This window comes from Silene latifolia, chromosome 10, assembly GCF_048544455.1.
Source record: "Silene latifolia isolate original U9 population chromosome 10, ASM4854445v1, whole genome shotgun sequence".
In the NCBI taxonomy this organism is placed as follows: Eukaryota; Viridiplantae; Streptophyta; class Magnoliopsida; order Caryophyllales; family Caryophyllaceae; genus Silene; species Silene latifolia.
In genome coordinates, this window is record NC_133535.1 from 89,712,762 (window position 1) to 89,784,850 (window position 72,089).

A 72,089-nucleotide genomic window follows, 5' to 3' on the forward strand; every position below is an offset into this window, starting at 1 on the left:
TAATTATTTATTTTTCAAACTTATCCATTTCTTTTTAATTTTTATTTTTAGGGAATCATTTCACTCCCGTTTCATATCACATTTCAAACTTATATGTTTTCATTTTCATTTTCATTTTTAATTTTTCTTTTTAGGGAATCATTTCACTCCCGTTTCATATTACATTTCAAACTTATATGTTTTCATTTTCATTTTTTTAGGGGGTAGCCCTCCCTACCGTCCGGTCATGTTCGGCAAATTTCTTGCATTTTTTCGAGTCTTTGTCTTGCGCTAATTTAGGACATGTGTACCAATATGTGTTTTATGTGCAATTTCTATGTAAATTTTGGCAGTATGACGGCATAAACCGTCATCTACCAAACCTGTTCAGAGCTAACCTGCAGGTACAAACAAGACAACCCAGCAGCAAAGGCACTCAGGCCGTCATATATACAACCAAAAAGAAATATGTACACCAAACTGGGGGCTCGTGCTCGAAACAAAGTCCGAAAGTCCGAAAAAAAGGTCCTAAAAATGTACAAAAGTGAATGCAGTACATCCAACAACAAAAACTACAGGAAAACAAACGAACTACTGCTGGTCGCCGCCCAACTCGGTAACTCTCGTCTCGAGAGCAACGATCTCGGCGTCGCGGACCTCTAGCTCCCTCAGCAGGCGAGCTGCCTTCTCCCGGGACTGTGCTAGCTCTCGCTCTAAGTCACGCTCCCTCTGCAAGTGACAAGAATTAGCTCATGTCAATTATTTCAAACATAAAGAAAGTTAGAAAATGAAGGAAACGGAAAGTTCATACCTGACGTCCTCGACCGCCAGCAAGTGCCTCGACGGCAGTAGCCCGTAGCCGGTTGGCTACCCTCCACAAAGCCACGAACCGAGATGGCGCTACCTGCATTTCAATAAACAAGGATTCTCAATAATTTGACAAAGTTAAACAAATGTATTCTTATACAAAAGCTAATTTAAGTTGGGGAACTTACCCTCTGAATCAGATGCTGTCAATCGTCTACGCCAGCATATGTCACCGCCTCGCCAAAGTCGCAAAGCTCGGAGACCGTCGTCATCCCCGCCGCATCAGTGTACTCGAGGGTCTCAGGGTACGCTGGGGGCTCGACGCCCGCCGCCTCAACCTCCTGCAAAATCCAAATGGCCTGAGTAATCGGTGATCATTCATCATGTTTTCAAGCCAATTCGAAAGAAAAGTGAAGCACTTACCATGACCGGACATTACGCCAACTTCCGGTGAGTGAACGTAGGGTAGTCCTCGCCAGGAAGAAGGAGAGCGTCACCGCCAACGTCTGCCACGTCAGCCTCCCTCTCAGCATCGGAAGGCTCCCTAAACATCGTCCGAGGAGGATCGATTGGAACTGTGAAGGTGTCTCGAGAGCATTGACGAGTCAAACGCTCGCCCAAGTACCACACATGACCCATCGACGTCCTCAGCAGCAACCGGCTCGAGCTCCTGGGTCGAAGGACCTCAGCCGCAAATGGAGGGACGCCAGTGTAGTCCGCCCAAGGCCTGGCCACCCACTAAGATAAGCAAGAAAGAGGTCATTATTATGATCATTTCTAAAAGAAGTGATAAGTAAGCAAATAGGTTAAAAGATACTCACGCCACCCAGCTGCAGGGCGTTCACGCCTCGTCGACAGACATCATAAGAAGAACGCTGGCTCTTCTTCCAACACATCACCCAATCCCTCACAACGGTATAAGCTCTCGCCCCCGACTTCGTCCTCTTGGGGACAAAGCCCGGAAAGTAAGAGTGCACCCATGCCTGCAAAATAAGATAATCAATGGCGATCTTTCGTGATTCGACAAGAAAGAGAAATGATCTTTCACGATACAAGATGAAGGTTCATACCTCCAACAGCAGTCCAGGGCCAACAGTAGCAGGAGAAGTCCCCTTCTCCACCAGCTCGGGATGAACCATGGCCCTCATATAGCGAATGAGGACCGTAAAGCCAGCAGTGACCCAATCCCAACGACCTAGGCCACTCAGGTTAGAAAGGAAGGGAAGACGCTTAGTCGACAACCTCTCTCCCTTGTCTCCGAGGTAAAGCGAAGATAAAAACCACCAGAGCCACAAACGAGCTCTCTGCTCCGCAGTACAGGGAGGAGGAGTCGTCTCCCTCTCGTCGATCACCACCATCGTCGGGATCTTTCCAGCAAAGTAATCTCGGACGTAGGAACTCGGCACCAACCCGAGAACCATAGCAGCGTTTGCCGCCAGGTTCCAATCGATCAAATTCCTAGCCTCAGCCGAGTCCACTCTCATGGCTGTCTCCGGCCACACCACAGCCTCAGTCCCACACGGCAAGCCAGAAATCATGCCGAAATCCTTCAACGTGACCCCAACCTCGCCGAAAGGCATGTGAAAGGTCGAGGTCGTGTCCCAAAACTGATGAAGGAAGGGTCGAATCAGGCAAAGGTTAGCCCGAATCTTCCTCCCCTTGATTTCCCTCCACGCTCGTACCAAGGCCCAAAAAGCTCCCAACTCGATGATGGTCTGCTCCTCCGCTGACAGCCTCCCGTAAGCCTCCATCATCGTAGTGTAACCCGTGAAAGACCTGATGTTCCCTGCCTCCTATTTTGATTCAAAGCAAGAGCTATCTTTAGCTCTAATGAAAGAGGAAAGGGATAGCAAATGAAAATAAAAGAAGGTGAATGAAAGAATGATGAATTCAATTTACCAAGCTCTTCACCGTCCTGTAGGACAAGTGACTCTCCGCCCCATATGAGATGTCGGCCATCCCATCTCTCAGCCCACTCTCGTGCTCCACTCAGCTGGCGACCACCTCGTCCAACATTGGCCCGCCTCGGGACCTCCTCCTCAACAGCCTCCTCCTCGATGACCTCGTCCTCAGCAGCTGCCACTGCAGCCGCAAAAGCCTCCTCTAACGCCTCCTCGAGCGTAAGGGAAGGGTCACAAATAGAGTCCACGTCCATGGGAGCCCTCCCTAACATAGAAGCCTTGTCACCTGCAAAATTAAAGTGAATTAGGCCGCGTCGAGTGACGGCGAGCCTTAGTTAGGAGATTTTTGAGCTTTCAAAGCTCCGAACGCTCTTTTCTCGCCATCTTTGGCCATTTTTCCCAAAAACCCGACCGCTCTTGTGGTAATATGGGTCAAGTCAAGCCTAAGTTGAAGCCTAGTCATGGGTTCGAGTCGGAATTTCGACAACATTTCGTTATAACGGTGATTATGCCCTAGAAAAGTGTCCTGAAAAAGCCGTCACAAATAAAAAATCCAAAATGGTAGGAATTTTACCCATCATACAAGGATTCCAAATATCAAGTTTCGTCACAAATGGGCAATCCTAAGGCTATTTTTGAAGCAATTTACGACTAAGCTGTGAGACCGTTACAATTTCGCTCAAACGCTCAAAACTCAATGAAAATTCGAAATGAACACATGTTATGATCCTTATACTGCCAATTACCCATTTACAAAGTCAATTTTACAAGGCAAAATTGTTTGGGGGAAAAGCCCCAAATTTTCGACATTTTTAGTATTGGAAACCCTAATTTGTCGGTCCAAATTGTTCAAATGCGGAAGATTAATGCAAAAATAATTCACATACCTCGATTAGTCATGGTAAATGCAGGCTTTGGATCAAATTTTGGCGAGAAATGGTTGGAATTTGAGAGATTTTTGAAGGATTTATGTTTCGAAAATTATGAATAAAACACGATTTTTGTCGAGTTTTTACTCAGACAGGGACGCAGCCCTTATTGCGCCTCTTCCTCCGTTCCCCTCCAAGTCAATTTTCGAAAATTCGTTATAAGTTCGTTATTTGTGGGCCCATCTTTGGTACGCCTCTTCCTCAACACCATATATCATATATTTGGTCTATTTGGTGCTTATTCTTCGCCCGAACCCGTATTTTCGAGCGAACTGCGAATTGTCGCGGTACTTTATCAAGATCTCAGTTGGTGTTGCATGTTGTTTTGGGTATGGTATGAACTTCAGGGACGAAGTTTGTTTTAAGGAGGGAAGACTGTAATACTACGTTTTCTGGTCTTTAGTTACTCGGTAGAGTAGGTAGAATTCGACCGAGTAAGTCGTCGTGTGACTTATGGTCAGGTTATTGTCCAAGATCACTCGGCCAAGTAGTGAGATACTCGGCCGAGTTGGCCGTACTCGACCGAGTTCCCCAGGTACTCGACCGAGTACCCGGTCTGACGTGATTAATTCCGCGGTTTAATTAAGGTGATTAGAGATTATATATGTTTCGTGTTTAACCGTTACTAATTCATTTTACAAAACCTAAACTAGGTTTACCATCTCTCTAATCACCCTAATCACTCCCAAGACAAGTGCGATCGATCTTGATTCTACATTCTGTGTTTTCCGTACTGGTTTCGCTGGTAAGACTCTATTACCTTGTTAATTAGTTTATGGTTGTCCTTTAGGGTTTGCTCTAATTTATTAGGATGGGGGAAAAGGGTTGATTAGAATGAATTATGATATAGTATTGTTGCTTATATTTTTCTAGGTGACGATTCGTAGAGGAACAATTCTAGACTTCGTTTTTGATTGTTGATTTTAGATTTGAGAATAAAGTAGGGTTTCCCTACTCAGTCGGTTGTGTAATTAATTTGAGATTGTTGTGATTGATTGATTGATTAATATGCTGCGTTGGATTGATATTGGTTGAGTATTGTTATGATTGGTATTGTGGTGATGGGACCATGTTCGGGAGATGGTTCCAACCCTTTGTTTGCCTCTTGTGGCTCCCGTAATAAGAGGGATGTGCACATTAATGATCTGGGTGTGCTTGTTGCGATGAGCGAGGCTTAGGTGGGAACGGCGACGGTCCCCCGTTGACGGTGAGGGTTACCTGTTGCGATGGGTAATCTGGTAGGACTACACATTGAAGTGTGTAGTCGGTTATTGATTGGTAATGGAGTTTAGAGAATGATATTGCTATTGGATTGATTGTATTGTTTGTGTTATGAATTCTTATCTTGATTATACAGTTGACTGACCCCGTTATTGTTTTCAAAACTGTGGTGATCCATTTAGGGATGGTGAGCAGTTGATTGAGCAGGTATAGCCGTGGATAGCTTGAGGGTTTGGATGGGGGTCGAGTCATCACCGATCGTTTATCTAGCTTCCGTTGACAGTTTATACATTAGTCTTTTGACAGTTTTGGTTGTAACAGGTTTGGTTAAACTTCAGTTGTATCTTGTTTAAATAGTTTTTTCGTTTAATAAACGTTCTTGGATGGTCTATTTAATATACTTTACCTCGGGCAACCGAGATGGTAGCAGCTTGATATGCTAGGGTCATCTTGGTAAGGCACCTTGGTGTATAGGGGTGTTACATTAGCTGCCAACAATTGTGGAGAGATTTGTTCATACAATCTTACAAAGGAATGTGGATGGATGCATATGGTATCAATAGCTTCCTGAAAAGTCCTACAACGAATTTTCCTTCAATCAAAATATCAAATCAAACATAATATGAGTACTCTGTAACATAATAGTACCACAATTACACCACTAAGATACTAAATTAGGAAGTTAAGCAAAAAAGCTCCAATATCATATGAACCCTAATTCAGATCGATAGTTATGAATAGAACCCATATTCCATTTTTTTTTATCATAACTAAGACCACCAATCGTACTATCAACAAAATCTCAATGAACAACCATTTGATGAGAAAACCCTAAAAAAAAGCAATTAGTTAAATCGTTCATCTCGAGTTCGAGCAAAGCCTTGGCATTTTCGACCCGGAGATTGCGATTTGGGATAAATGTTCAATGATAAACATACTTGAAAATGACAAATTAATTGAATAAAGTATATAATTAGGAATTGAGAAAAGGGGAAAAACTTACAGCTTCACCGCGATCGATATCTAAAGTGACGATCTGTTCACATGCAGAATTGATTTGATTGTTCAATTAAGGTGTTTACGAAATCACTTTTTATTAAACAATATGTGGACACGCACAATACCTCGGTAAGGAGATGAAGGAAGGTGATCATTGGTGTTGCATTAGGGGATGATGAACGAGAACATGGTGGTGGTGGTGGTGGTTTGCGAGGCACGGTGGTGGTAGAGTCAGGGTAGGTGATGGTGGTAATGAAAGGCGGTGATGGAATAAGAGGGGAAGGCAAACATGGTAAGGGGTACGTAGTGGGACTATGAGAATTTTGATCATCACTATTAAAAATTAAGAGGTCGGTTCTAGTAAATAACCGCGTTGTATATTACTAAAAGGACGGTTTTATTGACCAACCGTCCTTGTTACTTTTATAACTAGGTCGGGTCTCTTTATTAACTGTCCCGTTTATGTGATCACTTGTGCCGCCAAAATTATTTGGCCAATAGAAGATGGTCTTGTCCCCAACCGTACTCTAAGGGGCGTCTTCTTAGCCTAAAATTGTAGTACTGGTTTCTGGTTATTAATTAGAAGATGCTGACGTGCTTATAAATGTGGAGCAACCGGAAAGAAACTTTCTTGTAAAGGATGATGTCTTTGGTGCGAAAATTTGTAAGGTAGACATTTTGGAAAAGCCATTGGATTGGCGGACTGACATTATAATTGTTTTACATAGTCCATCTTAGAAAGGACTAAATCCTAAGCGATCAACAAGGAGTATTATTGAAATGCTTAGGAGAAGATGACGCATTGCTTGTTATGGCAGAAGTTCATGAGGGCGTTTGTGGCGCTTATCAATCTGGACCTAAAATGTGATGATTTATCCATTGTCATGGATTCTATTGGCTTTCAATTTTAGAAAATTGTGCAACCTATGCAAAAGGTTGCAAGGCGTGTTAGCGTTATGGACAAATAAATAGGGTCATCGCTAATGATTTAAAGTTTATTATTAAACCATGGCCTTTTCATGGTTGGGCGATGGATATGATCGGTGAAATTACTCCACCATCCTCAAAAGGGCAATGTATGTGCTGGTTACTACAGATTGTTTCACTAAGTGGGTGGAGCAAGCCTTTTAAAACTGTAAAAATGCAAGATATAGTCGATTTTTTGAAAGAATTTATTTCCAACCGTTTTGGAGTTCCTGAAAGCGTTACAGTGGATCAGGCGCCTGTTGTAATGGGCCGGCGATACAAGAATTTATTTCCCAGCACATGGTTAAGTTAATGAACCTCCTTATTATGCTCAGGGAAATGGGTAGACAGAGTCAACAAACATGTTGATTAAGGATGAGATTTCTAAGATGATTGATGATAATCCCTGAGTCTGGCATGAAAAGTTACTTGATAAGTTGTTGGCTTATGGAACTTTAAAAAGAGGAGCTATAGGGTACACTCTTTATCAATTAGTTTTTGGTCATGATATATGTTGTGATTCCAGATGAAGTTAATATTGAATCTACTCGAATTTTATATCAAAATTCTTTGGATTTGGATTCTTATTATGAGTCTATGAATATTGCTAATTTAGATGTTGAGCAACTTAGAGAATAAGTGCTGACGAATTTGGTGAATAATAAAGTTAAGTCAGCTAAAACATATAATGCGCGTGTTAAATCTAAATCTTTTCAAGAAGGAGATTTAGTTTGGAAAGTGATCTTGCCTGAAGGGCATAAAGATCATTTCTATGGAAAGTGGTCACCTAGATGAGAACGACCATTTAAGGTTACTAAAGGTTTTTCAAGTAATGTGTATGGCCTGCAAAACTTTGATGGAACACATTTCAAATGAAGCATTAACGGTAAACTTTTAAAGTTCTATCACCTAACTATTTGGGAAAAGTACGCAGCAAATATTAAAATACAATATCCAGAGTTTTGGAATAACATGAGGGCATTACATTGATTGCATAAAATCATCTCTCAATATTTTTGGCTTGACGAATAAAAGCCATAAATTCTGTAATCTCATTCATGAGAGCCTGGGAGCAAGAATCCCATAGATGCTTCATTCTCGCCAGATCCTCTTAAATGGAAGTAGTACGTTGTTGGTTGTTCTCTATTGAGCTTGGATCAGATGGGCTGCTTGGCCAAGTGAAGAGGGTAATGTTGACAGACCTCTGGATAAAGTTTGGCGATTTGCCTTTATTTCATTGAGGGCCTTCTCAGCAATCACTTATCTTTTGATCAATTTCCTCAATCTCGCGCTCATGTTGACGTTGGCTGTCAAAGGCTGAAGATACTTGATCACAAAGGGTCTACATAGATAAGTTGTCAGTATAAAGCAGGTGATGCAGACTTTATTACCTGTAGAAGTCACTTAGCGCAAGAGCCTGTAGCTGGCCTATCTTGTTAACATAGCTTTGAACTTGGGCATGAAAGGGAGAAAAGCTTCCTGAAGCCTGATATAAGTCGTGAAGTTGTTGAAGCAACTTTCTGCTGGTTGGCGACAATACTAAGCATTCCAATTTAGCAATGATTGGGAACGTTGAAGGAGAACTTATCATAGTTCCCGCCATTGGCGACTGTTCAAGCCATGATATTGCCAGAGGTGTCAGCTTCTTAAGAATGTTCTCTTGGGGGCACCTCTAGAGTAGATGGCGTTTGCACTATTTCAGTGTCCCTAAAGAAGTCTTCCTCTAAAGAACGAAGGATGAATTGAAAGCTTTAGGATTCAGTTAGCGTTTGTTCAGCAGTGGTCTGGATGGCCAATTCTTAGTTTTGGAGTTGAGGATTGCTCTTAACCATAGTCATTAACATTTCTCCTTGAAGTGTATCATCATCGATGCTAACATGAACAAGAGATGATGCCCTGGAAGCCGTGTTTAACCCTTGTTCTTAGGGGGTCTGTTCTGGTCAGCCCATGGTTTCCAAACGCTATTCTTGGATTGGTCGGCCCTCTCCTAAATGGGGGGTATGCATCACTTGTCATGTACAACTTTGAATTGGGGTCTAGTTAATCTCTTAGTGGCTTATAATAGCTTGTGAGGGAGTAATTATTGGATTGTCCTCTAAGATATTGATAATGGGAGGAGTTACTCGATCTTAGTCAGCAATCTCAATCATTTGAGAGGTTGTAGCCCGTGAGCCTCCAGGCTCTGGCTTGATAACTTTATGTCTTTTGGGCTTCCTTTTGAAATTGAGGAGCCACTATGTTTCTTGATAAGGGTATTTTTCCTTGATGGTTTTATCTGATTCCTCTGGTTGGGCCACTTGTTCTTCCTCCTTTGTTCCAACGCTTGTTGGAGTTACATTCATCTGAGGAATAAAAGCTGATGAAGGAAGGTTAAACTTCCCTGGGAATTCCAGACTAATGGCAAGCTCCTGAATAGTGGGCGTTGTATGTCCAGCAGATGCAAAGCTATGTGGCATTTTACGATGATTGGACAATGTTAAAAATTTTGGGCCTAGAAGAGTCTTGGCTGCAAATGTAAAACAGTATAAAGTTTCCTATTATGAGAAGCGATAGGGTTGGTTATTAGAAGATTTCATGAGAAATGAAAAGTTACCTCTAATGCTTTCCTTGAGTTTAAAAGTTATTCGAACTAGGTTATAGCTGAGCACCATGGTGAAGAGGACCACCACTGGGTATGAGAGACTGTAGCAGCGCAATGATGATAGCGCCAACAATTCTCTACAGTTACTGAAACAGGATTTGAAAAGAGTTGTTGGACATCTTTTACGTTCATCTTAACCCTTTCGTGCCATGTGTTGTTCACAGACCATAGAAATGGTATAGCAAGATATTCAACAAGGCCAAACTAGCACACAAGAAGTTGAGGGTTGTATACCTCTGCACCAAAATTGGTGGTCAAGAACGGAGAGTAAGATAAGTCCCTGGGACACAAGAAGATGTCCCATATGTCCTTGGTGGTTTCGTCAAGAACGGGGAATTTCATGGCGTTCATCTATGAAGGCAGATACAACTTAAATAGAGAAGTTGGAGAGTTAGTCAAACGATGCTCTAATATATAACATTGGGTGTCGGCATGTAAAGAATTGTTTTGACAAAGAAAGTAGTCAATAATACTGTCTACAGATTTAGACAGGTTAGCGTTGATAGCAAATTTAGCTTAGCTCTAACGCTTTGGGTTTATGGAACCTTTCAAGAGTAGTTTAGGGTCAATATCACTATGATAAGAGAAACAAAGCATTGCCCAACAAGATAAGACCCAGAGAGGACCACCTACATCGTTACAAGATGGGGGTAAGGCCTGGTTGTCCGTTGTTTTTGTAACACCCCCATACACCAAGGTGCCTTACCAAGACCACCTAATGCATGAAAATGCTACCATCTCAGTTACCCGAGGTAATGTATATCAAATTGACATTAAAGAAACATACTTTAGATAAATAAGTTTAACTGATTACATATCCAAAACCCAAAACTGTAAAGTAAATACAACCGTTCCAAAACCAAACCAACTGACAGGAAATCTAAGTTCAAGACTGTAACACCCCGTAAATTTGGACCGTTATTATATTTTAAAAGTAATATTTTAAATCAACTTTAATTTAATATTAATTTATTTGAAATAATAATAATTCGATAAAATATAATTTTATTTTATTTTGAAGTAATATAATTATTTTTGATAGTTTGGAAATGTTTAAAAGTAATTTAAACTATATTTGAACCTTTTCTTTAATAAAAGGTTATTTCGATGAAAAGTCGTAAACATGGGATTTTCTATTTCTTACGATCGTTGGGTAAATGAGTTAGGATATAGGGCATATGGGTACTTAATTTTCTAGTAAACTCGTGTTTAAAAACTTTAGTGTTTTCGAAAATCGGGTTTGACGAATAATTTGACTTTCCGTCAAAACGAATCAAAGCCGGTTTAATTTAACTCGAGACGGTTTTAAAAACGAGTGAAATTACTTAACGATGAAGAAACGTACGTATAATAAATAGCAGGCAGGCAGGCTGCTCCCTCATTTCTCACGCAACATTTCTTCTTCTCCCTTCCTTTAATTTTTTCTTTGTCACGTCCTACTCCTCTTAAGATAAGTGTTACGTCCTCGTAACCCACTAATACTAAATCCTTTGCTATACTTCCCAAAATCCTCATCACCACCGGATGTCAACAATAACCGACTATAACCTCAACACCTACAACCATTCCTATATCCAGGTCTCTCTTCCTCTAACAGTCCTCATTCCTCAATTCATTATGCACTCCATCTAATCTATACCATAAAATCCTCAGCGAAATCACCACACCAACTCTTCAACATTACTGCAAAACGACATACTCCTCTATACATGCGCTTATCTCCATAATCATAATTCACGATCCACAATTGTTACACACACTCTCACTAGATCTTCAAGCTCTCCCTTTTATTACCACAACTCATCCACAACTTAACATGATACTAATTTCCAACACCCTATACTCATTGTGCCAATAAAAGATTATGAACCACCTGCAGCTTCCAGATCAGTACAACACATGTTCCACAAATCGCTTGCCATTACTATGTCAACCAATGCCTCCTCTAAAAGAAGATCACAAGTACTCCAACAACCTCTCGCAACTGTGTCCCATCAACAGGATATCACTATACCATGATAACAACGAAGACATACACAACTCTCTTCCATATCATACTTTGCCCTCATTCCCAAGCTGAAACTGGTAAGAAACATCAATAAACAAAACAATCGTCTATCTGTGCAAACCGAAACTCGCAGGAAACAACAGTAAACAAAACAACAATCTATGTATAACTGGTATGTACTTTTGAAAACTCGTATCGTAATCATCCCTCCTACTCCACCACAACCGATGACGGCATCGCAACACCGCCACCAACAGCCGCACCGCAGGGCGAAAATACCCGCATCACAACTCGAAGTACCGTGCCCGGATCACCACCCGAGGTACAACAGCCACATCGATAGTCATCGCAACTTACACAATTCCCATAAACACTGACTCAGTATAACTTCCTGGACAAGAAAACTTCCTCAAAACCGCTTTATTAGATCACAACGCAACATATTACACGGAATAAACATATAAGAACCTCGTGAATATCATCCATACCATTACACGGAATAAACATATATCATGAATACACATACAAGTATAACTAACCATGCCAGATCACCCAAACTATCACTTTTGAATATCATTCTATTAGGTTACCGTACCCAACATATATTACAGAACATTCAGATAACAACTTTATAACTATCACACCATACCACTTCTCGTGAGGTCAGAACCTCACACAAACATTTACACATATCATAGACCCGTATTTGAATCTAACTAACCAATCCTGATCACGTAAGTTACCACTTGTTAAAGGTTATCTCTCGCCCGAGCTTAACTCGTATGCCCTTTATAGCACATTCTCTTATTCGCATTACTATCACCTCCTGACAAATGTAACCATACCATTGCTACTCAACTACTAGCGACGCCTCCTATACTCACCTCTAAATATCACGGTTCCTTTCCTATCTTCGGTTAACATCCAAAATATCGAACATCAAATATATCGACAAAATTTACCTGAACATTCATCCCAATTCTGTATTTAATTGTATCGCCACATAAGTCACCACCAAAATCTCATATCGTATAAATACTCTACTAACTTTTACTCCCCTTAATTTCTCGAAACTCATGGCTAACATGTTGTCCTGAAACTCCTATATAACCATTAACTCACATCCTCATGATAGTATCATACATCTTAACGATTCCTTACTTCTATATCACATAACTCCGGTCAACATTCTCCTAGTTTACTCCCCTCATTCTTTTCCTTTTTACACTTCGACAAAAATCACTTAACAATTCAACTCCTTATTCCTTCTAACTAACTCTTTAGTGCTCTGGTTACCTTCTCATTGCTCAAAGACTCAAGTCCCTTTATTTCATATCAGTACCATCTCACTCTTTCTTACCATGGATCTTCTCCCAACATGCTATCACCCACACTTGTCACCAATCCGTCCACACAAGCAAAGTTTACTCTTGAACTATTTTTTTTCGCCTCTAGAAACCAAAACTCATTTCATACCGTTAATGGCCAAAGAAATCACACACTAGTTTCACCATTTGATGATACAAATTCCCAAACTCGGCCACTACCTACACATCGCTGCATAACTCGATCTCACTATACACCATTCGTTTGTATACCTCTATAACGACCTTTCATCACGTATATCCTTAACCAACACACTCCTAACCATCTCCCTCCATAAATCCTTACACATTCCAATTTGCCATTATTCGTATCCCTCATCTCATCCTTTTCATTCTCACGTTCCTTACACTTACATCACCCCTTGCCCATATACACTTACCTCATATTACCCAAACTCGCAATCATATCACTCACCACATCTCACAAAACATGCTCCATGCCTCATTAAACTCATCAATCTTCCCTTCCCTTTTTCCACTATCCATCACAACCACATATAACTCATGTCCTCCTTACCAAACTCCTACCCATCACAAGGTGTTACTCATTACATCATAAGATCTGGTAACTTATGCATTAGAACTAACACATACGTAAAACAATGCATAAAGAAGCAAAATAACACCTTTGAATTAAACATGATATGCGACGAGGTAAAAATTTAAGCATATGACCCAAAACAGGGGTCACTAGATCGAGTACAGCCTACTCGATCGAGTAGGTGAAGGTCAGAAGCACGTATATTAAATTACCAGGGCTACTCGATCGAGTAAGGGGTACTCGATCGAGTAAGGGGTACTCGATCGAGTAACAAGAGGTGCACTTGATCGAGTAAGGGCTACTCGATCGAGTACCCTATGCATTTCTCAGCACTATCCAATTTTCGTAAAACGGTTATATCTCACTCGTTTCTTGGTCATTTTGGGCGCGTGACCTATCGTTAGTATCTTAAAAGAACAATCTATCACCTTCAATTGGAATCCCATCAAAATCATATATAAATATCAAGTTATAACAGTTTAAAGACAACCTCTCTATAATCGGACAACATAACTACTTGATTTTTTTACTTCCAAACAACTTAACAACAACAAAGTAAACAAAACAAACTCGATACTCGTAAAACCAGTGTCCCTAACCACATGTTACTATCTACAAAAGCCAAACAATAACATCTATCATGCACATATATTATTCAACTTATCAATCATGTACTACCCACATGCTTTTTTTCTATAATTTTACGTAAAATAATTGTTGGAGTATGTGTCCTCAACAATAGTGCGATTACATGTTTAAATCTCAAGTTAAAAATACGAAAGGGATGATTCATTTAAATAGTCAACTGATCAACATTAATCGGTAACGATTGGCTTGCTAGAGTTTGACGTTACTGTCGTAGGACGGTGGTGGTCAGTTGATCCCTTAAGGTCACACCTAAAGGATGATGCTCTTATCAGTAAAGTTAATTAGTTGTATATTGATACAAGTTAATTAATTCCTTAAATAAGAACAATTTATATTTATGAGAGGAAATATGTATCTTATTGTAATGTGATTATATAAGATTCGATTTAGTGGATTAATATATTAATTCACTAAATTATGTTGAGGTTTTATAAATATTTCGAGGTAGAGGTAATTAGTAATTTACATTTACAAGAAGTTGTAAATTTAACTAACTAGCCATTATGCGACCCATTATATGTTGATATAATGGTAAAATATTACTCAATAAGTTGAGTGAATATATATTTATTAATTTGTCACATAATTGTTGTATGATCAAATTAATATTTAATTATGTAAGATAATTAAACATAAGACTTAGAAGCATTTGTGGGACAAATATTATAAGACAAAAATGGACCATAATAAGAGCATGGCACCGGTTTTTGGAGGAGATAGGACACTTGTCCTAAGTCTTCTATTTTGTCTAAAAAGCTTATGACACCAATAACACTTGTCATGTTGCCTCTACCTTATAAGACACTATCAATAAAGCATTTGCATGAGGATTTTGAGAAGAGAAAAATGCTCTTAAAAAAAGCAAAGTGGCCGGACCACTTGAGTTGAATAGGACACTTTGTTGTTCTTATTTTTTTCCACTCACTTGTTCTCCAAAAATGCACACATTTTCATCACAATCAAAACCTCTCACATTCATAGTTTTCTTTCTAAGAACTTGAGAAGTTTCAATCCAAATTGTTCATAAATACTACTAATATTATTAATGTAATATATGAGTATTAGTAGTCAATTTTAAGGTAGATTACTAAATAAATATCTAGCTAATATTATTTAGTAGTGATAAGGGCTAATCTTGGGTGCAATCAAAAGGAGGGCTCCTAATATAGAGTCTTGGAGGATCATCCTAATACTTATCATAGCTCAAGAACAAGTGAAGGTAGGAGACCTTACTTGTGCCCAAAATCCGAAAATAACAATGTAAGAATCATTGTTTTCTCATTTAATACCTTATTTAGTTATGCATGCACTAGATAAAAAGAACTCTAATTAATATGTTAATTAGTTCATAATTAGAGGAGTCTAATAATAGGTATATGAACCTAACAATTGGTATCAGAGCATAGGATGTTGCATGGATAATCGATTTATAGTTTTTTTGAGTTATTAGTAACTTAATTAAAACTAAAAATTTGTGATTTATTAGATAAAGCCACGAAATATTGATGCATGTTGTATATTTTGGTCCTAAAATGTTTTTAGGTCATTTTTATGATTTATGGTATTCTATTGCTCATTTTAATGATTTTTAGTTATTTTATTACATTTTTATGACTAAAATGGAAATAAAAATACTAAAAATAGTTAAACTAAGTTTCTGACCTTGAAATTATTATATGACCTCACATGCATATTTTACTTATTGTATGTAAAATTTCTTATTAATGTTATTAATATTTCATGATTTATGATTTTTATGAGATAAAAATGAATTAAATGGAGGTAAAATGGTTAAATGTAGTTAAACTTCGAAATAGGCCATGAAATTTTAATAGTTGTCAAACGAATGTTTTACTCACTGTGTGTAAAATTTGAAATGAACTTGATTCATTTTGCATGATTTATGAATTTTTAGTGTAAAAATGACATAAATAGTGACTATTTTAGCATAAATAGCTAAAACGAATTACATGGTATGATAAAATTATTTTAGGTTGCATTTCTATCCCACTTATCAGATCTAAAGTTGTAAAATTGATTATATTTGTTTTTGTATACTTTAGATGTTTTATTTGATAAAACCGATAAATTACAACTATATTTTTTTCAAAATAAATTCGAAAATTTTAACCATGATTTTAGACATTACTAGGGTCTTTGAAATATTCCAGAATGTTCAAAAATTCAAAATTTAAATTCTGAAATTATTGTAATTTAATTTGGATTTATTTCATAAATGTTATGACTTTAGGGTAAAAAATGAGCATAAAATTAAATCAAGTTAAATTATTATCAAAAATTGAGTGATGACTACTTTTTGAGACCTAAGAGTGTTAGGATAATTAATTGAGCTTAATTTTGATTTAAGTATTGATTTGTGATTTTAATAAGCTATTATCACGCATTTCCATAAAACCAGGTTATATAATCGATATAAGTTATTAAATAGGGCGATTTGACACATAATTTGGCATGATAGACACGTATTATAATGCTGCATATTTCAATTGTTGAATGTCTTTTTATTTATATAATTTTGAATTATGTAATTTTATCTTAGTATGGCCTTAGTTTTAATCGATATTACCCGTAATGAAAGGGAATATTGATTCGGTTGTAATTTAATGTGATCTCGTATCACTTCTAATTTTTTTACTAGTTTTTCACTTTACAAATGTATAATAGGAATAGCTATGTATTTTTATTATTATTTGTAATTCCGGAGTTCCTTCAAAACGGTGCCATTCGGAAAGGCGTTCCGACAAAGACGGTGTTCTTGGGAGGCGTGCCACTTGAAGATTCAAGGGACCAAAGGAGTTGGTTTCCGAATATGTAATAGAATATTTGATTTTCTATTTTAGGAAGGCCATGCTAAGAATTTATTATTATTGCTTTGCATTTATTTTAATATGTTGCATGCATTGCCAAATCGTCATAACACATGCATTTGATATCGAGTCATAGACCGTGTCAATTATAATTATCGTAGTTCACCGCTTTAGTTCACTTAAAACGTGATAGATAATAAATTGACAAGACCTCTCATAAATAATAATTGAGAATTAGCCTTACCAAATAGTAGAACCATGAATCCCAATTTCACAAGGAAGTAAGCTCGGCTCACCGGGGTGCTAAACTTGTTACATTAGGTAAGTGGGTAGTAAATTGTTATTACATCGAAATTTGGATTGAGCTCAACTGAAGTAATCGCGACCGTAGCCGCATGTGTTCCGGGCATAAGATAAATATTAAAGTAATTTTATCAACCGAGAGTTCTAGAAGTAGAATCGATTAAAGAGTTAATCCACCAAATTATATTGATTAGGGATGAATCGGCTCACCGTGCCCGAGTTAATATGAATTTGGATCTCGGGATCATTTATAATAGTTGGGTAGATGTCACTATATAAATGTTAAACTTATTTAAAATAGTTACAAGCTTTAAAACGATAAATGTTAATTATTTCCTTCATTTCCGTTTTTGTAGTTATTTATCTGCAATGGATTCATCTAATACTCTTACACCAATCACCATTAATTTGTGGCTTCAATCATTCGATGAAAAGTGCTCCGAGTATGACAATGACACGATTAGAGAATTACGCTTTGACATTGGTCAGGATGGAAATCTTTGCTACTTTACCACTTCCACACCTCCCACTCCGTTATTAATGCCCACCTCTTTGGTAAGAGAATCTTGTGAAGAAAATCTCACTAATTCCAAGGCATCCTTGTTTGTAGAAGCAAGGAGAAATATTAATTTCAGTGGGAGTTCGAGCAAGAATGTCCTTGCAACTGAAAGGAGTAATGGTATTATTAAAGGAAAGGCAAAGAAGGGTACGAAACCCAAACCCGATAATGAATTGGAAATGGATAGTGAGACTACCACAACCAAAACCAAGAAGGGTGCGCAATCCTACGAAGAATGTCATTATTGTAATGTCATGGGCCATTGGAAGCGAAATTTCCCCAAGTATTTGGAAGATATCAAAGCTGGACTTGTCACTCCAGTTAGAGTTAAGAAGTGTGGAAGCACTTAGCAAGGGTAACATGGGTCTCCAATTCGCAAATGGAACTAGAGTAGCCGCCATTTCAAAGCGAACTCTTGTGATTGCCTTAGCTAAGTGATTTTAAGTTGCATCTACATAATTGTGATTATGTACCTATTTTATCTAAGACATGGAAGGATTTTTCTTTCGCCATCAAAAACAATTGTTGTATTTTGTTTAATATGACTTGGCTGTGAGCCAAGCCACTTCTATCAATGGTATTCATGTTTTAGACACTTCTAACTCATCTAAAGATATCTATAACATACAATCCAAATGACTCATACACTACAAGAAAAACGCGACATAGTGACGGTGATACCGACGGAAAAAACAAGCCGTCAGAAAACTCAGGATACTGACGGATTTTTGACGGATTTTCCGTCGGTATCAATTACTGACGGATTTCTCGTCACGAGTAATTGGCGCGTTGACAAAGTCAATGGCGCTAAAAAACATGTGACGGAATATCCGTCAGTATTTCCAAAAAACTGACGGAAATTCCGTCATTGGCTGCCACACCCAACAGTGTATGACAGCTCTATGGCAATTGGGAAAACTGACGGAATTTCCGTCACATGTTTTATTTTTTTGAAAAACAATGCATTACAGGCTGGCACAATAATTGAGAAAGTGACGGATATTCCGTCAGGAATTATAAAAAACTGACGGAAATTCCGCCAGTTGTCCATATTATGTGACGTGTCCACTTTATGTATTATTGGTCTGATAAAGTTGGTCAGTGACAGAATTTCCGTCAGTTTTTTAGAAATACTGACGGAATTTCCGCCAGGAGTCCTATTTAACTGACGGGATTTCCGTCAGTCCTTCCTTTTATCTCAAACACGAGAGTTCATTCATATCACTTTACCAATTTTCCCCCAAAATAAAAATCGCCAAACCCTCCTCCACCACCTTAAAACCCGACACCACCACCACCCTCCTCCACTTCCGGCGCCGCCACCACCACCAACAACACCACCACACCGTCGCCATCACTATAAGGTAATTTTATTTGTTTTTCTTCTTTTCTCCTTTCTCTTTTTCCTTTTCCTTTAATTGTCTTTAATTTTTTCTCCATAGCCTCCCGCCGCCACCTCCTACTGCCGCCCCTGCTGCCTTCTGCCGCCGCCACCCCTGCCGCCGTCACCTTTCCTCTTTCTCATCCTTCTTTTTCATTTTTTTTCTTTGTGGAGCTAATTAGGTATTTCTCTTTTAATTTTTTTTTGTTTAATTATCTTAATTGAATTAGAATATTAGTTATTGTTTTAATTATTGTTGAATTATTGTTGATGTTGATGCATGTTGACTTAGGATAGAAGCCAATTTTGTTTAAATGTATGTTGTGACGGTTTTAATGTATGCATCTAATTTTTTTGTTAATTAGATTATTGTTAAATTTTGTGAAATGTTAATGTTTTTAAAATGATAATTAGACTAGATATGTAAATTGAAAAATTATTCATGTTAGTTTTTAGAATGATAATTAGACGAGATAGGTAAAAAGAAAAATAAATCATGTTAGTTTATGTTAATTGAAAAAGTAGTCATTGTTGTATGTTTTGTTTTTAATATTGTTAAAATTATTGTTCATATTGACCTAGTACCCGTTCAAAAATTACTCACTAGGAGTAATTTTTGAATAATCCCCGTTTTGGGACTGTCTTTGTACGTTTTAAGTCACTTAGGTAGTAAACATGGGCTTGTGAATTGTTAATGAGAAAAGAGTTTGGTGACAATTCCTTTAATGTTCTCTAAATGCATATGTAGAGTAATTATTTATTCTACATTGTGTATTTGGAGAACGGATGAGAATTGCTGCCAAATTTTTTTCCTCATTAATAAATCACAAGTACACGTTTGCTAGTGACTTGAAACGTATATTGATGGGTTTAGGTTGGAGTGATAAGTACCCAATTCAATGAAATACAATATTTATATTGGTTAAAATGTTAAATTATTGTGTATTATTCTTGATTTTGATTGTTGTTAGGTTATTATCTTTTTTAATGACATATATAAATGTGTAGATACATAACAACATGAAAAGATTAGAACGGCAGTGGATGTATGAAAGATTAGACGGACAAAAGAAACCCAAGAAAGCATTTGCAGAGGGGGTGAAAGAGTTTATTAAATTCGCGGAAGGAAGTAGTGAGTATAAGAATTTAGGTGAAATGAGGTGTCCGTGTAAGAAATGCAAAAAACTAGGTTTTAAAAGGAAAGCAGATGTTCAAATTCATCTTTGGTCGTATGGTTTCGCCGATAATTATTATGTATGGACATATCACGGTGAGAAACTACCTAGTACAAATGCTAGTGAGAATCCTTACCGTGAGTTCGTGGAAAATGCATTGCGTGATACTGTTGACCAAATTTTGGAGGATCGACTTAATCCTGATGACCTTAAGATGAAGAAGTGCGTTATGAAACCCCGAACCCCCAAGTTTCTTCGTTCTTTAAAATGTTAGAGCAAGCCGAACAGCCGGTGTTTGAGGGAAGTGATATGAGTTTGTTGCAAGCAGCTGCTAGGTTGTTATCACTCAAATGTGAGAACAACATATCTCTTATATGCGCTAATGGTTTTGTGTCGTTCGTTGGTGACATAATTCTAAAGGAAAATCAAATGGCGCGCAATTTTAATGAGATTAAAAAAGTTCTGAAGGGACTCCAACTTCCCCATGAAAAGATTGATGCATGTCTCAATGGATGCATGCTTTTCTGGGAGGAAAATTCTAATCTTGAAGAATGTACAAAGTGTCGCGCATCTCGGTATAAAGGTAAAAAGAATTCAAGTGGGAGGCGAATTCCATGTAAACCAATAACTTATTTCCCGCTTGCGCCAAGGTTACAACGACTATATGCAACCAAGCACATAGCAAGTGAGATGAGTTGGCACTACAAAAACTCTCGATTAAGAGAAAGGGGGACAATGGCACATCCAAGTGATGGAGAAGCGTGGAAGCATTTCGATAGAGAGCATCCAGATTTTGCAAGTGAACCCCGGAATGTTAGGCTAGGTTTGTGTACGGATGGATTTAAACCTTTTGGGCAGTTTGGGACGAAATACTCTTGTTGGCCCGTGATTTTGACTCCGTACAACTTACCTCCTTGGTTATGCATGAAGAGACAATTTCTGTTCTTATCTGTACTAGTTCCCGGTCCTAAGAACCCTAAGTCAAATTTAGATGTTTTCCTCCAACTGTTGATCAAAGAGTTGAAACAATTTTGGAAAACCGGCGTGGACACCTACGATGTCTCTAAGAAACAAAATTTTCAATTAATGGCTGCATTAATGTGGACGATCAACGATTTCCCAGCATATGGCATGCTTTCTGATTGGTCCACAAGTGGATATCGTGCCTGTATGTCCTTATTGTCCAGAAAATGATCATAGATCTTTTTGGCTTAAAAATAGCAAAAAGGTTTGTTGGTTTGATTGTCACCGTGAGTTCTTAAGACCTGATCATCCTTTCTTCGACAATTGTAAGCAATTTCTTAAAAACAGAAAAACTGAGAATCGCATAGCCGCATCGAAACTAACGGGTGATGAAGTGTGGGAATCCGTAAAAGCCTTGCCTAAAATAGTTGATGCTTATGATCAAGAATTGAAAAGATTCAAAGATCAGAATGAAGGTTGGTGGAAACAAAGCATATTCTGGGAACTTCCCTACTGGAAAACGTTGCTGATTCGACACAACTTGGACGTTATGCACATTGAGAAAATTTTTTTTGAACAACTTATCAACACCATGATGGATGTACCAGGTAAAACTAAATTTGGCCCTAAGGGTAAAGAAGACTTTAATGAACTTTGCTATAAACGGCCCACATCATCTAGGTTTGTTTTATCAACCGCGGAGAAAAAGACTCTATGTGACTGGGTTGCTAATTTAAAATTCCCGGATGGTTATGCTTCAGATTTGAGTCGGTGTGTTGACCATAAAAAGATGGTGTATGGAACGACTACTCCCTGTTGCCTTGAAAGAGTTGCTCCAGACAGGTCCTTGGAATGCAATAACTGAGATAAGCCAATTTTTTAGAGACTTGTGTACTTCTACGATTAGAGTTGATTCTATGGAACGTCTGGAGTCAAACATTGCGGAGATAATATGCAAGTTAGAGAAGATATTTCCCCCGTCTTTTTTCAGTTCCATGGAGCATTTGCCTCTTCACCTACCTTATGAAGCGAAAGTTGGAGGACCTGTTCAATATCGATGGATGTATCCATTTGAGAGATTTCTTAATCATTTAAAAAATAAGATTGGCAACAAAGCTCGGGTGGAGGGTTCAATATGCAACGCTTTTTTGTTAGAGGAAATTTCAAATTTCTGTTCTTTTTATTTCGAAGATCACATTGACACAAAAGCAAAAGACTTAAATGTTGGTGTAAATTCCAATGACCAGTTGAAATCTGTTTTGATTTGTAGTGACAGTGATAGTGAGGAGGACTAGTTGTAATTGTAGAATTATTAATACATTTGTAAAAAGTTTAAAGTTTAAACATTTAATAAAATTTGCCCTCCGTTTTTTATTACTTGTCGTTCTAGCCTATTTGGTTTTTTTGTTTTATACATGTCGTTTTAGCTTAACATCAATAGTGTGTTTCAATTTCCAAGGTTTGGTTATAAGAAACCTCTCAATTCAACCAATAAAATGCATTAAAGAAGAGGCAAGTGGTAATTAGTACACAGTTTTCCATTGGACACATGAACACCAAATAAAACAATAATGGTAAAAAGTAGTATAGTTGCAAATCTTAATTTGTGTGAATCAAGTTAAAACGACATATACCCTGTTTTCCATAGTTAGTGTTTGTTTCAATTGTTTATATATACCCTGCAGAAATGGTTGATTTGAACTAACAATTTTTTCTTTGAACTAACAATTTGAATTATTTTCATGCAGTGATTATGCGGAACATTTTTCGCCGTTATTTTGGGAGCAATAGTAATGCATCTCAACATGATCGGGAGGACGAGGAGGTTGATGATGAGGAATATCCTGAGCCTCCAACAACAAGACAGGAGAACATGCAGGTGACTCTCTCATCGGCCCGTGCTCGGCCAGATCATTTTTGGTAAGTTTATGTTAATTTTTTATTTTTAAAACTTAACATTTACAGTTTTAATTTCAAATATTTATGTGTTTTTCAGGTGGGATGACGAACCAATCAAGAAATATGTTACTTGGTCGTTCACCCGTAACACAGGAGATGAGTACTTTACTAGGTGGGGTGAAGCGAGTAACGCACAACGTCAGAAGATGTGGAATTACTTTGCGGTAATTATGTTTTTCAATAATAATTTTCTTAAGTTTATAATAATTTTCTTAAGTTTATAAGAATTTTCATAAGTTTTATATAACTAATTTCACAATTGTTTTTGAAACAGACTCATGTAAGATCCATCGATCCTGGCTATGATCCTGTGCCTGAGTGGCAGTCGAGGGTAACGAGGCGGATTACCACTCTTATTAATGGACTAAAATATAATAAGAAAAAGCCAAAGTGGGTGCCTGTTACTTGGTGGGAGAACCTTAGGAATAGGCCAAATGATCTTACATTTGCCAAACATTCGAAAATCAACACGGCAAATAGGAAGTCGAGTGGTAAAGATGGGAAAGCATTGGGCACCCACACTCTTGGTCGGAAGAGTTGCTCCGATGCTTTCAAGGAATTGGTAAGTATTATTTATATTGCTTTTAAAAAGTGGTTAATATATATGATTGACAAATATATACTTGATTTTACTTGTTTCCATACTAACTTCAGGGTCAAGAGGCCACCCCCACAAGTTGTTCACGAAGACGAAGAAAAATTAGAAGGGCGAGTGGGTTAACCCTCGAGCGGCTGAGATTGAGGTAAGTTTTTGTATTCAATTTAATATTTATTTTTATTACAAAGAACGATAATATATTTCTTATAAAGATAGGTATATATATTGATGTGGGTGATGTCGTCACACATCCAATCAAACACATTTATAATACTCAACAAACAACTAGTTAGCGGTAAGTCGAGGTCGATCCATGGGACGGTGTACTTTTGGTTCTAAGTCTATCTATCTCAATTTATGCTAGTGTCACAATTAATTTGGGTTTGTAGTTGTGTCTAGACTAATGCAAACAATAAGGTAAAACAAGCAATAAAAGGAAGGGTGTAAACAAATGGTTAAAAGTGCTAGGATGTCATGGGTTCATAGGGGATTCATGGGAGTTGATCATACAAACATGTTTACAAAGTTGCAAGCAATTAATGTTGTGGAGGAACCAAGTTGGTTTATGTCTTACGGTTCATAGGAAGAGTTGGGTCCCAGAGCCGAATCGATTAGATTGTACAACACCTACAAGTCGACTTACTTTCCTCCTATTCAACTTCTATGCATGGTCTAACAAGACTCGAGTTGGTTTATATCTTACAAGTCAAGTTGAGTAGATAATATATGGTTGTAAATGCAAGGATTCATAGGCTTAACATTTCATCAAACATAACATGTGCACAAAGTTGACATCACAACAAGCAAGCAATTTGATTATGAAAACATATTAGATTAAGCATTAATCAATCCCATGTTGGTTTCCCTAATTACTCATTAATCCTAGCTAAGAGACTACTCACTCATTATCGTGGAGAACATGTCATTAATGGTGTAAATCATTATAACAAGTGAAAACATGATAAGAGAATGAGGAAATAAACAATAAAGAGTAAAGGGTAAAAGATTTATACCAAACTTGAGATGATCCAAATAATAAAGCAAAGAGTAATAGAAGAACTTGATGATTGATGAAAGGTTGTCAATCTCCCAATAAACCCAATAATCTTCAATTACCCAAGAGTAACAACCTTGAACAATAATTAAGGAAAGATTAATGTGTAAATTGTGGAAAGATTAAAGAGTAATCTATTCTAATCTATTCCTAATCTAATCTAAGAGGAATTTCTAATGTGGAGGCTCTCTACTCTAAAAACTTCATCCCTTGATTATTTTACAAGTGGGGTATATATAGTAGAGCTTCATTAGGTTAACTAAGGCTAAATTAGTAATTACATTTTTGAGTTTTAAGCAGGGAAATGCTAGTCTTTTCGGAGAGATGAGCATCTTGGCTGAAGACGCCGCAATCCGTCCGTCCAGGAGGGGAATCCGCTCGGATTCTTGCAGGGGTGGACGAGCGTCTTTCTGCAAATCCGCTCGGATTTTAGCAAAGGAATCCGATCGTCTTCGAGGCTTGGACGCTCGTATTATCATCTTGGACGGCCGTCTTGTCCCTTTGGACGCTCGGGTTCTGCGTCAGAATCCTTCTCTTTACTTTCTTCTTATTCTTGTAGGATTAGTCTTTATTTCTCGCCTCCTCTTCATACTAGTCCATCAAATATCGTCAATAAGCTTCCAAATATGCACGGAAGACGGGAATTTTCGCCTTATTATCTTCTTTCCTACAAAACATACGAAATTCACTAAGAAAGCAAAATAGAAAGCATTTGACGGATAAAATGGCTATGGAATGTTATAATAGTATGCAAAATAGGCTCAATTAGGGGACTAAATGTGTGCAAATAATGTTCACATCAAATATCCCCAAAGCGAACCTTTACTCGTCCCGAGTAAAGAGGTGACAAAAACTAGACCTTTATTTAAACTATCCTAATAATATAGCCGATGTGAGACAATTAGCGGCTCTCACTCCGCCCCTTCAACTCACAACAAGACAACCATGAGGTAGGATGCCTTCTTGCAAGGCAAGGTGGGTTTTGCCAAAATGGCGACACATCCAAACATTAAGCACACAAAATCAAGTAATGGATGCATCTACAAAAGAATAGCCACTTTCCTCATCTAAGTGGCGGAAATTATCTACAAGGGAAGTAATTTAAGGGTACACACTCCTTCATAGATGAAATTTCTTCAAACTACTAAGCCTAGAAGGATACCAATAAATCACCTCCAAGTTGTGTCAAGCTAGGGTACCTTTGTCCTCAATCGTTAAATGCTTTTGTCAAGAATAGACTCCCTATGGTGTTAGAAACACTGAAGGATCGCGGAATTCCCCTTCTCGCCTAGACAAGAAGAAGGGTCGTCCCCTCTCTACCATGCACAAAAATGGATATGATGGATAAAGGGATCGATAGTATTTGAGTTTCATTTGGGAGTTTGCTTTTGTTGTGGTTTTTCTCCCTAATTTCTTGTGGCATATAACATTTGAGAACACTTTCTTTTGCCATTTCTTTTGATATTTGGCAATTCAATACTTGACAACTTTTCAACTTTTTGCATTTTCTTTTTGAACATTTTCAAAGTCACCCCATATGTAGTGAGGGTGCCTTATATTTGAAGCCTTTAGGAGTCTATTTTTGCTCCTTTTTTCATTTGATGCATTTTGCAAACTTTCTTTCACTTTTCGTTTCATTGAACTCAAATTTTTGAACAATTTTTTTGTGCCCATTCCTTTTGATGACAAAATATATGGTAGAACATGGATGAATGATGGTTGCATGGTTTCAAGGGTCACCTTGGAATAAACGGTAGCCAACGAGTTATCACACCACAATGTACTCTTGACTAGGCCTTAATCCATGGGTCAAAGGATACTAGCATGACACATCCTAGGGTGTTTTACAAGTATTCTAACAAGCAAAGTCTTAAGAAGAAAAAGCATCTACTAGGGCCTATATACACTTGTCAAGCTTCCCAAGTAGACGGTTTCACAAAATTTTTCTAATATGCAAACTACATGCCATGATGCAACTAATATATATATATATACATCCTAATGCAAATGATTCTACCAACTAATATGCCATATAAACTAAATGCATACTCCTAACAACACATAGATACACAAACCGCAACAACAAAACACACCACATTCTCCTTGACATGTAAGCCCATCCTCCTCATATGAACAATGAAAAAGAAATGGAAGGGAAATAGAGATTAGAACGATCATACCAAGCGGTCTTCATTTTCCCTTGCTAATGCCTCAAATGTAGTGTTGTATCTATGTGAGAAAAGAACAAAAACACAAGTATATACAATTCTACACTACTAAATTAAAGAACATGTTTTTGGTTTTTCAAATTTTCAAATTTTTATGGGTTTTTGTTTTATGAAATTAAAAGACATATTTTTGTGATTTTTTGAAAATTTTCAATTTTTATGCATTTTTGGAATATAAATTCCCATCCCCCACTTTATTTTGGACATTGTCCTCAATGTACATGTAGGAGTAGGGATAAAAAGGAAATACATGTTTTTGGATTTTTGATTTTTTTGAAATGAAATACAAATGCAATGATATGATATGAATGAATGCATGCTCTAACGAAATGCAATTCTATATGACATATATAACAAATGAATGCAATCTAAACTACCCTATATGATGCATGTTTTCTAGTAAACTATAGTCACCTATGATCAAACCTCCCCAAGCCGATTTAAACCCTATTTATGGTGTAGAAAAGAATAGGATTGGTCATTAGTGACTATGCATGAATTCTAGTCTATATGCAACTATTTACATGAATCATATGAAATATATTACAATGCAAACTACACTAAATGCATGAATTCTAACTAATGTAAATGCAATATGAAAAATAATACAAATGCAAGTGAAAGCTACACTAAAGGCAATGTATATACAAAAGAGAGAGGGAGAGAAAAGTATCATACAAATGGAGGTGATGAGGTAGGCCTCCTTCACTCGTCATCATCCTCATCATGTTGGGGGTAGCCATACCGGTGAGAACTCCCTCCTTTGTCATACCCTCCTTGGTCATACCCTCCTCCTTGACCCGAGTATCCTCCACCTTGGCTAGAATGCCCTCCACCACTGAGATTCCAAGCTTGGTCCCCTTGATTAGGGAACAAATGTTGTGGTTGGGCCCAAGAGGGCTTAGGACCATTAGGGTCAATATACCCTTGTTGAGCCATTTGATAGTACTGGGGATAAAGGGCCAAGTAGTTGTCGACCCTCCCTTCATGTACCCCGAGGTCCACTCTATTCATGAGGTTCATCAAGTCATTAATACCCGGGGTATTGGGGATTTCCGGTCAGAATCGGGTATAAGGAGTAGGGTATGGTGGGATATGCACATAGGAAGGTGGGTGAGTAGGCCTTGCCGGTATCCCACGAGGTACTTGTTGTTGGCGGGGTGCCTCTTTCCTTTGAGGGGGATTGCCGATGATTTGGATATCAAGGAGGTAGCTTGGCGTAGGCGAATACGGGCTCAATCTTGGGTCGGTGCCCGGTATATTCCAACCCGAAAGGATGATAGAGGTGCACCCTTTTGTGAGCAATTCTACACTCCCTTCTTGAGTGTAGTTACACCACCGGTGGTGGATGAAGACGGCGTGTTCATCAATCAAAGTACTCCCCTCAAGAGGAGAATAAATCCCACGGGAGTTGAACCCGGGGCAAAGGAAATTGGCCAAAATAGTAACTAGACCTCCCATTACGAAGGTCTTGAGTTGGGTGGTCCCTTGAGCAAAATCATGAAACCTTGTAAGTATCTCAAGGGGGGTGTTGAAGTTATAGCGCCTCGTCCCCCGAACATTTAAATAGGACTCAAGAAATGTTAAATCAATGAGAGTACACCTATCTTGTTCATACCTCCCATTGATGGTACCGGCCACAAAGCGTTCGGTGATCCGAATCACCGGATGTTGGATGGCAAAGGTATAGCATTGCTTTAGATGGGTAAAATCCCTCCCGGAAATAGCCTTCCAAAGTAGGTCCACATCGAAATCAGCGGGTTTATCGGTATAGTTGGTCGGCACAACAAGACCGAAAATGTGAGCAAATTGATCAAGTGTAAGGCTGTGGTCTAGGTTGCACAACCTAAACTCCATGCTCACATTGGTTCGAGTATTCGTGACAATACGAAGGCTACTCAAAAATTCCAGGGTGAGACTAAGGTACGTCTCCTCATGGGCATGGAAAAGTTTTCCAATCCCTAAGCCATCAAAGAACATCTCGGTGTGGTACCTTATCCCAAGGACTTCTAACACCTTAGTATCTATGAATTGAGTGGGTTCATAGTTCTTACCTAGCAATTCGACAAACTTCTTGTGGTGTGCATCGGAGGTGAAGAGTACCTCTTGGAAGTACTCAAGTTGCTCTATTCCTCCTCTTATGATGGGACACAAGTTCCTTGGCGGCACTACCTCTTGTGGGGTTGAAGAGGATGAACCCTTGCGTTTCCTACCGGCGGATTCAACAAATTTCTTAGCCCTGCCTTTGAGATTCATCATCTTGGACTTGGAGAAATGGGGTTTTTGTTGGCTTTTGATGTGAGGGGAGTGTTTTTGGGGGTGAAGATGAGTGTTTTAGGGTTAGATAAGGTGATGAAATGAGGGAGAAAGGGGGTGTTTTTATAGAAAAAGGGGGAAGATGAGCGGACACGAGTGGGGCCTGGGCAGATGGTTCGAGAAAAACACTAGAATCCGAGAGTCTTTGTTGCGGGACGAGCGTCTTACTTCACCAGAATCCGAGCGTCTGAGGGAAAATCCGCTCGAATTTCATGACAGGAACTTTGCATTTTCTGAAGTAGGCTGAAGACGAGCGTCTTCTGTTTTGGGACGAGCGTCTTACTTTGGACGAGCGGTTTCTCAAAAATCCTCTCGGATTTTGTCTCAATTTCAAAACTTTGCTTCAGGTGTCTTTCAGGACGAGCGTCCCGTGGGGAAAACGAGCGTCTTTATTAAAGACGAGCGTCTTTTGCCCAATCCGCTCAGATTCTGTGACAGCGCTGAACAGTAATCTGATGAGGGCCTTGGACGAGCGTCCGGCCCTCGGGACGAGCGTCTTTCGCTGCTTTTCTTCCTTTTTCTTTCTTTTCCTTGCAAAATCATACCCTTTCACAAAGTTGTTGTTCCTCGTTATCTTTTTCTGAAATTTTGCTCAATAGAAATGTAAGAAAACTCTCTCTCACTACTCTCGTGCAAGAACTTAAATAAAAAATGCAAAATTGTACAATATTATACAAAGTGAGACTTCAAGAAATATCTTACAAATGGTGGTTTAAGATAGGACTCCACCAAACTAGTTCAAATTATAGAAATTCTTGTCCATAGAGCTCAAAGCTCTCAATAGAAGATCGAAAGCTTGTGAACAAGCTCCAAATAAGCATAAGTAGGGGTTGCTCCATTTGAACATGAAATTTGGCCAAGGAAGTTTGTCATATGTTCTTTCTTTCACCTTATCCTTGGCACTAGAGCTTTCCCAATGCTTCAAACCAATAAGCCCATGATTCTTGTCAACATTAAGTATGAAGTATGGTTCATATCCATCCGAAGACTTCCACTTACCACCTTCTCCTTCAATTTCGGTGATGATGATAGCATTTGAATTTGCCAATCCTTCAAGAGTAAAAGGAGAATTCTCATGGCATTGATGACCAAGTTCCTTAGAAGTTGTCATTGTGGGTGCCAAATTTCCACAAGTAGCTTCACGTGCAAGTTTCTCTTTGAGCTTTTCCACCAAGTAGCTTTTGTATGATGCTTTGACCTTTTGGAGAAGGTCCACCATATCTTCTTCAACAATCATTGGCTCCATGGTAGGTGTCAAGTAGTCTTCATGGGAAATAGGGAAATGACATTCATCTTCATGATAGGATATCTCAAATGTCTCAAGGATAGGTTCCTCAAGCAAGGTGATATTACCAGTCCATCCCTTAGGTTCGTCATCATTGTTGCTATCTTCATATGAATCATGAATGGGGGCTTCATTCATCTTCATTAATTCTTCCTCCAACATCTCAATGTTCACATCAAAAGACACACCCTCGTACTCACAAAGGTTAAGAGTATTTGGCCTACTCAACCTCATATCTTCTTCGTCGAACATCACACTTTCATACTCACAAGAGCTCAAGGAGATTGGCTCTTCCCACTTCTCATTTTCCATATCAAAGGTTACCACTTCAAATTCACATTCATGATCAATGTCCAAAGAACGGTGGGGAGTGATTGCTTGGGATTCTTTCATTTGGGCAATTTGAATCTCCAATTACTCACCTTGGGCAACAATGCCTTGAAGAACATTGTCCCTCTTTTGGCTTTCCTCTAGCATTTGTTTGAAGAAGTTTTGTTGATCTCCCATCATTTGGAAAATCACATTTTGAATGGGTTCATATTCTTGTTGTGGGTAGGTGTGAAAGTGGTTGTATTGTGGCAATTGAAACTCATTATGAAGTGCGTATTGAGTGGGTGGTTGTTGTGGATATTGCATGAGGTGATTTTGGTGGGAAAAATTGGGGTCGTGGTTAGGATTTTCATTGTACAAATAGTAAGGTAGGTTTGTGTTGACTTGCTCCTCAAACTCCCCATACCCATAGTCATACTCAAAAGATCCAACACATACTACATATGTCAAGTCTTGAGCCATCATAGCTAAGACAAGGAAACAACTACAAGCATGGAAACTACACAAAAACGGTAAGAACAATCCTTGAGGAACAAGTTCCTCAAGGTGAAAGCAAAATCAAAATAGACAAACAAGTAAGAACTTAATCACATAGCACCATCCCCGGAAACGGCGCCATTTTGATGTGGGTGATGTCGTCACACATCCAATCAAACACATTTATAATACTCAACAAACAACTAGTTAGCGGTAAGTCAAGGTCGATCCATGGGACGGTGTGCTTTGGGTTCTAAGTCTATCTATCTCAATTTATGCTAGTGTCATAATTGATTTGGGTTTGTAGTTGTGTCTAGACTAATGCAAACAATAAGGTAAAACAAGCAATAAAAGGAAGGGTGTAAACAAATGGTTAAAAGTGCTAGGATGTCATGGGTTAATAGGGGATTCATGGGAGTTGATCATACAAACATGTTTACAAAGTTGCAAGCAATTAATGTTGTGGAGGAACCGAGTTGGTTTATGTCTTACGGTTCATAGGAAGAGTTGGGTCCCGGAGCCGAATCGATTAGATTGTACAACACCTACAAGTCGACTTACTTTCCTCCTATTCAACTTCTATACATGGTCTAACAAGACTCGAGTTGGTTTATATCTTACAAGTCAAGTTGAGTAGATAAGAGATGGTTGTAAATGCAAGGATTCATAGGCTTAGCATTTCATCAAACATAACATGTGCATAAAGTTGACATCACAACAAGCAAGCAATTTGATTATGAAAACATATTAGATTAAGCGTTAATCAATCCCATGTTGGTTTCCATAATTACCCATTAATCCTAGCTAAGAGACTACTCACTCATTATCATGGAGAACATATCATTAATGGTGTCAATAATTACAACAAGTGAAAACATGATAAGAGAATGAGGAAATAAACAATAAAGAGTAAAGGGTAAAAGATTTATACCAAACTTGAGATGATCCAAATAATAAAGCAAAGAATAATAGAAGAACTTGATGATTGATGGAAGGTTGTCAATCTCCCAATAAACCCAATAATCTTCAATTACCCAAAAGTAACAAACTTGAACAATAATTAAGGAAAGATTAATGTGTAATTTGTGGAAAGATTAAAGAGTAATATATTCTAATCTATTCTTAATCTAATCTAAGAGGAAGTTCTAATGTGGAGGCTCTCTACTCTAAAAACTTCATCCCTTGATTATTTTACAAGTGGGGTATATATATATAGTAGAGCTTCATTAGGTTAACTAAGGCTAAATTAGTAATTACATTTTTGAGTTTTAAGCAGGGAAATGCTAGTCTTTTCGGAGAGATGAGCATCTCGGCTGAAGACGCCGCAATCCGTCCGTCCAGGAGGGGAATCCGCTCGGATTCTTGCAGGGGTGGACGAGTGTCTTTCTTTAAATCCGCTCGGATTGTAGCAAAGGAATCCGAGCGTCTTCGAGGCTTGGACGCTCGGATTATCATCTTGGACGGCCGTCTTGTCCCTTTGGACGCTCGGGTTCTGCGTCAGAATCCTTCTCTTTATTTTCTTCTTATTCTTGTAGGATTAGTCTTTAGTTCTCGCCTCCTCTTCATACTAGCCCATCAAATATCGTCAATAATCTTCCAAATATGCACGGAAGACGGAAATTTCCGCCTTATTATCTTCTTTCCTACAAAACATACGAAATGCACTAGGAAAGCAAAATAGAAAGCATTTGACGGATAAAATGGCTATGGAATGTTATAATAGTATGCAAAATAGGCTCAATTAGGGGACTAAATGTGTGCAAATAATGTTCACATCATATATATATATATATATATATATATATATATATATATATATATATATATATATATATATATATATATATATATTTTCGACGATTTTCTCTTTTTTCAGCGTGATTTCCAAGCGGAGATGAGTCAACCATTGCCACCTGGACAGTCTCCCGATGAGATTCGGGCGTACTACAAGGCTGTAGGAGGCTTTGACGAGAAGAACCAGATGTTTAGGACCGGAGATAAAGGGGCCGAAATATGGTATGATCTTCCTAATAACAAAGATGCCCGACGGTCTTTCTCTTTTGTTCCTAGCATGATTTCACAGCTTTTCACCCAAATGAATGATGAGCGAGCCGCTCGAATTGCTCTTGAATGACAGGTTCGTGAACAGGCTGAACAAATGGCGACAATGCAAAAGGCTTGGGCTGATATGCAAACATCTCAACCCCCAAACACGTGTTCACAATTTCCTCCACATAGGCGGGATGACTTTGGGGGTGGTGATCACGGGTTTGGAGGTAGTGGTAGTTTTATTGAGCCTATAGGTTAGAACCTTTAGTTTTGTTAGTATTGTCATCTAGTAAGGAGTATGAAAAACATGGTAAGACAATTCTCTTTCGTGTTTAATTAGTAAGACAATGTACGAATTTAACTATCTTTTTATGTAAAACATTTTGCGTTAAATTCTCTTTTGTTGTCTATTGATTCCCGCATTTGCGGTCGACGTGAAAATGGATTCCCGCTTGGCGATCGACGATTGTATGTGTTTTGCAGGTTTTGTTTATATTGGAAACGATGCAAATAGGCATCGTGGCTGTATTTGAAACGATGCAAAAAATGCATCGTGGCTGGCCAGCAGGCTGCTGTTTCCTGGCCTGTTTTTCCAAAATCCTGACGGAAATTCCGTCAGTAATTCCACAATACCGACGGAATTTCCGTCACAACCTACTTTCCTCATTTCCAGAATTAACCTATAACTGCTACGTGTCTCAAAACTGACGGAAAATCCGTCAGTAAACAAGATAAACTGACGGAAATTCCGTCCGTCCATCTTTTTAATGTGATTTTTAAAACTACAAGGAACTGCCACGTGTCACAGGAACTGACGGAAAATCCGTCAGTAAAAACAAAAAACTGACGGAAATTCCGTCACTTTTAATCTAGAAATAAGGACGGTTTTCCCGTCAGTGATCCGTCAGTGTTTTGAATACCGACGGAAATTCCGTCAGGACAGGTTTTTTACTGACGAAATAAGCTGACCCTGGTTCCTGACGGAATTTCCGTCAGGAAATTAAAATACCGACGGAAAAGCCGTCAGTATGGCCTTAATTTTTCCGTCAGTATCCCGCGTATTCGTTGTAGTGATAACAAGTGATCCAAATGGTTTGCACATTTGGCCTTTTTCGATTAGGTCACATAAATGAGAAACGCATTAAAAGGTTAGTGTAGACTAGATTTATTGGACCATTTGATTTTCAATCATATGGTATGTGCGAATCTTATCTCCTTCGCAAATTTGATTCATATCCCCTTTAGTAGTAAAGGGACTAAAGCAAGTGATTTATTAGGACTAATACATACCGATGTATGTGTTCCAATGAGCATCACCACAAGGGAAATTTATGACTACTTCGTCACTTTTACCGATGATTTAAGTAGATATGGGTATGTTTACTTAATCAAATATAAAGTGAAGCATTTGAGAAATTTAAAGAATTACTAAATGACGTAGAGAACCAATTGAACAAAGTACTAAAGCATTACGATCCGATCGTAGTGGCAAAGATCTATAGTAATGAATTTGATTTATTAAATATGGATTATGGTCTTGTGTCACTACCCATAAGATCAAACTAATATGAGTCGGTTTGAGTTATCGAACTCAATTTTGGGAATTTGCAATCCAAAATGGACACGTTATTAAAAACGAAGGGTCAACCCAGGAGATACCTAAAATAGAGAGTCTATTTAACAAATGACATGGATCAGGCTCGTATATTACATGAATCAAGCTGCCATGATAGAGCTGGTCTTTTTATGTGCTAACACGTCAGTCTAGACAAACTTTATTACTTCACCATATATGCTTGTGACTCACACAGCTATATTTTAAGAAGATAGATGTATTTCTAAGAGATAGAGTGGGAGTAGATCGTCACAAACATGTCTTATAGTTAATGTGTTACTTTTTGAAAGTAATGGAACTATAATCTATTGAGATAGAGTGTGAGTAAAGAACACATGTCTTATTGTTAATATGTTACTTTTTGAAAGTAATGGTATTATGACCTTGTCCCTAATCGACTCTGTTGCATAAAAGCCATAGCATTACAATCCAAAAATTGTCACTCAAGAGTAGATTTACTTTAAGGCGATGGTATCTTTAAAGTAAATAGAGCTTTAGAGTACTTAAGTGCATAGATTGACATGAAGATGTTAATCAAGATAAATCATGTTAGGAATTGCCACATTTCACTTTGTTGAAGAATGGCAAATGATATTGAAAATTCGCTTTTCTAAAATGGGAATTTACAGAAGGATGTGTATGGAACACAAAATATTAGATAAAGATCTAAGAATCCTAACATATTATGCAAAGCTTGCTTAAGCAAGCATCAAAGGATTATACTTTTCATTCATGTGATAATTGGGAATGGTTTCATTCACATGATTGAAGAATCATGTTTATACACGAAGTTAAGTGGGAGCCAGAACTATTTTTCCCATGTATTATATGTTGATGACATATTACTTATTGAGAATAATGTACCAATACTCTACTCTGTGAAAGAGTGATTGGGACACTAGGAAAAGGTGCGATGTATTTTAGATTTTTGAATCTATGTGTTAAATTTGAGACAATATTGGCATAGAGTTGAGAGTCTTATGATGATAAGACCTTTCATATCTGTTTAACATCAACAAGGTTGAGTAGGTTATTAATATTGATGAAAGTGGAATTGCTATGATATAGTCATAGTCATTCACTGAACCTATTAAGTTGTTGATCACATGAAATTGATTGCTAATGTTTCCGCCATTATATCGATCATGTATGCCATTATATGCACATGCCGTGATGAATCATATGCTTGGAGCATAATAAGTCAATAATAAGTTAATTCGAATGAATGCTTTTTAAAGCCTTAAAGAACATCCTTTAAGATTCTTGAGAACAATTGAGGATTTGTTCTTATGTTTGGATGATATACTAAGTTGTGTGTTGAAGGGTTACACAAACTTTAGTTTCCAAACCTATAAGGATTTATCGAAATCCTAGGCTAATCTTATTGACATAGGAGTAAGAGATTAGAGAAATATTTTAGTTTCAACCATTGCAAGTTCTACAAACAGAATCTAAGTACATTATGATAAAATGGTCAACGTAGGGAATGAGAGTAAATCCCTCTACCAAAGACTTTATCGCAAGTTATGTGATAACAGTGGGAGCATCTTCCAAGTACAAGAGCCCAAATCTAGTAAGAAGATTAGACATATACTTAGATAAATTCATGTTATTAGAAATAACATTGAATAGAAGGAATTAGCAGTTTATAAAGTTGGAATGTATGGATACATGGTATATCCACGTACCAAGTGATGCGATCCCGCTAAGTGTTCACAAATTAAGATGTGGTCGTTGGTCACGGTCGAATCAAAACACAATTTATAGCTCCACAAACAACTCTACAATTAGTAAAGAGGCAAGTAAAGGTCGGATCCCAAGGGACGGGAGTTGAAATGAGATTTCTATTGTAACTAGTGGTGTCTAAGGGGTGTCACAAATTGGGTTGATGTAGAAGGTTACTAAACTAGAATAGCAATGAAAATAAACAAGCAAGATGAATTAAAGGGGTGTAAACAATTGATTAAAGGCACTAGGGTGTCATGGGATCATAGGGGAATCATGGGATATGATCATACAAACATGTTCTCAAATTATAAGCAAGCAATTATTGTTGTGATGGATTGAGTTGGGTTATATCTTACAATCCTAGGAAAGTTTGGGTCCCGGAGCCGAATCGATTAGATTGTACAACACCTACAAGTCGACTTAATCTTCCCTACTCAACAACATGCATGGTCTAATGAGACTCGAGTTGGGTTATGTCTTACAAGTCTCATTGAAAAGATAGAAGATGATAGTAAATGCAAGGATTCATAGGCTTAGCATTTCATCAAATATAACATGTGCATGAGTTGAGATCAAAACAAGCAAGCAAATAAAACATGAAAGCATATTAATTTAAGCATGAATCATTCCCCATGTTGGTTTCCCCTAATCACCCATTAACCCTAGCTAAGAGACTACTCACTCATTATCATGTTGATCATGCTAGCAAAGTTGTCAATCATACCAACAATATGAAACATGATGAATAAATGAAAGTAATTAACAATAATTAAAAAGGGATTAAGAGATTATACCTACTAATGATTCCAATAATAAAGCAAGAATAATAGAAGTACTTGATGTTTGATTGAGAGGTTGTCAATCTCCCAATAATAACCCAAATAATCTTCAATTACCCAAAATAAAGGATGAACAAGAGAGAGATTAAAGAACTAAAACTTGGATTAAAACTTGATTAATACTTGATTACAATATTGAAGAGAGATTTGATTGATATTAACTACACTAATTATTGATAAGAAGAACATGCTCCTCTAATTAGACTAATGGGGTATTTATAGTGAAAATTAGGGAGGATGCATTAGGGTTAACTAAGGGCTAAACTAGTAATTACACTTTTTAAGTTGAGCAAGGAGGACCCGGTATTTTTGGAGAGAAGGGCTTCTCTTTTCGTAGCTTGAAGAAGACAATCCGTCTTTGAAGAAATCCGGGGCGGAATAGGGTCGGGACGGGCGGATTGCACCGTTGGAATCCGAGCGGATTCTTAGGAATCCGGGCGGATTGTGGAGGGGGAATCAAGCGGATTCGAGCAAGGACGCTCGGATTGTCTTTGGGGCTGGACGGACGGATTATTGACAATCCGCTCGGATTGTCGATCAAAGATAGTAACTTCTTCTTTTCTTCCCTTTTCTTCATAAATTCCTTGGGGATTTCCTTGGGGACTCAAGGATCTTTCCTCAACATTGCTCTTCTACTATGATATGTACAAAGGCCTTCTAATCTTGTCTCTCCTTGATGCTTGGTCATTGAATTCGATCAATTTAGTCTCGTTTTGCCATGAAAATGCAAGATTCTTACTCCTTTCCTACCAAGGGATCAAAATCTCAAAGAATATGCAAAACAAAGAACTAAAGATAAGAAATGACCCAAATAAGCACTAAAAAGCATGGAAACAAGGCTAATTCGGGGGCTAAATATGCGCCAATTATGGTCACATCAAATATCCCCAAACCGAACCTTTGCTCGTCCCGAGTAAAGAGGTGACAAAGACTAGGACCAATACTAACCTATCCTAATAATATAGCCGATATGAGACAATTAGCGGGTCTCACTCCGCCCCTTCAACTCACAACAAGACAACCATGAGGTAGGATGCCTTCTTGCAAGGCAAGGTGGGTCTTGCCAAAATGGCGACACATCCAAACATTAAGCACACAAAAACACATAATGGATGCATCTACAAAAAAAATAGCCACTCCCTCATCAAGTGGCGGAAATTATCTACAAGGGAAGCAATTCAAGGGTACACAATCCTTCATAGATGCAATTTGTTCAAACTACTAAGCCTAGAAGGATACCAATAAATCACCTCCAAGTTGTGTTAAGCTAGGGTACCTTTGTCCTCAATCGTTAAATGCTTTCGTCAAAAATAGACTCCCTATGGTGTTAGAAACACTGGAGGATCGCGGAATTCCCCCTCTTGCCTAGACAAGAAGAAGGGTCGTCCCCTCTCTACCATGCACAAAAATGGATATGATGGATAAAGGGATCAATAAAATTTGAGTTTCATTTTTGGGAGTTTGCCTTTGTTTTTGTTTTTCCCCCCAATTTCATATGGCATATAACATTTGAGAACACTTTCTTTGCCATTTCTTTTTGATTTTTGGCATTTCAACACTTGACAACTTTTTTGCATTTCTTTTTGAACATTTTCAAAGTCACCCCAATTAGTAACGAGGGTGCCTTGTATTTGAAGCTTAGGAGTTCTATTTTTGCTCCTCTTTTCATTTGATGCATTTTTGCAAACTTTCTTTCACTTTTCATTTCATTGAACTCAAATTGATTTCTTTTTGTGCCCATTCCCTTTTGTTGACAAAATGTATGGTAGAACATGGATGAATGATGGTTGCATGGTTTCAAGGGTCACCTTGGAATAAACGGTAGCCAAGGAGTTATCACACCACAAGGTACTCTTGACTAGGCCTTAAACCATGGGTCAAAGGATACTAGCATGACACATCCTAGGGTGTTTTACAAGCATTCTAACAAGCAAAGTCTTAAGAAGAAAAAGCATCTACTAGGGCCTATATACACTTGTCAAGCTTCCCAAGTAGACGGTTTCGCAAAATTTTTCTAACATGCAACTACATGCCATGATGCAACTAGCATATAAACATCCTAATGCAAATGATTCTACCAACTAATATGACAAACAATCTAAATGCAAGTCCTAGATTCACATTGTTATACCGCATCAATCAAAATAAAGCCACATAGTCATTAACATAAAGAGGAAAAAGGAGATTGGAAAGATCATACCATGCGGTCTTCAATATCCTCATGTCTCGGATGTGGCGTAGTCAATCAATGTGAACAAGGATAAAACAAACACAATATAGACAAGACAATATATACAAAGGAAATGAACTTGTTTTTGGGTTTTTCAATTTTTCCAATTTTTATGATTTTTGAAATTTTTCAATTTTTTTGGATTTTTGAATAAGAGTTAAATGTTAGAATTCCCATCCCCACACTAATATGGGCATTGTCCTCAATGGCCAAAATGATGGAAATTATGCAAAGATGATGCATGATTTCTATACTAAATACAATCTACACTAAGCTATGCTACATGATGCATGGTTTTTGTTATGACGGAGGAGAGGATAATTTAGATTACCTCCCGTTGCGTATGCATTAACTTCCCCAAACCGAGTGAGACACTATTGCTAATGTCCAAGGATGGGTATAGTTCATGCACACACTATGCTATGCATGAAACTAATTTGTCATTTTGGATTTTAAAAATGGGAACAATAAAATAAGAACACCTCAATGGTACCGAGGTGTGAGTCCTTTGATGGGGCTAGGACTACTCCAACAATGATCAAAATTAAATAAAATACAAAGAGAGAAATAGACAAACCATGAGAGTGTAGGAGTCTCCAAGGCTTGCTAATCTTCCATCATGCTATCATCATCACTTCCCTCATGAGAAGTGGTGACATTGCCACTTTCCTTGTCATTTGCTTCTTCACTTTCTTCCTCATCTTCATCTTCACCATCCTTTTCTCCTTCACTTGCTTCTTCCTCAATATTATCATCAACTTCTTCATCATTTCCAACAACCTCATTGTCACCCAAAACGACCCTAGATGCACCCGGAAATAAGACTTCTCTATCCGCCCAACTAGGCAAAGGACAAGATGGATCAGGGAGTCCTTGCCTAGCTAAATGTAGGAGGGGTGGATATTGAGCCAAATAAGCATTTTTCCGATCTTCATAGGCTTGCTTGTGCATTGCTTGCATGAGAAGAGTCACATAGTCTTTCCCAACTTCAACTCCTTCCGGCTTGAACTCTTCATACTCAAAGGGGTAAGGTGGTATGACAATGGAAGAGGAGGGCATTTCAAGATCACCCTTTTGTTGTTGAATGATATACTCGGCTTCTTCGGAAAGGGGAAGTAGATAATTGGTCCGGTGGACGCTTAGACGACAAATCTTCGAGGGCAAGGTGAACGATCTAGCTTCACTAGTTAGCCATCCATACTTAGTGTCAAGGGGGTTTAGGGCAACCCACTTGAACTTGTGAATCATAGTATGCATATCAACAAGATGGCCACCCTCCTTTGCTTTGTACTTGTTATCCTTATTGAAGTTAGGATCAAAGTGCTTAGCTAGGACCGTGACTAGGCCGCCATTGACAATAACGGTCGTGCCCTTCTTCCCACTATCGATGTTGAGCCATCTATCTACCAAGAGCCTCAAAGAATTGTAAGGCTTGGTATGAATTCTTCCGATATTCAAAGCCGATTCAAGGAGAATAAAATCAAGTCTTGTGAAATGATTGGTGTCTTTCCTAGCAATTATGGTATTTCCCACAACCTTGTGCCATACTCTTATGCCCGGATGGTGGACCAAAAGAGCACGACTCGCATGAAAATCCTCAAATTTCTTCCCGGAGATTGCCTCCCAAAGAGGCTCGGGGTCATACTTTCCATAATGCTTAAGATAACGCGATTCATCACTAAGACCCAAAATTTCACCCAATTCCTTAAAGGTAATGCGTCTACTAACATTAGCTAGACGAAACTCGAGATTTTCTCTATTCTCAACTTTGGTGACTTTCAAAGAACTTAAAAATTCCAAGGTAAGGGAGGGGTATGTCAATTCCCTTGTTTTAAACAATTTCTTTAACCTCATGGCATTGAAAAAGGCTTTTGTTTGTTCAAGAACACCCAATTTTTGTAAGGTATCTTCACATATGAATTTGGTGGATTATAATGACTTCATAGCAAACTTGACAAAGGTATTTCTATGGGTATCAGAAATAAAAGTTACCTCCGGATAATGCAAAAGTTGATTAATTACCGGAGTAGAAGGTGTTGTTGCTCCCATAGAAGGTTGTTGTTGTTGTTGCACTTCCAAGTTTGGTGTTGCTACCACCATAGCCAAAGCTTTCTTTGTTTGAAGAGCTTTTTGCCTTTGTGAGAGTGCCTTAGCCTTTGGTGCCTTTGTTGCCTTTGTTGCTCCCTTAGTCCTTGCCATTGATGAACTAACCAAGAAAAGAGTGAAAAATCTTCACCTTGTAGTATGCCCAAATCGATTTGAAGGTGAAAGGCTTTGCCTTTATGAAAACAAAAATCGACTCAAAGGTTGAAGATTTTGTTCTTGGTTTTGATTTTGGTTGAAGAAGGAGTGATTAATTTGTTGTTGGAAGGGTGGTTTGATTTGTTTTTGTTGAATGTTGTTGAGGGTTTTTGTTTTTATGATGGAGAGGATGAGGGTTTTGATGTTGTGGGTAGTGTTTATGAATGAATGAATGAATGAATGAAGGTGGGAGGGGTTTTAAAGAGGCCGAAAATTTCGAATCTGCAGGGGCAATCCGTGCGGATTCTGCCCAATCCGTGCGGATTCTGCTCTTTTTGAACTTTGCAAAACTCGCCTAAAGACGGGCGGATTTGTGACAATCCGCTCGGATTTGCTGAACACGGGACGGGCGGATTTGCTCAAAGACAGACGGATTTCTGTCCAGAGAAATTTGCTTGTTTTCCTCAGGTTTGCAAAGACGGACGTCTTTCTCCCGGAGACGGACGGATTCTTCAAGACGGGCGGATTTTCGAAATCTGCTCGGATTCTTTAACAGATCAAGAAAATTTCAAAATTCAGCTCGATTCAAGACGGCGTCTTTTCCGGGGACGCTCGGATTACATAAGACGGGCGGATTCTTGGGAATCCGCTCGGATTCTTCCTCTGTGTACACGGATTCAGTTCCACCCGTGCACAGCGCATTTCCCTTATCATTCTTTCATTCTTTCTTCAAGTCTTGTGTTCTTCATTGTAGGGGCACTACTAAAGCATGGATAGCCTAGGCAATTGCCATCCCCACACTAAGGTAAAGCACTACACATCAATTGAAATTGTTAGTCCCTCCCTCACTTCTCTCTTACATGACAATTATTTTGATCAAAGTAAATAAAAATCCAAAGATGACAAAAATGCAATACAAGAATTGAAATGTAAGTTAGGGAGTTAGAAATATTTACAAGTGGTGGTTTAGGGAGGACTCCACCAAACTCTCATTCTTGATGAGATGTCAAGAGGGCATGTCCAAGGTGTTGTTGATGTTGCTCAACACCTTGAAGAAGTAATCAAAGGCTTGTTCATTATCATGGTAGAGGTTCTCAATGGACCGTGGCCCTTGTTGTTGATCATGATCGATGGCATGTCCAATGTAGGGATTAAAAATCCCTTCAAATTCGTCGTCCCAAAGACCACAAACTTCATTGAGTTGATCATTGAAAATCTCTTGCTTAGATAGAGACAACTCTCCCAATTTCTTCTCTTGGCCAATGAGGCCATCCTCTTCTTCCTTGGTTGATTTTGATGAGCTTTGCAAGCTCTCCTTGTCACAATTCACTTGCTCTTTGAATGGAGCATCTTCAATTTTCTTCTTCCATTGGAGTTCCGATTTCTTCTTCTCATCTTTTCGGCTATAATGATCAATCATGAAACATGGCTCATGCAAACGAGGAGCTCTCATAGTCTTGTCAAGATTAAAAGTTATGCTTTCAACTCCCACTTCTAGAGTGAGCTCACCATGTTTCACATCAATCACCGCACCGGCGGTGTGTAGGAAAGGTCTTCCTAGGATGATTGGAATGTTGGAATCTTCCTCCATATCAACAATGACAAAGTCCACCGGGATAAAAAACTTCCCAATTCGCACGGGGACATCTTCCCATATCCCTAACGGTGTCTTCGTCGATCTATCGGCCATTTGGAGTGTGATGTTGGTGCATTTAAGCTCTCCCATCCTCAACCTTTTACTCACCGAGTATGGCATGACACTCACACTAGCCCCTAGATCACATAAGGCTTTGTTGATCGTCGTGTCGCCAATGGTACACGGTATTGAGAAGCTTCCCGGGTCCTTTAACTTCGGAGGTGAACTCCCTTGAAGTATTGCACTACTCACCTTAGTGAAGGCGATAGTCTCAAGTTTCCGGATCGACTTCTTCTTTGTGAGGATATCTTTCATGTACTTCGCATAGGCCGGAACGTGATTGATTAATTCCGTGAAAGGAATTGAGACTTCTAAATTCTTCACAATTTCCATGAACTTTCCAAGTTGATCATCAAATTTGGGCTTGGCTTGACGACTTGGAAAAGGGAGTCTAATCACAATGGGCTCCTTCTCCTTGGCCTTGTCTTCATTTTTCTTTGAACTTTCTTCTTTTGATGATTCTCCATCTTTGGAGTTTTGCACAATTTCTTCCTTTTCACTAGCTTCCACAACTTCATCCTCAACTTGCTTCTTCGGTGCTTCATACCTTGTACCACTTCTCAAGTGAATGGCACTAACCGTTTCATGTCTAGGGGGATTACTTTGAGGTGGTAATTGCCCCTTTTGTCTTTGTGAGCTTGAGGATGCTAGCTGAGTCAATTGTGTTTCCAACATCTTGGTGTGAGCTAGAATGTTGTTGATGGTGGTTTCTTTTGCTTGGCTATCTTTTTGCATTTGAGTGAAAAATTCTTGTTGGTTCTTTTGCATTTGGAGGACCGCTTTTTGGACATCAAAACCTTGGTCATTTTGGTGATTGTATGGATTTTGATTTTGGTAACCTTGGTTTTGATTGTAAAAAGGTCTTTGATTTTGGTTTCTCATGGGTGGTGGAGTGTATGTTGTTTGAGGGTTTTGAACATTTTGGCTTTTGTATGAGAGATTTGGATGGAATTTGGTGTTTTCATTGTAAAAGTTGGAATAAGGGGTACCACTCTTGTATGCTTGGAAAGCATTCACTTGTTCATTTGTTCCCCTACATTCACCTTGGTCATGTCCCAAAGTTCCACAATTCTCACATATCCCACTTGGGATTGATGAGGATGCCGTCATGGCATTAACATGATGCTTCGATGATTTTGAGTTTTCCTCAAGTCTAGCCATAGCTTGTTCAAACTTCAAGTTGATTGTGTCAATGTGAGCACTAAGTTGAGCACCCAATTGAGTAACGGAGTCTACTTCATGCTTTCCTCCTCTAGTAGCCTTGCGAGGTCTACTATATTGTGAGTTATGGACCGCCATTTCCTCAATCTTGTTCCATGTTTGATTGTCATCAACTTCGGTGAACATTCCATTTGATCCCATATTGAGAATGTTCCTAGAATCTTCATATAAACCATTCCAAAATTGTTGCACCAAAAACCATTCGCTAAGTCCATGGTGAGGACATGAGCAACAAATTCCTTTGAACCGCTCCCAAGCTTCATACAAAGACTCTTCATCCCTTTGCTTAAAACCCGTAATTTGAGCTCTTAGCATGTTGGTCTTTTCCGGTGGGTAGAATTTTTTGTAGAAAGCTAGAGCCAACTTCTTCCAAGAATCTATTCCAAGGGTGGCCTTATCAAGGCCCTTCAACCATTGCTTTGCGGTGCCGATTAAGGAAAAAGGAAATAAGACCCATCTAATTTGGTCTTGAGTCACGCCCGTTTGAGAGATAGCATCACAATAGTCGCAAAAGGTTTCCATATGAGAATGAGGGTCCTCACTAGGCATCCCCCCAAATTGGCTCCTCTCAACTAGTTGGATGAAGGCGGACTTGGCAATAAAATTTCCGGTGAGATGTTGCGGTGTAGGAGTACCATTTGGTAGATTCTCCTCGGTGGGTACGGAGTGTGACGAGAATTTTGGCATTGTAGGTGGATTTTGTGGGGTATTGTGTAATGGGTTTTCTTCTCCTTCTATTGCGAAAGGATTGACAAACTCACTAGTGGGTTGAACAACTTCACCAACACCTCTCAAATTCCTCCTAACAAGTCTCCTATTGTTCGTCAAGGTTCTTTCGATTTCACGGTCAAAAGGTAACAAATCACCTTGTAACCTTCTAGACATGCAAAATATCAAACAACTCAAAAACAATTAGAACAAACCTTGAGGAGTTTTACTTCCTCAAGGCGAAGAAAGACACAACTAATGACAATAAAAAGAAATCTAAATCAAACAAACACCGTCCCCGACAACGGCGCCATTTTTGATGCGATCCCCCTAAGTGTTCACAAATTAAGATGTGGTCGTTGGTCACGGTCGAATCAAAACACAATTTATAGCTCCACAAACAACTCTACAATTAGTAAAGAGGCAAGTAAAGGTCGGATCCCAAGGGACGGGAGTTGAAATGAGATTTCTATTGTAACTAGTGGTGTCTAAGGGGTGTCACAAATTGGGTTGATGTAGAAGGTTACTAAACTAGAATAGCAATGAAAATAAACAAGCAAGATGAATTAAAGGGGTGTAAACAATTGATTAAAGGCACTAGGGTGTCATGGGATCATAGGGGAATCATGGGATATGATCATACAAACATGTTCTCAAATTATAAGTAAGCAATTATTGTTGTGATGGATTGAGTTGGGTTATATCTTACAATCCTAGGAAAGTTTGGGTCCCGGAGCCGAATCGATTAGATTTTACAACACCTACAAGTCGACTTAATCTTCCCTACTCAACAACATGCATGGTCTAATGAGACTCGAGTTGGGTTATGTCTTACAAGTCTCATTGAAAAGATAGAAGATGATAGTAAATGCAAGGATTCACAGGCTTAGCATTTCATCAAATATAACATGTGCATGAGTTGAGATCAAAACAAGCAAGCAAATAAAACATGAAAGCATATTAATTTAAGCATGAACCATTCCCCATGTTGGTTTCCCCTAATCACCCATTAACCCTAGCTAAAAGACTACTCACTCATTATCATGTTGATCATGCTAGCAAAGTTGTCAATCATACCAACAATATGAAACATGATGAATAAATGAAAGTAATTAACAATAATTAAAAAGGGATTAAGAGATTATACCTACTAATGATTCCAATAATAAAGCAAGAATAATAGAAGTACTTGATGTTTGATTGAGAGGTTGTCAATCTCCCAATAATAACCCAAATAATCTTCAATTACCCAAAATAAAGGATGAACAAGAGAGAGATTAAAGAACTAAAACTTGGATTAAAACTTGATTAATACTTGATTACAATATTGAAGAGAGATTTGATTGATATTAACTACACTAATTATTGATAAGAAGAATATGCTCCTCTAATTAGACTAATGGGGTATTTATAGTGAAAATTAGGGAGGATGCATTAGGGTTAACTAAGGGCTAAACTAGTAATTACACTTTTAAGTTGAGCAAGGAGGACCCGGTATTTTTGGAGAGAAGGGCTTCTCTTTTCGTAGCTTGAAGAAGACAATCCGTCTTTGTGAAGAAATCCGGGCGGAATAGGGTCGCGGGCGGATTGCACCGTTGGAATCCGAGCGGATTCTGGGAATCCCGGGCGGATTGTGGAGGGGGAATCCGAGCGGATTCAGCAAGGACGCTCGGATTGTCTTTGGGCCGACGGACGGATTGTTGACAATCCGCTCGGATTGTCGATCAAAGATAGTAACTTCTTCTTTTCTTCCCTTTTCTTCATAAATTCCTTGGGGATTTCCTTGGGGACTCAAGGATCTTTCCTCAACATTGCTCTTCTACTATGATATGTACAAAGGCCTTCTAATCTTGTCTCTCCTTGATGCTTGGTCATTGAATTCGATCAATTTAGTCTCGTTTTGCCATGAAAATGCAAGATTCTTACTCCTTTCCTACCAAGGGATCAAAATCTCAAAGAATATGCAAAACAAAGAACTAAAGATAAGAAATGACCCAAATAAGCACTAAAAAGCATGGAAACAAGGCTAATTCGGGGGCTAAATATGCGCCAATTATGGTCACATCACCAAGCTTTTATTGCATTTTAACTAGTGTAAAAGTACACTATAGATTATAAGATATGAAGTAGTAATAGAGTATTGACTATTCATATATGATAATCGCATTTGTCGTTTGAGTTTCTTTAAACTCATCCATTACTTTGTTAAATCCAAATGGGTTGTTGAGACAATATTTAACCCCATTAAAGTGAATTGGATTAACATAGTATTCACCCCTAGTTACTTATAGAAGGTGACGTCTCAAAGTGACTAGAGTGTGATGCGATTGATGGCAAGTTCAAGTGTCATAGAGTCATATGGGATGACTAGTCGATCACATAGACGGACTGTATGAGACACTCTGTCGGGCAGTGACCACTTATAGAGTTCTGGTAATTCATAAAGCCTGGTCGTGGCAAGAGCTACTATAGTATTCTTATGAGTCAATTCTTTTGACTAGAGACTATTCGCCCAAGTTGGCACAAATTTCTGAATGGCTTTGATTTATGCTCTACGACTGTCGTAACTGAGGTCAAATGAGTATATTTTGGGTTATAATGAATTGTGGCTAAGCGAAAGGAATAGTGCGATAGGAATTGTCCACCCCCTTGTCAGGGTTATTTGAAATGTCAAGGCCACTCGAGGAGTAGTGAACTGAAAATGCGTGGCCACGCTTGGAAGGTATCTATGATAGATAATTCCGGTCAGACAGTTACTATCCAGATCGAGGAAACCACTCAAGATATGATCAAATGTAAGTACGACATGCAAGACACCTTGCATTGAGTGGGAGATTGTAATAGGTCAAGAGAATTGGTGACGCACACTTGTCACGGACAAGTGGGAGATTGTTGGAGTATGTGTCCTCAACAGTAGTGCGATCACATGTTTAAATCTCAAGTTAAGAATACGAAAGGGATGATTCATTTAAATAGTCAATTGATCAACATTAATCGGTAACGATTGGCTTGCTAGAGTTTGAGGTTACTGTTATAGAACGATGGTTGTCAGTTGATCCCTTAAGGTCACACCTAAAGGATGATGTCCTTATCAGTAAAGTTAATTAGTTGTATACTGATACAATTTAATTAATTCCTTAAATAAGAACAATTTATATTTATGAGAGGAAATATGTATCTTATTGTAATGTGATTAAATAAGATTCGATTTAGTGGATTAATATATTAATCCACTAAATTATGTTGAGGTTTTATAAATATTTCGAGGTAGAGGTAATTAGTTATTTACATTTACAAGAGGTTGTAAATTTAACTAACTAGCCATTATCTGACCCATTATATGTTGATATAATGGTAAAATATTACTCAATAGGTTTAGTGAAGATATATTAATTAATTTGTCACATAATTGTTGTATGATCAAATTAATATTTAATTATGTAAGATAATTAAACATAAGACTTAGAAGCATTTGTGGGACAAATATTATAAAACAAAAATGGACCATAATAAGAGCATGGCACCGGTTTTTGGAGGAGATAGGACAATTGTCCTAAGTCTTCTATTTTGCCTAAAATCCTCCTTTTCTTCCGAAAAAAGGGAAGGCAGCGTTGTCATCATATCTTATTATCACACCGTTGTCTCGTTTGAGTTCTTTACAGGTACGTACAATTACAGCTCTTATTATTTCTGATCTTTCTAAGGGCGTGCTGAGTTACGTTACGGGCAGGCATTTTTTCAGAGGAAGGTGCGGCTGGATCACCTCCTTTTCAGGGAGAGCGAGTATTACACCCTTGATCGTGAAATATGGCCTATCCATACGATTGAGTCCTTGGGTTTCCGAAATTAAATTAAGTTTAAAGAAGTAAATAGCAGAATCGCACAATTTGAGTATTAGTATTGAGCGGAAGGTTACACCTGTGAAGACACTATCAATAAAGCATTTGCATGAGGATTTTGAGAAGAGAAAAAGGCTCTTAAAAAGAGCAAAGTGGCCGGACCACTTGAGTTGAATAGGACACTTTGTTGTTCTTATTTTTTTCCACTCACTTGTTCTCCAAAAATGCACACATCTTCATCACATACAAAACCTCTCACATTCATAGTTTTCTTTCTAAAAACTTGAGAAGTTTCAATCCAAATTGTTCATAAATACTACTAATATTTTTTTTTTGGTATAAAGTAAGAATTTCATTAACATTGAAAGCCCGCATACACTGTTTTGTCAACCATACAACAAATTATCGAATTGGAGAATCCAATACTGTAACACCCCCGTTTATTTAAGGGCCTGAACTAGGACTCCTCAGATAAATGACGGTGTTACCATCTCGGTTTCCCGAGGTAGTGAATAACAAATTAAACTCCAAGGCAACTTATATAAATCCTTTAACTTAATTATTACAAATCCTCTTTTCAACTCAATTACAAGAACTGACATAAATAAAAGTGAAAGTCTTCTAGATGATGATCTAGCTACTAAGTCGTCTGATCCAGTGTCTCACGCCCATCAAGCTCCCGTCCTATCTTTTAAACCCAAAGTCTGCTCCCCATAAAACGGTTCATCACAGGTGTTCACGAATACACAGGGTCAACCACGAGGTTGAGTAGGAAAACAATACAACAAGAAATATGATATGCATGATACTCCGTCACCTCCATCTCCATCTCAACTCATCACACACAACCCCGCAAGACGCCCGCCATACCGATCCCCTAGACTATATATATCGACCGTAGTCGATCCGCCCGCTCGAGCGGAGGACACCAGGGCAAGTCTGCAGAACCGCCTGGGCCTTATCACAACATCACATCGTATCTCAACATCGTCACCACCACATCATCCTCCAACTCCAATGCATATGCAATGCTCAACAGTAATCAATGCAACATGATATGTATATCAATGAATGAAATCATGCCAGCTATCGAACTAACGAAATAACATAATCAACACGAACAGTTCAGTCAACCACACTCCAGTATATGGATCATAACATAAATTACAACCACGCACAAGTCATCGATCACAGCTCGGTCACATGTAACACAACAACTCAACACAATTTAACAACACCGGTAAGTCAAGTGTATTTCCCTACCTCAGATCTGCGGTCAAATAGTCGGTTGCTCGAATATTTCCACAACAATTCGCCCTCTGAAAGGTAAATAAATGATAATTGATTACTTAACTATTCTCGTTCCCAAAATAGAAATTTACCAAAAATAGAAACTTTCCCGATATAGAAACTTTTCTCTTTTAACAATCCCGACACAAAACCTGTTTCCAATTATTTAAACGACTCGGGAATTAAATTATTTAATTTAGAATACGACCCATAACGAAATATAACGATTAAATTATGAAAACCCGCTTCAAAACCAAAACAGCCCGTCATCCACACAACCCCCCTTTTCACGCTCTCACCCGCCACCACAGGCCACCACGAGGCCGTGGCAACCACCAGCCGTGGTCCCCACTTCAACCCAACCACCAACGGCCACCCCCACTGGGGTCGACTGCCGCCGGCGGTTCAAACCAGGGCCGCCATTTGGTCTGGTTCACCACCACGCATCACCAACACCCCTCGTTCTCCACCTGGCACCACCGTAACCATTAATCAACCACTGCCCAAACAACCACCCGTCAACTCGCTGCCAACCCACGCACCCAGACACCACAAAGACCATCGTTTCGACCTCCCCTAGTCCACGGTGGTGCCACCCAAACCTTACCCCTCTAAAACCCGCCTGAAACCAAAACCAAACCCGTTTTGCCACCCCCTGTCGCTGCCGCCTTTTACCGTCAATATTACCACCTAAGACCACCCCAACAACCACCAGGACACTCGCCTCACACCACTCTACTCCTATACCCCTTCGACAACCACCATAAATGCCCCTGTAAGACACGAAACAACAGCCAACAACTCGACAGAAAGAGGAGAAGGGTTGCGCTCTTACCTTTTCTACCGGCATAGCCGCCACCAGGGTTGCCACCGGTCGTCGACAACCACCCCTAGATCTTCCTTGCTGCGCTGCCAACACTCACACTCACTCTCCCTCTCTCGATTTGCGTGAAGGCTGAGTTATGGGCCGCTGAAAAGAGGTGGGCGGTTGAGGGAATAGGGTTTAGAAATGTTAGGGTAAAATTAGGTTAAATTTAGGTTAGATGATAAATGGGTCATGGGTATGGGTAACGTGATATGGGTCATGGGTATGGGTAACGTGATATGTAAATGGGTAAGTTATCGTTTAGTTAAACCCGTCTCAACAAGTTTACGAGTAACTTGGTCTTACGATATCAACACGACTACACAATTACTCGACTCGATGAACAATATAAAATACGGGGTATTACAGTCTTCCCCCCTTAAAATGAACTTCGTCCCGAAGTTCGCTCAACTACCAAACAGATTTTCTAGTACAAGGATTCATGGACACAAGCGGTTGAAACGGAATGTTACATTCTACCCTCCTAAAAAGAAAGTTACGTCCCGGAACTTACTTCATGCAAACCCATCACCACTCATGAACTCATGCAACCTATCAGAGCACCATAACCGCAGCAGTTTAATTACACAGCATAGAGGACTCATTTGTGTGGGTACCACGCAACGAAACATCATTTGTGTGGGTACCACGCAACGAAACATCAGCTTGGTCAAAACTACGATCTACAACTTGATCCAAACCACAATCTATAAACAAGTGGGACATAAACATTAAGATTTTACAATCCTGCCCAACTAAAAACATGGTTACGTCCTCGTAACCTCTTCTCAACTTTCATATTCCTATGTAACAAAACACTGTCAACAACATGCAACAGAAAAGAACACGTGATAAAAGATTGTGCAGAAACATTAACGTCGAAAACAAGGTTTTACTATGGGATTAACTGATTGTCAACAAGTAACACTTATTACTTAGCTCATGCTTGACTTAAAACACAACATCAAACTAAAAGAACAACAAGAAGGAGCCAAAGGTTTACACGGTTTCATAACAGGCCGATCATGGTGTTCCTAGCCCTAACCTAACGGTTCTTAGGTCGCGCCTCCTCGATTCTCGTGACTTCTATGTCATTCCCTTCCCCGGTTCACCTCTTCCCCAATGTCCGGCATGGGTGGCTCGATCGTACTTTCGGCATCCGATACGTTAGCGTAAAATTCGTATCTCGTGTCGCTTTGCTATAAAGTCAAAGGTATACTCGGGCGGGTATTTGGCCCCGCCGCAGTAATTGGGGTCGCGGAATAGCCTCATGCAATGGGTGGTCAACTCTCTCATATAGAAGCGTTTGCTGTCCTTTAGTATGCCAGAGTCAGGGATAGAATCGATAAGGGTATACGCTCTTAACTGAGTATTAGTTAAGTACTCAGGGTGCCCATTATGGCCATACTTGTCCATGACAGCACAAAGTTTCTCACAATGCTCATTAAAGTCAGCGTCAAGTGACATGTAACAGTCTTGCGGGTGTACATTGTAGGGATCCATCCTACAAAATGGAAAGTTAACAAATTAAGACACAAGGGTGTTAAGACAAGGATTCGTCCTCGAGGTTTAAGTGTGCGAAAGCTATATAACAAGTTTTCGTGGTAATCTGTTGTAATACCAGGGTTTTGGTCAACTCAAGATCATCACAGTTCGCATTATCTACCAGGGAACAACCACTTTAGGAATATCAACCGCAAGAATGCACATAAACCAGCATACAATCTAACATTGACTCCACCAAATTCCTCTCCCAAGTCAAAACCATTACCAATTTCGAACAACTGACCCGCCCTACCACTAATAAATCACCGGGAGTATTAAAACATGTGGTACATAAGCACTACTTAACACCTAGAAACCATAGAAAACATAACACGTAATCAAAACCTTTTGACTCATCAGACATACAACACGAATTAGTCAATTTGTTTGATATAAATTCTGAAACGTATTTGTTAATAAAAGTAACAACATAGGATTCATAACAACACAACATTACTTCCATATCCCACATGTGTTTGACATCATAGCAACCATATCGTTCAATTGTGTCCAAAGAACTTAGTACAACTCATTTTCAAAGAAAACAAACGATATCGCATAACGAGTTTAAACATACATTCATCATCTTATACTTTGTAGAATTCTAGCTATAGTAAAAGATTAGCAACTTGGACACTTCACTGATTTGCACGACTTAAATACTTGGGCAACTTGTAGACTCAATTAGATGTAACTATATCGACTATCATTTAAACCAAAGCATATCATGTGAATCATCAAAGGATTATCCTATTATAATTGTCAACATAGTTATCATAACAATCTTTATTTTAATATAATTGATAGTAACGACTCGAGAATATAAATATGCCAATTGTCGTATTATATCAAACAGTTTCCTTTATATCACACTCATGCAATTGCAAGAATCACTTTAGTATTTTTACGATATTGTAATAACGAACATATTCAATAACAAAAATAACAACACTGTTTATTATCATGTTATAGGTTTAGGTTCAACCGAAATAATTTAATGCAATGGAAGCAATAGGTATAACTATAGGCACACAGGCTCACAAAAAAGACCTTAGGACTCAGATGACATCCTACATGTGGTAATATTTAGTCATAACCATTACTACCATTCATGTGTAGACATTTAGACCTAATTATTATAATTATTCATGCGGGTATGTTAGAACAGTCAATTAACTTTTAACGCTATCAACTTACCAAGATATGACAATATAGTTTTATATTTATATATATACCCGACCACTATGCAAATAAGATGCACACCCAGAGACATTACATCATGCCAAATGTATACAAAGTATGCAAACAACTGGACTCGTATAAACATTTCACCCTCGATTAAGAATCAAATTAAGCTATCCAATTTTACTCATGCTATCATGCCAACAATGTTATCAACTAAGTTTTAATTTTATCACTTGTTAAGATATATAACTACTGAACATGCGTGCTACTATCATCATATAAAACATTATAATTTCACCTTACTAAGGCTCATGATTCACGTTGTAACTTTCAAAAATCACGAATAAACAGCCGTTCAACGAAATCTTAAGTTATATTACTTTTCATAACATACAGAGAGTTAATAATTTATGATAAAAGAATGAGGTCGAAAGTTCAAGAATTCAATTTTTAAAGAATTTTACAACTCAGTTGGTCCAAACAAGTATGTGACAGCAATTGGTCCGAAACTTGGGCCAGTTTGAAAAACTTACCATTTAATATAGAGACATCAAGAATTTTCGTGGCTTATCAATTTGAAAACATATGCGAAACCTCTAGTCGATGGAGTTGGAATTATGCAAAAATCATTTACACAAATTAAATGAGGATTTTTACAAAATCGTCGGTCAACACATCACTGCACAGGAACTTCCCAACCACAGCCCACTAAAACATTTATTACTCTTAATCCGTATACCCTATAAGCATGAAACCAACGCCAAAAGAACACTAACTCACGAGGCTATTTCTCATAAAATTTTCATCCGTAGAAAATTAACAGGAAGGAAATGACAGCAAGATCAATTACAGAGTAAAATCAAACAAAACGGATTTCAACACTAAATCATTCATTTTCCATGTTCCAAGCTCTTACAACCATACTATTGATACTAACTCATCCTAACTTAAATCTCACACTTTTGTATTTACGTAAACATCTATCCCATAGAAGTCCCTTCGCCTCCCGACCTACCCCTTACATCTAATCACGATTGCTACGACTAGAAACAAGCAATTCAATGGTGTCTCTCATTACTATCACGATACTATACTAGCATGGCTTTGGGATCACATAACCACATATTACCAGACATAATAGCACTATCAACACGTCATTCACATCCATCCAGATAAATATCATAATTTCAGCACTAGGTCTCAAGGTATACATCAACTCGCTTATATCCAAGGTTTTCCTTCTAACTACCCCATTCACTCGTTTTCTCTTGGGTTGCCTGGTTCAAAACTGAGAGGGCAAAAGAGCACGCATTAAGGGCGCCTTCTTAACCGCACTGTGAGCTCCTAGCAGTTTATTCCCAGGGGTTCATTTTATTTAGACGCATCCTACGTTCTTTAGGTTCATTGGTTTAGGCCTGAGGATCGTTCGCTCTGATACCACTTTGTAACACCCCCGTTTATTTAAGGGCCTGAACTAGGACTCCTCAGATAAATGACGGTGTTACCATCTCGGTTTCCCGAGGTAGTGAATAACAAATTAAACTCCAAGGCAACTTATATAAATCCTTTAACTTAATTATTACAAATCCTCTTTTCAACTCAATTACAAGAACTGACATAAATAAAAGTGAAAGTCTTCTAGATGATGATCTAGCTACTAAGTCGTCTGATCCAGTGTCTCACGCCCATCAAGCTCCCGTCCTATCTTTTAAACCTGTCAAGTCTGCTCCCCATAAAACGGTTCATCACAGGTGTTCACGAATACACAGGGTCAACCACGAGGTTGAGTAGGGAAAACAATACAACAGTAAATATGATATGCATGATACTCCGTCACCTCCATCTCCATCTCAACTCATCACACACAACCCCGGCACGCCCAGCCATACCGATCCCCGGTAGACTATATATATCGACCGTAGTCGATCTGCCCGCTCGCGGCGGAGGACACCAGGGCAAGTCTGCCGAGAACCCGCCCGGGCCTTATCACAACATCACATCGTATCTCAACATCGTCACCACCACATCATCCTCCAACTCCAATGCATATGCAATGCTCAACAGTAATCAATGCAACATGATATGTATATCAATGAATGAAATCATGCCAGCTATCGAACTAACGAAATAACATAATCAACACGAACAGTTCAATCAACCACACTCCAAAGATATGGATCATAACATAAATTACAACCACGCACAAATCATCGATCACGGCTCGGTCACATGTAACACAACAACTCAACACAATTTAACAACACCGGTAAGTCAAGTGTATTTCCCTACCTCGGATCTGCAGTCAAATAGTCGGGTGCTCGGTAATATTTCCACAACAATTCGCCCTCACGAAAGGTAAATAAATGATAATTGATTACTTAACTATTCTCGTTCCCAAAATAGAAATTTACCAAAAATAGAAACTTTCCCGATATAGAAACTTTTCTCTTTTAACAATCCCGACACAAAACCTGTTTCCAATTATTTAAACGACTCGGGAATTAAATTATTTAATTTAGAATACGACCCATAACGAAATATAACGATTAAATTATGAAAACCCGCTTCAAAACCAAAACAGCCCGTCATCCACACAACCCCCCTTTTCACGCTCTCACCCGCCACCACAGGCCACCACGAGGCCGTGGCAACCACCAGCCGTGGTCCCCACTTCAACCCAACCACCAACGGCCACCCCCATGGGGGGTCGATTGCCGCCGGCGGTTCAAACCAGGGCCGCCATTTGGTCTGGTTCACCACCACGCATCACCAACACCCCTCGTTCTCCACCTGCCACCACCGTAACCATTAATCAACCACTGCCCAAACAACCACCCGTCAACTCGCTGCCAACCCACGCACCCAGACACCACAGCACCACCGTTTCGACCTCCCCCTAGTCCACGGTGGTGCCACCCAAACCTTACCCCTCTAAAACCCGCCTGAAACCAAAACCAAACCCGTTTTGCCACCCCCTGTCGCTGCCGCCTTTTACCGTCAATATTACCACCTAAGACCACCCCAACAACCACCAGGACACTCGCCTCACACCACTCTACTCCTATACCCCTTCGACAACCACCATAAACGCCCCTGTAAGACACGAAACAACAGCCAACAACTCGACAGAAAGAGGAGAAGGGTTGCGCTCTTACCTTTTCTACCGCCATAGCCGCCACCAGGGTTGCCACCGGACGTCGACAACCACCCCTAGATCTTCCTTGCTGCGCTGCCAACACTCACACTCACTCTCCCTCTCTCGATTTGCGTGAAGGCTGAGTTATGGGCCGCTGAAAAGAGGTGGGCGGTTGAGGGAATAGGGTTTAGAAATGTTAGGGTAAAATTAGGTTAAATTTAGGTTAGATGATAAATGGGTCATGGGTATGGGTAACGTGATATGGGTCATGGGTATGGGTAACGTGATATGTAAATGGGTAAGTTATCGTTCAGTTAAACCCGTCTCAACAAGTTTACGAGTAACTTGGTCTTACGATATCAACACGACTACACAATTACTCGACTCGATGAACAATATAAAATACGGGGTATTACAAATTCTGATCAACTACTCACATCATATAAAAAAGATCACTAGACAGTAAGCCAACTTAAGGCTCTCCTCGTCCTATCCTTGTACTTACTGCTAACACGAATCATTACATCATTCTTAAGCCGCCTAAAAATAACTTCAGGGGACCAAACCATCAGTGTGACTCTACATTGGTTTCGAGCCCACCAAATGTGATAGATCAATGCCAAAATTACTGCTGCCAGGACGTCTTTGTGATCAAACTGACTAAGTCCAATCCACTAGTCCATTAGCTGCTGTGTAGGAATGGTACTGTGACACCACCCATTCACCAGCTGCAAACATCTCTTGTTGTACTCACAACCAAAAAACAAATGGTCATGGCTCTCAGCAGCATCACCACATAACTCACATTGTGTATCTGAACCAATGCCCATGGAGCAAAGTCTGTCCTTAGTAAGCAGACTGCCTTGAATCCAAAGCCAACTAATGAACTGTTGCTTTGGGACATTAATGCTATTCCAGATGCACTTATACCACGTTACAGCAGGAGTTGCAGTACCAAGCCATTTATAGCCTTTGGCAATGATATACTCACCATCCTCTGTAATTCATCCATTGCTCACATACCCTGCAAGAAGTTTATCCTTGATCCTGCAAATTCGTTTCCAGGCCCAACTACTCCCCTGAGAAGGTTTGTAATCATGCCAAGCTACATCTTTTATATAAACACAGTGAACCCATTTTACCCATAAGTGGTCTTTCTTGTTCATTATCCACCACACATATTTTCCTACTATAGCAACATTCCATCTTCTCATATCACAAACTCCTAGACCCCCTTGAGTTTTAGGCAAACACACCTTATCCTAACCAACCAGAGCAGGTGATTGAGACATAGCTTCACCTTTCCAAAGGAAGCTTCTGCAGATGGATTCAAGTTTAGTCATAATGCAAGTAGGGATAATATATATTCTTGCCCAATAACTATGGAGAGCTCCTAACACACTCTTGATCATCACCAATCTACCTGCATATGACAGATTTTTGGTCCCTAGAGCTCTAATACAATCCACAATACGCTCCACCAGAATATTGCAGTCTAAAACTGACAGTTTCTTTGCAGAAATAGGTACCCCCAAATATTTAAAGGGTAGAGTACCTATTTTCAAACCAGAAACCAAAGCAAACTTCTCCAAAATCTCCCTAGGAATGCCATTCCCATAAACATTAGATTTCTGCTTATTTATTTTCAACCCTGAAGCAGCTGAAAAAGTGTTGAAGGCCCTTATAGTAACAATCATAGAATCCCAGTCTCCTCTGCAAAATACTAATAGGTAATCAGCAAAGCACAGATGAGTAAGGTTCATTTTCTTGCACAAAGGATGATGCTTGAACCCATCAATTTCTTTCATTCTGTTAAAAAACCTGGTAAGATATTCCATGCAAATGGAGAAAAGTAGGAGAGACAAGGGATCACCTTGTCTTAAACCCCTTTTTCCTTTAAAGTAACCAAAAGATTCACCACTCAAGGACAAAGAATAATGAGGTGTAGTCACACACTCAATCAAAAGGCTAGTGAAATGAGTAGGAAATTTCAAATCTTTCAGCATACCCTCCAAAAAATCCCATTCAATAGAATCATAGGCTTTTTGCAGATCCAACTTCATTATCACTCTGGGAGAGCAATGTTTTCTATTGTACAGCTTAGTAAGATCTTGGCATATCAATATGTTCTCAACAATATCTCTATCTTTGATAAAAGCACTTTGTGTAGGACTAATAATATCAGGGAGAATTTCTCCTAATCTATTGCACATAACCTTAGCAATGCATTTGTAAATTGTGTTGCAGCATGATATAGGCCTGAATTGAGTCACACTTTTAGGCATATCAACTTTGGGTATGAGGGTGAGAGTAGTATTATTAGTCTGCTTAAGTAGCTTTCCAGTGATAAAAAAATCCTGAACAGCAGCAGTAACATCAGCACCAATCACCCCCAGGCATCCTTAAAGAATTGAGAGTTAAAACCATCAGGACCTGGGAACTTGTTGCCGGGAATAGAAAAGAGCACTTTCTTGACCTCATCCCCAGTAACTGGTCTAGCAAGGCAACTGTAATGTTGCTCATTCAAAATAGGACCCTGCCTAACAGTTGGTAGATGAACTCCTGTAACAGGACAACTTGTTCCCAGTAAATGTTTGTAGTAAGTCTCAAAAGCAGCATTAATCCCCTGAATCTGAGTAAGCACATTCCCATTCTCGTCTTCAATCTGCACCACCTTATTGGATATTCGTCTTTTCTTTATTGTAGAGTGGAAGAAGGCAGCGTTGTCATCTCCCTCCTCTAACCAGGCCACTTTTGCTTTTTGAGCCAAGAAAGAAACCCTTGCTTCATCCAGAGCTTTAAAACCATCAGCTGCAGCCTGCTCTGCCTCAATGAGTTGTGGGTCAGAAGGTCTAGTTTGGAGCTCAGTCTGAATATTATGAAGGGTCATAAGCATAATCTGAGCATTCTTTTCCACATCATGAAAGTTATCTCTATTCAATTGCTTGAGATCAGACTTCATAGCCTTCATTCTTTTAACCACTTTGTACATAGGAGTGCCATAAATTGGAGCATGCCAATGTTTTGTAATGATACCCAAAAAATCAGAAGATTTAGCCCACATTAAATACTACTAATATTATTAATGTAATATATGAGTATTAGTAGTCAATTTTAAGGTAGATTACTAAATAAATATCTAGCTAATATTATTTAGTAGTGATAAGGGCTAATCTTGGGTGCAATCAAAAAGAGGGCTCCTAATATAGAGTCTTGGAGGATCATCCTAATACTCATCATAGCTCAAGAACAAGTGAAGGTAGGAGACCTTACTTGTGCCCAAAATCCGAAAATAACAATGTAAGAATCATTGTTTTCTCATTTCATACCTTATGTAGTTATGCATGCACTAGATCTAAAGAACTCTAATTAATATGTTAATTAGTTCATCATTAGAGGAGTCTAATAATAGGTATATGAACCTAACTTAGTTCATCATTAGAGAAGTCTAATAATAGGTATATGAACCTAACAACAATAACATAATATACGACATAAAATCCCCTATTCACATGTTACTAATATAACAACAGTAGAAAATCCACTTCCATCACATCAACTTGTTCTCCACATGAGTTTCATATTCTCATGTAATTACTTACTTCATCTTTTAAAACCAATTCATAGATCATATTCATACAATTTTTTCATCCAACATATTCACCCACCATATTCATCCAATCATATGCATATAAACGATAGTAAACTAGTAGCGATCCCAACCACGATTCATGTTAACATAAACAATTACCTTCATCTTTTCCACTACACCTCCATTCAACCACATAACACCCATCCAACATATTCATATAACATAAGTAAACACATAGCGATCCCATGACACCCCATAGTGACCGGTTTAAAGTTGTAGGACGAGTTCGCGACTTTAGGACGTCTCCCAAGTCTTTGCTTTAGCTCCTAACAACTTCTACCCGGGTTCATTTTATTTTAACTCCCTTAATTCATTGGGTTCATTAGTTACAGGTTCCAAAATCGTCGCTCCAATACCACTTTGTAACACCCCCATACACCAAGGTGCCTTACCAAGACCACCTAATGCATGGAAATGCTACCATCTCAGTTACCCGAGGCATTGTATATCAAATTGACCATAAAGAAACATACTTTAGATAAATAAGTTTAACTGATTACATATCCAAAACCTAAAACTGTAAAGTAAATACAACCGTTCCAAAACCAAACTAATTGAAAGGAAATCTAAGTTCAAGACACAGTGAAGACTCTAGTGACATGTGATAAATCCATCCCAGCTATCCCTCGCGCAAGCCATCTCATACCTGCTTAATAACTGCTCACCATACCCAAATGGATCACCTCAGTTTCCAAAACATTTAAATGGGGTCAGTTACTGATTACACAAAAAAAGATACACAAGATACAACACACATATCACCCAACTCCATCATATCTCCACACACCTGACTATACACTAAAGTGTATAGTCCTTCGAGAATACCCATCACAACAGATATTCTACGCCGCTAGTGGGGGACCCCAGCCGCACCCACCAAATCCCCGCTCATCTATTCCGAGCGATAACCCATGTTCCTTAATGTGCACATCCCCTCCTGTGGCGGGTTCCACAGAGGGCGAATCAAGGGCGAGAAGCTACTCCCGCAAGTGACTCCACTCAGCTGAGGACACGCCTCGCGAACCACAGACAATTACATAACCAATTATACAACAACAACACCGATACAATACCAATACGATAAAGATCAACAATAATCACAACCATCACCAAATAACTATGTAATCAATAACGGTGTAGGGAAACCCTACCTGGAAAAGCAATCACCAATACCGTAACAATATCGAATCAGCAAAGTTCCTCTACGAAATCAGCTCCTATCAAATACACAATCATACAATCACCATATAGTATCAAAACACTCCCAAAACCCTCAAATTACCCAATTAGGGTTTCAACTAATATCATAAAACGACATAAAAACTGTACAAGAATCTTACCCACAATACGACGAACTCAACGGCGTAAACAACACGACGATCCGACGACCCTAGCCTTTGGAATTTGATAGCAACGCGAAGATGAAAGTAACGTAACTTGTTTTTCTCTTGAGAGGTTTTAGAAAAGATAAAAAGTGACAAGGGAACTGACGGAATAACTTATATATCATTCTCGCAGTGCTAACAAAACCCGGCTAAAACAACCCGCAGAACCGACTTACTCGATCGAGTAAGTCACTTACTCGATCGAGTGATGCCTACTCGATCGAGTACCATACTTACTCGATCGAGTACCCATCAGCAGAACACTGTTTCGAAATCCAAACTCAGTTACTCGACAGAGTAAGCCCCACTCGATAGAGTACCCGACAACACATAAAACCGTAGTATTATAGTTTTTAGGTTGGCAGCGAGGGATCTGATGACAACTTTGAAGCTGATGCATTTGATGTAGAGGAGGTCACGATTTGGCTAACAAGTCAACAAGAGCTGGTTGTTGCTAGTTCTAGAATGAGTGTTTACTTGGGCTCGCATTTCCAAGTACAAGGAGTCGGAGTCTTGAACAACGATGTTCCTTAAGTTAGAAGTGAGAAGCTGCCTTAGGCATGTGCAAGAGCTGTTGTTTAAGAGCTTTCATTTATTCCGTGTTACTGTTCATCATCATACTATTCATCGTTACTGTTCACCCGTGTTACTGTTCACCGTCGTACTGTTCATCATTATTGTTTGTTGATTGTTAAATTATTTTTAATACAGCATATAAACCTCGTTGTCGATTGTTTTTTACTGTTGTTATAACTAGCGAAATCAGGTTTGGTGTTTTTGTGAAACTGATTGTAACGTGCTTCTGCTTTACTGATTTCACATCGTTATTTACTATTTGTATTTTTCTTCCGCATTTTATATCATTTCGACAAAAAATTACTTCGCCAATTGTGTGACTTGTTGAGGAACGTGCTAGGGGATGGTGGTCGTGGTCCTATAAGGCGAACTGTTGTAGATGAGTTTAAGGTGACGGAGTTACCTGAGTTTGACGGAGGCACTGATCCCGAGGACTACCTTGAATCGGAACGAAATATGAAGCGATTCTTCGAGTTCAAGGATGTTTCTGATGAGAACCGTTGCAAATATGCTATTCTGAAATTGGTGAAGAATGCATCTTTGTGGTTCAAAAATTTCAAAGCCAATCGAGCAAGGAATGGCAAGGAAAAGCTAAACTCATGGGATGCTTTAAAGCGAAAGCTGAAAAAGAGGTATGTTCCAAGAAGTTATAAGATTGATTTATATAGTAAAGTTTCTGAATTGAGTCAAGGTAGTTTGTCAATTACCAATTACATTGCTGAATTTGAAAAACTTGCTTTGGTGAGTGATTTGGAGGAACTAGAGGAACAAAAGATGGAGAGATTTTCTAGGGGATTGAACAAAAACATTGCTAATACTGTTGATATGCAGAACTACGATTCATTTGATATGCTATGCTAAGTGATTTTAAAGGTCGAGAGTCAGTTGAAATTGAGTCGTTCTAGCACTAGTTTCACCCCTAAGAGTATTGCTTGGTCTAAACCCGAGGGAGCTAGCTCTGAAGGGGTTGTGTCTACTGTAGTATCAGCTGCCACCACACCAAAATCGTTCATTCGTGACAAACCTGAATCGAGTAGCAAAGAAAAGGGCTTCGCCAAGTGTAGATACCCGTATCCGTCGATATTGGAATTTATAGAGAACCCGACAAACACCCGATGATGATAGGACACATGTATTCTTTAGTTGTCATTGTCATTATTTGGAGCTCGTTTTACGATGTAGAATGGGCGTCGTCGATGAAGTATTTTATTAATTTAAATGATATTTAAATTAATGTTTCTTAAGTGAGTTCATTTTATTAATTTAAATGATATTTAAATTAAAGTCTTTTTAAAGTGATTTCAATTTATTATATTTTATTTTGAATTTATTTTCCCAAGTTTATTTTATTGAAAATAAAATAAATAATTGATTTGAAAAATTATTTTATGAATATATTTGATTTGAAAAATCATTTATTTTAATGTATTGATTGATTTGAAAAATCGATTTTAAAAGCGAAGAAAACTCGTTTTAAAAGCATGTTTTTGAGCTCGATTTTAGCTCGGTTTTTGAGCCCGTTTTCTTTACGAGTTGGCACGAATCTCGAGTACACTAACCAACCTAGACCAATACCCATCCACCCCAGTTCGAACCCCCTATCCACGGCCCAAATTCCATCCCAAACACCCCCCCAAACAGCCCGCATACAAACAGCCCCCCCTGTTTTGCGTGCCAATTCCCGAGCCCAAAACCCGCTCCAAATACCACCAAAACCCGTACCCATTAACCCTAACCCATACCCTAATATCCTACCCATATTACCTTACCTTAATCACCAAGAAAAACCCCCAAACGAACCCTAGAAAACCCCCCAAAAGCTGCTGGACAGCAGCTATGCTCAGGGGAGCCCGTCTGCCTCTCCTCCCTTTTACCCTACTTTAACTCCTTATAAATACCCACCCTTCACCATACATTCATTCCTCGAAGTTCTCCCCACATCCTACCATCACTAACAAGCTTTAAACCTCAGAAACAAACCCTAATTGCCTCTCAAAAACCCTCCACAAAACCGACATACAAACTGAAACTGTTTGTGTGTCCTCCTCGAAAAACAATTCGTTCCTCCCTCAAACCTCCATCAAAACTCGATTTTCTTGTTCCTAATTAACCACATAACATCCATCTACACATTAGACAAAGATTGATGAGCCAAATTGCCCTTGAGAGTACACGAAATCCCTCAAAAAACAGAGTGTTATACACTCTGTTTTCGCGGTTTGTTCCTGTCTGTCCAGTTCTGTTTGTGCTCATTTTTCGTGCCCAATAACTAAAAACGAGCAGGGGTTGCTTTAAGATATCTGTTCTCCTCTCTTTCTAGTTTTCAAAACATCTTTTAAATCGAATTTTCATCGTGAAACGAGGGAGAAATCGCTGTTTGAAAGTTGCTGTCCAGATTTGCCAAAAACGCGTGTTTGCTTTGTTTCTTCGTCGACGACGGCCTCTCGAGATAAAATCTACCATCGATTACGACCCAAGACGGTGTCAACGATACATGTAGGTTGAGGGTGTATCAAATCCTCCTCTTTCTCCTTTTTTATTTCGTTTTTTATGTTTGTTTTTCTTATAGTTTGTTTTTGTTTGTTTATCGCTTTTATTTATCGTTTAAATTAACTATGAAACTAGTTTAGTCCGAGTATGAGTTAAAGTACCACCATGAACACTCGCGTTGACTTGAGATGGGAAAAGAAACCGCTACATCAGTCGGTCGTACACCCCCGTCTCATTTACATATCCTCGTGTTCAAGGTAGGGCATAAATAAAACGAATTTCTAACTTCCGTTCCTCGCTTTTGACCCTTTGTTGTCTCGGCCAATTCGACCCACCTTAGGACCCGTTGCATGTTAGTATGACTTCTGATTGTTAACATATAACTTACTTAGATGGCATTAGATCAATTTAATAACCTAATTAGACACTTTAGGGTACATCGACATAGCTTAAAAAATCAACTAACAATTCTGTAAATAATTGAATGCATCTCTCTCTTTCACATGATTTCTCGCTAGTATAAGAGTGCGTGATTAGCACCTTCTTATTAACACTCGATGAGTTAATTTAATTAGCGAACTTGACCTGATTTGACCCCTTTTGAGCCGTGTAGAATACACAATTGCAAGACCTCTTTTCAATCGATCAACGTCGTTTCTAACTTGTTTTCTAATTCGTTCCTAACCCGTTTCGCAATCATCGATCTAACCTAATGAATCTAACCAAAGAATTAGGGTATGCTAGATCGTGTGGGCCGTGTTTGGCCGTGTCCTTGTAGTCCCTTTTCTCGTTTTTTTCTCACCTTTATCTCGTTATTTCGTATCTTGTAATTACTTTGTTTATCGAGTCGTGTTTGTTAGTTTGGTTGTAATTTTCAAGTTAGTTTTCTTTTATCGAGTCAAAACCTCTTTCAAAAAACCTTAGTCTTGTTTGGTTAGATGGTTGTGCCCCAATGCTTGTAAGAGCGTAGTAAATCGCATGTTGTTTAAAGCAACATGGCCCAATTTATGCTAATGCATGCTTTGGTGTGCGGCCCTATGTCTAATTCGATGAGATTGAGCGAAAGCACACATCACGAGGAGTGACCCAAGGCCGTGAGTCATGTAAGCCGTGGGCCACCCCTCTTGTGCACGCTTTTCTAGGCCGATTGGCCGTGTGTGTTGTCGTGTATAGTGTTGTATGTAGCAATTGTATTTAGATCGAGTTGTATCTTTAATTTATTGTTGTGTCGGCATGAAATGCCTGGTTTGTAATAGGTAGATCCCAACGGCTCCCCCATTCCCCCTAAGCCTTGTTTGTTTCGTTTGTATGTTGTTAGATCAATCAACCCACATGCTAAATTACAACTTTGACAAAGTTAGTTTAGTTGCATCTAAATCGACATAGAAACTTCACATGTTAGGGTTAAAACGATGTTTGCATTTCATATATCGTAGTAGCTATGACCTTGTTTGAAATCCGATACTTGACTTAGTAGAGGCCGTTATCGACGGGCGGGGTTAGGTGTCCTTATGGGCTTCCTAACACGTACCCTCACCCTTACTCAAGATCTATGGTTTGTGGATCCGTCTAAATACCATTGGATTACGAGAGTCATTCAAATCGAGTGATATAGGGTACAAGTCTTTATCTTTAATCACTCGTAGTCGATTGGCTTTATGCTTTTCGATGAAAGGTGTAAAGTTGACTTGAACGGTTCCAAGTTCCCAAAAAACTTGGTGGCGACTCTAATTTGTCTTAATTCGATTCGAAAGAACCTCGAGTCGATTATGCCTAGTGTGGATCCCGCGGACGCAGCTTCCGAGGGCCTTGTCCACGCTTTGGCGACTCATTTGGGGAAAAGAGGACTAGTTACACTTTGTTTCTAGGGTCTTTTCCTCCGAGGTGAAACTTGAAAAGAAAGTGTCGGAAAGTAAAACATTACTCATAGTGCTACGATTCATGCATAAACCCTTAAGGACTTGCCCGGGCCGTCCCAGCGTTTCTTCGTGATGCGTGGGGGCGACGTCCCACTATGCTAGGAAGCTGCACATTGCTCGCTTCCACTTCACCTCGCGTTGTTCTTGATGGTGGGGACGATCTTCTAGGTACTCTACCTTAAGACACCTTGCTCTATAAGACCGCAAAAGGATGGAGGGCATAGACCTTCTTGTAGAAGACTTGCCGAGACTTAGAGATGTCTAGGAGCATACATCCTTATAACATGAGAATGACAATGTGCAAATTGTTTTCCCGAGTCTTTTCGAAATTTTCCATGTCCTTTTCGAAACCGAACTTTTGAACAACTTACTTTCAAAATAGCATGGTTTTAAAAACGCGAATCTTTGCCCAAATAGGACTAGAATTTTTGGCCCAAAATGAGCTTTTATAGCCGGCATGCTGCCCATTTCAAATCTCATTTTCGAATCAATCTTTCGTTTTTCAAAATCAATCCAAAGTGCCTCTCGAACCCAACCAAGCATGAAATGCGTCAAGTCGTGTCCGGGTCATGGCCGTGTTAGGCCGGGTGTGTTTCGTTCTAAGAGTCTAGAACATGACCCTGTTGGGTCACCCAAGCTCACCTCTTGGGCTTTGAGTCATGTTGGTCGACCATTTGGTCTAGGATAGTCCACAGAAACGCCCAAGCTAGCCATTTAGGGCGTTTCACCCGAACCTATGGGCTATGTTAGTCCAATCACGGGTTTAGTCACACCGAGTCCGATTTAGAATCGTGCTTTATGGCGGTTTGAGTCATGACGTTTTGTCGAGTCTAAAATGAACCAAGGTCTAAATCCAACCGTGAGTCGAACCTTTGGTTAGTCAGTCTCAAGTCGAGTCTTTGTTTGAGTCAAGTTAGTGTCGTGTCCTTAAGTGTGCAGGGGCTCTTACATTCGAATATTGACTCAGTTCGGGGTTTTCTTGTAGAAAGGCCGCCAAAAACCCGACATCAAGCAATGGAAGATGCTGTTAACAAACTCACCGAGGCCGTGAACCTCATGATGACCCGAATGGATGCAATCGAATCTAAGCTGGGTGAAGATTCCCCCTTATCTACCCCACCTCTGACTGATCTGGAGAAACGGTTCAAGTTCATTGAAGACCGTCTGAAGCTCTCCCAGGGGAAGAACATCCACTATGAGAATGCTAGGGCCTATGCCCCAGTTCAGGATAAGTTGCCCACGAACATGGTACTCACTGACATCCCAAAGTTCAAGGGCACCGAAGATCCAGTCCACCATGTTAAGGCCTATAAAGGGTACTTAGCACTGAAGGGAGTACCTGCTGACATGCTCTCTGAAATTTTCGCCCAATCTCTGGATGAACACCCGAAGGCGTGGTTCTACAATCTGGACCTTAAGAACTTCCCTACTTTCGAAGATATCACGGTGGAGTTCTGCAAGCACTATGCTGATAATGTCGAGATTCAAACCAACATAAGAACATTGGAGGTGATGACACAGAAAGACAAAGAAGGCTTTACTGAATTCCTTGCAAGATGGCGCGCTGAAAGCGTGAAATTAGCCAAGAAGCCTGACGAAGTTGAAATGGTAGATAAGTTCGTAAAGAATCTACGACCTATTTACCGCAATGCTCTGAAATACCAGAATTTTGGCTCTTTCAAAGAATTGATAAGAATCGGGATAAAGGTAGAAGATGATGTCATAAGGGCAGAGGCTGAAAAGCCGAAAGGGTACCAAGGGGCCTCATCGTCTAAGGACAAAGCCCCAGCAACGACCCATATTGATGAAGCCATCAATCTCTTAGAAGGGCAATCGAAGAAGTCGCAGCGCCAAACGCCTAGGGCATTCACCGATATCGGATGCACTTATGCATACGCTCTCCAAAGGATCATAGCCCAAGGAAAGCTGAAGCCTATTGGTCCAACTCCGGACCCTCCCGCTGAGCAATAAGGTAAATGGTATAAACCAAATGCCTATTGTGCCTTTCATCAAGGGAAAGGCCATGATACTGAAAAGTGTTATCGACTGAAACACGAAATTCAAGACATGATTGAGAACGGAACGCTCCCAATCCCAGTTGTTAAACCCAATAACATTACCAGTCCATTTGGCGATCACGCCAACTTTGTTTCTGTCGAAGACAATGTCGATTATTCCCATCTTATCCGCCCATGTCACTTGAAAGGGGTGTTTATCGGGAAAATATTTGTGGATTGCTTTGAATTCTTGCCAAACCCGAAGAATGAAATTCAAGTCGGGAGTCTTGCTCTAGAATGCACTCCTCTTATTAACGAAGTTAATAAAAGATAATTCGATTCACCAACCTTCACCACTGGCGTAGATCCTCAGAGGACTACCTTGGGATGGAGGCAGACCATCATAGGGATCAAGGATCAAAGCCGAGCATCTAAGCTGACAGATGAACAAGGGAAAGCTCAAAACTAGATTTGAAAACTATGAGTCGGGATCTGTTTTCTTATCTTAGTCGAGTCGAGTCTAGGACTTTCTTTTCTTGAAGTTGAGTCGTTTGTTCCGCGATGACCTAGGGTGTGTCCTAGGAATCGTTCTTTCGAGTCTGTTAAGCTTTTGCCATTCCAATAAAAGGTTGCAGTTTCGTTTCCCAATTTGTCTTGTTTTCAATCCTCAATCATTCCGAAAACATGATAAAACGCACAACACACTCAAAGGAATCCCTGGGGTAGAAATATGTCCTGTTTCAAAATGTAAGGTACACTAGGATCCCGTGTTTGATTCCTTTACCTATTCCATGTCTGGCGGTAGAAAACCTCCATCAGAACCAGTGCTTGTGACAAGCTTTTAGATGATTCTATGATGAACCCGGACTAGCTCCTGGTTTCCCTATCGATGACGGAAGGCAAGCCTTTTCCCCAACAAAATCATCCCATCTCGAAGAGAGAAGATATCAACCCGTTCTAACAAGGAATTGTTAGTTTCTAACCCAAATTAGTTGGCGAAGCCCAGTTTTCAAGGTGTATCCATTTATGACTAAGAGAATGAATAGAAGATCATTTTCAAAGAGAGAAAAAAGATGAAAAAGAATGAAAAATGAGAAAAAGAGAAAAATTGGAAAAATGAAAAAATAAAAAAATGAAAAAAGAAAAGTGATGAAAGAAAAAGAAAAAAAGAAAAAAGATGTTGAAGTTATTGCGGAATGCTTTTTGGTTGAATGTCGAAGTTACGGAAGCCAGAAGTCAAGTCAAGTACCCATAGTTGAAGTTCAATGGGCGAAGCCCAAAAGCTTAAGTAGTAACCTCCTTACCCTCTAAGTCCTTCCTGAGACAGTTACAAAGGGATAGTCGGGAATTTTGAGAATTATTCCGCTTGTGTTGTTATACCTAGCCTTTAGGGTCCAGATATGGAGATTTGAACCCACATCATCTTTCAACCCATTTGCACTCGTGGTTCGTCAAACCCGAGACACCCATTCCAACCACATCATAAGCCATAGCCCTTGGCCTTAGCACCACAAAACGAACCTTCAGAATGATAGTTTACCTTGCGAACCTATTTTTACCAAGCTCCACATCCCAAAGAATCAAAACCTTTTGTACCAACCCTAGACACGGGATACAACAGTACCTTACAGGCTAGAATGGGATATGACATGATACCTTAGGTGAAACCTTCGAGTGTGTACACACAATCAAAATGCCATGTTTATGCACCATGATCGAACTACGTCGGATTTGATTTCGCTCCACGCGAATACGTAGGCAGTCCTTCGGAATAAGGGATTCAATCCACTCATCAACCAAGTTGTCATCTTGTCGGTTTCTTACGGGTCTTAACCAAGTCCAAATGAAGCCACCTTTGTTTGAGTCGGTCTTAGCACTCGATGTAGGCTAGGATAAGGATATAGGTTCGGATGAATAGTATCGAGTCTCAGAATGAGCTTTATCTAACGGTTTAGGCAAAGATGCTGAGTCATATAGATGTGAGTTTGTGTTGGGAACAGAAAATATGAAAAACCCGCTGAAAAAATGAAGGCGTGGAAGAAAAATAGTAAAAGCCCGCTGAAAAGAAAGAAGGCGGTGGCAAGAAATGATGAATACTCGCTGAAAAGAAAGGAGGCGAGGAGAAGAGTGACAGAATGTTCCCAACAAGAGTGATGTGTGATGTCTAAGTGCTTTCATAAAATCAGTCCGTGTTTAGTGTCTGGGCGAAGCCAACGTTGTTGCTCCATGAGTTTAATCCACCTTGTCAATGCCGAGTGATCTTGATTCCCATGTGCCCTTGGGAGCACGCCCATGCCATACGATATCTCTGTCTCAAGTCCGACGACCTTGTGATTCCCGTTTGTCATCTTCTGGCGTCAGAATGGCCAATTTACATTTGTACCCCCAATAAGTCAATGATT

At 39.1% G+C, this 72,089-nt stretch overlaps 1 non-coding gene across 1 annotated transcript; it reads left to right on the forward strand.

Moving 5' to 3' along the window:
* Positions 1-45,308: 45,308 nt before the first annotated feature.
* On the forward strand, positions 45,309-45,415 carry LOC141610118 (small nucleolar RNA R71). The gene has a single exon (XR_012528012.1). It is a non-coding gene; the product is annotated as a small nucleolar RNA R71 (small nucleolar RNA).
* Positions 45,416-72,089: the final 26,674 nt, after the last annotated feature.